This window comes from Myotis nattereri (assembly GCF_964212035.1).
Source record: "Myotis nattereri genome assembly, chromosome: 8".
Classification (NCBI taxonomy): domain Eukaryota; kingdom Metazoa; phylum Chordata; class Mammalia; order Chiroptera; family Vespertilionidae; genus Myotis; species Myotis nattereri.
In genome coordinates this window covers 88,913,139-88,985,227 of record NC_138083.1, presented here as the reverse complement: position 1 = coordinate 88,985,227, position 72,089 = coordinate 88,913,139, and the positions used below count along the sequence as shown (strand labels likewise).

The 72,089-nt window shown below is 40.9% G+C and overlaps 2 protein-coding genes across 2 annotated transcripts in view; one reads left to right on the top strand and one right to left on the bottom strand.

Moving 5' to 3' along the window:
- The first annotated feature begins 42,122 nt into the window (after window positions 1-42,122).
- LOC308523799 (large ribosomal subunit protein uL4-like) lies at window positions 42,123-43,528 on the top strand. Its single transcript, XM_081097822.1, has one exon. It carries the CDS (start codon window positions 42,174-42,176, stop codon window positions 43,440-43,442), a length of 1,269 nt encoding a protein of 422 aa, XP_080953948.1. The 5' UTR covers window positions 42,123-42,173; the 3' UTR covers window positions 43,443-43,528.
- Window positions 43,529-52,472: 8,944 nt separating this feature from the next.
- Window positions 52,473-72,089, bottom strand: part of CCDC178 (coiled-coil domain containing 178) — a gene marked incomplete at both ends in the record, with an annotated part of 171,446 nt that continues 151,829 nt past the window's right edge. The window contains 4 exons of the mRNA XM_081096576.1: window positions 52,473-52,781; window positions 54,225-54,279; window positions 54,368-54,521; window positions 54,772-54,874. Coding sequence (XP_080952702.1) covers window positions 52,473-52,781; window positions 54,225-54,279; window positions 54,368-54,521; window positions 54,772-54,874 — 621 coding nt within the window. The remainder of the gene's footprint in view (window positions 52,782-54,224; window positions 54,280-54,367; window positions 54,522-54,771; window positions 54,875-72,089) is intronic.

Here is a 72,089-nt window from a genome sequence, read left to right as displayed (position 1 = left end):
TCTTTGATCTGTCAGACCAGCGTGGCCGCAGCTTGCCCGGACGGCACAGGAGCGGGCAGGGCAGAGCTCTGGAGAGGCGTGGGGAGCGAGGTCAAGCCTCCGAAGCCAACCCCGCACCCGCCAGCCCAACGCCTTCCAAGGAGAAGGACGGAGGGCCCCGTGAGGTGGTGTCGGCTCCGCTTCTGAATGGCCTGGCTGTGTTTTACTTTGGGGTGCTCAGAGCCAGGAATGAGCCTCCCTGAGACTTCCTAGAGGCCGGGTGGGAAAAGGGCAGGGTGACCTGAAGGGTGCTCGGCGCGGGCGTGGCGGCGGCGACGCGGCTGGGTGACAGGGACGGGCGGGTTCTGTCCCAGGACTGTCCATCCATCGGGGCGGCCGCTGGGCGCCTTTCCTCCGGGCGGGAGTGGGCTTGAAGCTCACGGCTGGGCGAGGCCTGAGCCCAGCGTTGTCCGTGGGCCAGCTGCGGGCGAGCTCCGCGAGGACAGAGGGCCGGGCCCTCCACAGCCGTAACTCCCACATTCGCTCCTTCTGAAAACCACGCGTGGGCCCAGGGGATGCGCGTTAGCACGGGCAGAGGTGAGGCGTGGACGGGGCGCCTGACGACCCGCCGCCTCCAGATCCATCTCCGCGGCTCTCTAAGGGAGGCGCCGTCGCTGCACATCTTTTTTTCGTTCTTTCCTTCTATTTTTTTCCCTCCGGTTGATTTATATTGTAATTAGGGCAGGGGAGAATCACAGCCAAGGCCAGAAGTGGGAACGTGGCACACATTTTTCATGGAAAGTTTCCCCCCATAAGTCAGAGCACAAGACGGTATTAGAGGAAAAAAAAAACACAAAACATGACGAGGAACTAACCGTGCTCGGGAACGTGCTATGGGAGAATGCTAAATCATCTGTGATTTGTCTCAATGTATATATTTCAGTTGATTAAAAAAGCACATGGTGAATTGATCTTGCCGCTTATAAAAGCAATATTTCAGCTTCGGTGTTTTTTATTCTTTTTCTTTAAAAATCAAATTATCTCCCAAAGCATTTGGACGGAAGTTTATTAACAAGGCAATGCGGCTCCGAAGGCGTCGCGGCGCACTCTCGCGGAGGGAAGGGAGGGATGGGCTCTGCCCGTGTACACGGAGCCACCTCCGGAAGGTGCAAAGGAACTCGGGGCTGCACAGCTGAGCAGCTGCGGGAGAGAGAAAATGGTTCCTTTGTCTTTTTTTTTTTTTAATGCGACGTTATTAGATTTTTGGCGGGGGAGCATTCACAGGAAACATTATATTGCTCAATTTTAACTGGCAATTCAAATATTATCAGATTTCCAGAAAAAGTCAGAAATTCAGAGAGACCAAACCAGCTGCAGGCCTTGGGGCTGGGACAGAGGAGATGGGGACAGTCAGGAAGCGGAGGTGACTAGCCAGGCTGCTTTTCAGAAAATGTGGTGGAATATCACTTATAATAACCGGGAAAATGGTCACACCTTTGACAACATACCCAATGATGGAAAGCGATGCTTTAATTTTTATTTAACATAGTCATATTAAAAAAAGTGAGAAAAAGAGGACTATGAACCCTAAACAAATATATTCTAAGGGAGGAAAGTATTTTAGGAGTAAGTAAAAAACAAAACAAAAAACTCCAACAAAACAGAACAAACAATTCTAGCAAATAATACAAAAAAAATAACAAAAGAAAACAATAAAATGACAAAACAACACAAAAACCCCACAAAAAACTGGGAACCCCCCACTTTGTGATCCTGCTAGATTCTTAGGGGGAGAATCCGTGGAGAATAACAGGTCCTAATTTTTCTTTAAGTGAACTAAGTCTTTTCTGCCTAGAATTCAATATAAGAAGTAAATAGAATTGGATATTATTTTATTTTTTCTATTTCCATATTTATTGTTCAATAATTAGCATACCTTTAATCCTACCTGTATTTTCCTTCTCAGGGTATAATGTTTTCTCAGAGGAAAAACAAAATGTTCTGTGCTCAAAAATTTGGTAAACACTGAATAGTCCACTGCACTTTTTAAATAATTATAAAGTATAATAGCATATTAAACGGTCTCAGACATTTTGAAAACACACACACACACATACACAAAACTTGCTTAACATTTTAATAACAAGCCATTTCGGACACTTACTGTCCTATTCATCTTTCACCTGCCGGCCCTCAGCAAGATCCCAAAAGATGTATTCTGGATAAACTCGATTGGTGTGAAGGAAATAAGTTAAAATGAGACCTGCGCTTCTATTTCGGCCCTTGCACAGACAGTGTGAATTACCTTTCTCTTTCGTTTATTCATTCAACAAACACTCAGCTGCATTTGTTATATCTAAGGCGCCCCCTGATGTTAAGATGGCAGAGGCTGTGGTCAGTAGAAAAGCAGCACATTTTCAGGAAAGGTTCCTGCCACCACTCCCGCCCCACCTGGTAGGTCCCAGTAGACAGAAAGGGAAGGTGCCGGGTACTGTATACCAGGATTTTGTGGGTATGTGACTGAGATTCACTGAGGGGCCTGCTTTATTTTAAATATGTTTTTATTGATTTTTAGAGAGAGGGATAGAGAGAAACATCGAAGAGAGAGGAACATCATCAATTGGCTGCCTCTTGCACGACCCCTAATGGGATCGAGCCTGCAACCCATGCATGTCCCCTGACTAGAATCGAACCTGTGACCTCTTGGTTCCTGGGTCGACACTCAACCACTGAGCCACACCAGCTGGGTGATGGGCCCATTTTCAAGGACACGCATGACAGTGGTGCATGTTGAATTGTGATGTGCGATGATGTAAGAGTTAAGTGCAACAAGCCCAAACAGGACTTACATATCCTACTCTGAAGGTGTGTTTCCCCCCTTCCCAATGTGTGTGTTCACAACTTTTGCCTAGGAATCACCTTCAAAACCAACGTTATAACTGTCAGAAAGTCTCTTGCTCCTAATTTCAAACAAAAATGGTATTAATCAAATTAATCACTCATTTTACTCACCGTTCTTGGCTCTGAATTTGATTGTTCTAAAAATCTAATCAACACACATGAAAGAGACTTGGCATTGTCCATACACTTGAAAGTGTATGCTGTGGATTGTGAAGGCGGCTCCAGAGCTGTTATTAGCAATGTCATTAGACCTCACAGTGACTGCTAAATGCTTTGCTTATAGAAGTACAGACAGTGTGCCGCGAAAATATTTAAAACGTGCAATACCGCCCTCACTGGTTTGGCTCAGTGGATAGAGCGTCGGCCTGCGGACTGAAGGGTCCCAGGTTCGATTCTGGTCAAGGGCCTGTACCTTGGCTGCGGGCACATCCCCCGTAGGGGGTGTGCAGGAGGCAGCTGATCTATGTTTCTCTCTCATCGATGTTTCTAACTCTCTATCCCTCTCCATTTCTCTCTGTAAAAAGTCAATAAAATATATTTTATAAATAAAAAAAATGTGCAATACCTGACTATTCAGTCAGGGGCATTGACCTCTTTTCCCTTAGATCAGTGGTTCTCAACCTTCCTAATGCCGCGATCCTTTAACACAGTTCCTCATGTTGTGGTGACCCCCAATTTCATTGTTACAAATTGAACATAATTAAAACATAGTGATTAATCACAAAACCAATATGTAATTATATATGTGTTTTCCGATGGTCTTAGGCGACCCCTGTGAAAGGGTCATTCAACCCCCAAAGGGGTCGTGACCCACAGGTTGAGAACCACTGCCTTAGATTGTCAAATAAAAAATGACAACAGCAACACAACATCTGGTGTGAATGAATCAAAATTATATCTTTTTTTGTCATATCAGCAAATAATCTACTTTTTGGTGTGCCGCAGAATTTCAGTGACTAGTTTATGTGTGCCATGAGATGAGAAAGGTTGAAAATCGCTGGTATAGAAAGTTATGTGTGCCTTGCATTGGCAAAATGTAGTCTATCTTATTTTGTAATAACATACGACAGATATTTATCCCATTCTTGTACTCATCTTTGTTACTCAAAAAATTTTTTTATCACCTTGCCCAACTTAAAAATTGATGAACAGAATGACCTTATAGAAATGTTATATTTACTAACCAAAGAATGAAGGAGCCATTTATAGCTCATACACACGGACACTTTTCTCCTCTTGTAAAACAACGATTTTCAAGACTTTTGAGGAAGACATGCATATATCATGTATGTTGTAGTGATATGTCATATTAAGGCCATCTGTACATTTTAGACAGGTATGTCAAACAACATGCATTCTACACTGCATTTGGCACTACTGAGAGTATAAAACTGAAAAAGGCATTGTTTGCCTGGACCCAATCTCTCTGGTGAAAGAAATTAAAGATGTTAAGCTTTAATAAAGCGATTGTCAGATACAGGTATGAAAAAACAATGTCTGGACCTACAGAGGCAGGAAAATATATGACCCTGTTTGGGAGGGAAGGGCGTTGAGGGCACCAGAGAGAACTGGGGAGCAGTGATGGAGATGACCTCACAGGAACCAGAAACGGTGTCAGACAATGTCTGGAGTGAAAGGGACACGTCTGTCTTTCTGTCTTGTTTCCCATTCTATCTCTTTAATACAACTCTGTAGCTGTTTAAAGAATATTTGTTTAGCCGAAACCGGTTTGGCTCAGTGGATAGAGCGTCGGCCTGCGGACTGAAGGGTCCCAGGTTCGATTCCGGTTGAGGGCGTGTGCCTTGGTTGCGGGCACATACGCAGTGGGAGGTGTGCAGGAGGCAGCTGATCGATGTTTCTCTCTCATCGATGTTTCTAACTCTCTATCTCTCTCCCTTTCTCTCTGTAGAAAATCAATAAAATATATTTTTTTTTTTAAAAAAAAGAATATTTGTTTAACAAACAGAAAGTAAGTTTGGGAAGAAAAAATGGTGGAGAACGGTGTGTGGTTGAATTCCCAAACGAGGATTTGTAAAGCGAGCAGAGATGGCTGTCAGAAACAAGGGCCACAGAAAGTGAAAACCAGTCTTTTCCTCTGCACCCCTCGTTCTCTCTCAAATGCCTTCTCCGTTTCCAATGACATTACATTATTGGATGCTATCAGCTGTCCCAAACTGAACTACTGCAAGAGCATTCTAAGAAATCACCTCCCCTCCAGTCATGGCCCACTGCAGAGCTTAAACATCTACTCCACTGCCCGCTCACTACCCACCTACCTTCTACTTCCCACACACCAGCCACAGAAATCTTTCTAAAACCCAGATGTTATCATATCCCTCTCGTTCTTCATCAATCCCCGTGCCCCCTCCTCCCACCTAATATCATCAGGATGAAGCTCAAGCGTCTTTCCATGTCACACCATGACTTGCCCATCGGTAGCCATAACCCGACTGCATTCATGTGAGGCACACCGACATACTGCATGTGTTGTCATGTGCAGGGTTCTTTCACGTCTGGATCTGGCTGCCCTGTGTTTGCCCTGGAAAGTCTTCCCACGGCTGTGGTGCACTGTCACTGCACTTATCACACTGCATCGACCCTGCCTCTTGACCTGTCTTTTCTCTCTGAGCCTAGATTTTTCTTGAAGCAAGAACTGCATTGGGTTCATTTTGTATCTACAATGCCAACAAAGATATTTGATATTTATGGAAATAATGAAATGTTTCCGTTTTTCACATCAGACACACACACACACACACACACACACACACATAGGTATCCTCCCAGATCTTGGCCATGTCTTAGCATTTCAGGATTTTTAGAAATAACTTGCCTCTCTATTGCTTGGTAAATTCATTCCCTATTCACTTGGCCCTTATAATTGGTGTTATTTGAATTTGCTGATTGGTTTCTATTCATGTTTCCTTGATGTTTCATAATGCCTTTTGGTCAATCAGAATTGATGCAAGCTTTCATTATCTCAGGTATTTAGTAATAGGTGCTACTTAACTACGAATATAGTCGCTATTGTTCTCTCATAAAAAGCTTATGTGACCATTTTCTCCCAAGTATTTTTCCTGTATCCATTTGCTAGCCATCGGAGTCCATTTTCTTCATTTATTAGATGATCTAATTTCTCTCCTAATATATATTTAAAATGTCTTTTATTTATTTTGCTGAATCTGGTACTAACTTACACATTTTTTTCTCTTTTGTTTTGCTTGAAAAGTGACTTAGTTATATTTTTGTACCTTAAAACATCTTTTTTCTACACGCATGTTTAAATGAGAAAGATCAAGGAGCCATCATGAATGTCTCTACTTAATAAAGCCAGATGTGTGAGAGAGGACTGTAAAGGCTCAGATGCTGGACTTCGATATATTTCTTTTCATGCATGCTATTTATATGCATGCATAGTAATTTCAGATGCATGTTGGTGGATTTTTTGCAAGTTTAAAAATAAGTATGCAAATTTTATTCAAAACTCAGAAATACAGCATAAAATGTTTTTTGTAATAATGATCTAAGTCTGGATACTATGTCATATCACATAATACAGTTAAACAGCCACTTAGCTTAACAGATGCAATGATTATGGCATATGCTGTTTTCAGGCAAATATGCATTTTGCAATTAAAAAAAAATATACCTCAAAGATACACACGCTCTTGTCTACAATTGCAGACCCTAATGACCACCATTCTACAACGTTTTCCCTCGGTTTTTGTTCTATAGCACTTGCTTAATTGTTCTCCTTACCTTTGGTCTTCTCTTTCTTCTTTGGTAGGTGGCATGACTTCTTTCCAGGTTCACCGGGAGGCCAAGTTACTTGCCTTCCTTTCTCTAATTTTCTCTGTTTTCATTCAGTTCCTCAAGTTTATCTTCTTCTATGGCTTCACAGCCTGACCACAACACTTGTCATGGCCCCGTGTCATCTCTGTGCCAGTCAGTATTGCTGTGGCTCAGGGGGTACCTCCGTCTGGGGTCCCACTCTCCCAGCAAGCAATGTATAACCTGAACGGACTATTAACTGGGCTTGACGGGCCCTACCCATGACCCTTCCTTATTGTTTTGGTTACCCTGAGCTCTATGAGGTGGCTGTTGCTCTACTCTGTCTCACCCTGATAAGCCCATTGTTTGAATGCGTCGGTGCCTTTATGCCTCTGAAATGCCCACCACTTCCCCTTCTTCTCCATTTCCTTTGCTGCTCCTCTAGTACAGGATCTGACCTGTGCATGTGCAGATCTCCATTTTTTTATGGTAGCTTCTCAGCCACATTTCCCAAATATTTTCACTGGAAGTCCTAACTAGACAGGTTAGCTTTTTAAAATGTCATTTGTGTGCTGCAACTCTCTTAAAGTACCGACTCACTCTTAGCTGCACCCAGTTTGCTCCTTTGCCTGACTTTCGTTGCCTTTCACGATAGATCCACAACATACATGCAGAGCATGCTCCTGAGCTCTGTCCCTATCTCCATCTCTATCTCTGTCTCTATCTTTGTACCTTCATCTCTATCTCTGTCTCCGTCTCCATCTTCGTCACTAGCTCTCATCCCAAACAAGAGCACGTCGCGGCAGCATGCTTCATTTGCCACAGCACGGACTGAGAATCAGGGAACATGGGATCTGCATCTGGCTCTGCCATGTACGTGCTGTGTCATGGGGTGGTTCATGTCAGCCCTTCAAGAGTTAACTTACCTTATTTTTACAATGGGCCTGATTAAAATATTCCTTCCCAGAATTATATGTGATCGTTATATTAAAAGGAACACAGATTGCAAGCATAAGGTGCTATAGGAACACCGGCTAGCAGCGGTTCTCAACCTGTGGGTCGCGACCCCTGAAAAATACATCCTGCATATCAGATATTTACATGATGATTCATAACAGTAGCAACATTACAGTGATGAAGTAGCAACAAAAATAATTTTATGGTTGGGGGTCACCACAACATGAGGAACTGTATGAAAGGGTCGCGGCATTGGGAAGGCTGAGAACCACTGAATTGCTGCTTGGACTCACTGGCTACCCCGGGGCTGTCTGCATCATACAGTGCAGCTTCCTCCATTTCTTCTCAAAAAGACTCGAGCAAAACATAGCCTTGTGAGGTGAGTGTGTGGAGCGTGCGGAAGAGACTCCCCCATCTTAACTTTTAGGAGGTAAGGACAACCTAAAGGAGGCATGAGCAGGCTTTTCTGCAGGATCACTGTGATGTCTAATCTGTCAGGATACATATTTCTAAAGAAGGAAAGAGAGTTAAAAGGAGAGAGGAAAGATAAGAAAAAGGATCAGTTTGACACAGTAAAAATAACATTTTGTAATCCAGCATCAGCCCCGGATTGTGACTTTGGTATGAATCAGCTGGCTGAGAACTTTCTGATCCAAAACAGGGAACGACGCCAGCTGGCAACTCCAGCAGCTAGATGCGGAGGTCCTTCGAGTTCTATAAAAAGTGTTCGCAAGAAACGTGCATTTGACTTATTACAGAAAGGGAACGATCTGACCATGGAGTCGTGCAGTATTTGCTAGAAATTGAACGTTTAAAGGCCTATGAGGTGAAAATTTTGACCATGTATAAGAAACGTTTATGCCATGCTTTGCTCACTGCACTAACAGATGTTCTTATGTTTTTGTCTGTATGGTTTTTTTGCATCTAAAATGGTGTGATGCTAAAACCTAGCAGCAGGATGTGGGATCAACTCTGCAAAATGAAATTCTCTTGATCAAACAGGGTCGGCAACATCTATGGGCATTTGCGTCTGGGAAGGTGTGAGTCAGGGGCAAGTGATTAGGAACTCGAATGTACTGAGGTAGCATTGGTGAGTAGTGGGGAGCCTTATATTCATCATTAACTAACTTAGCCTATTTACATAAAGCTGCGATTTTAAAATTAGGTTGTTAGGATATTGAATGTCATATTATAGGCTATGTAATAAATATGCCCAATGAAGAAAACTGGGATATAGGAGAATGCTACATATTTCATAATTTTATACTAAGCAGTGGAGTTTTCATTTTGGTAGGTCATTTGATTCTCTGCAGGTGGCTACGCCTGCCTCTGAGTCACATGCTACGCAAATGAAATGCGATTATCTTTGTGGGTAGCATCGTATGATTTGGAATAAGTCTTTAGGTCTAATATAAAGATCCTTCGAATAAATCATCCAGCTAAGCTTCTGTGGCCCCAAACTCCTAATTTAAAAATGTTGATAAATGGAGTACCTCTTTAGTTAATAAATGAAGTATCTCTTTAGTTATCCTTTGTCAGCAACATTCATTTTAATGGAAAGTGAGTTTACAGGGTTACATGATTGAACTACTGAGCCAAGTCAGTGTTGGCAAATGATGGGCTAAATTATTGATGTTACACACTAATGAATTCTGATGAGAAATAAAACACAGACATTACGTTTCAAGTGGTTCATAATTATTTTTGTACTTTAAAAGCAATTTTATTCTTTTTCCAAATCATACTGGTTCTGTACAACAAAAACATAGTTAGTGATTATACCAAAATTATTGAGTTTGCGGCAAAAAACACTCTTGCACGTTTTCCTTTCTGCAATGATGATATTATTCACACTAGGTTTCTGATTTTTTTTTTAATATACTTCTGGGAAAGGATAATTAAATTAAATGTCTAAATTTTAAAACCAGTGTCTTTAAATAAGATAATCTGCTTTGCAACCATGGTTAGCATTTCAATAGATGTGTTTATAATCTATGATGTGTCTATCAACACATTTACTGGAGATGTTATTTCAGGTAATGACACATACAGAGGGACTTCTGTGAAGCAGCTTTATTCTAGTAAAGAAGGTGTCTACCAATGTGTGATAGGAAATAAAGTGTGTACTCTAAAATGATAGGCGGTTGACAATGATTGCAGCAGGTTCATATTCAGGGAAGTCACACCGAGAGCTATACATTCCACGGTGTGATGACAGCCTCCTTTCATGTTTCCTTATGACTTAACTGTCCCCAATGGAGACTTTAATTCTGTGGTTCTGTGACCTTCCTTCTTACTAGTGGAGTGACTAGTTACTGGAGATCTTAGTCTGACTTTTAAATGACAGGGATCAAAGTAGAAATCATAGTAGATGAGGTGTTCGTCCAAAGATTCGTTACTTGTTAATCATGAGTGTTTGGACAAGTCCCTGAGCTTCTCTACAGCTCAGTTACCAAACCCGCTACCTGGGCCAACAGGTCCTCTTCTCCTATCAGAGAGGGTTGTTACAAGTCACACATCAGATATGCATGAAACTACAACCTCCTATGAACATATGAGGTCAATTTATTTCTGATATTTGCCTAGACCAGTGATGGCGAACCTTTTGAGCTCGGCGTGTCAGCATTTTGAAAAACCCTAACTTAACTCTGGTGCCGTGTCACATATAGGAATTTTTTAATATTTGCAACCATAGTAAAACAAAGATTTATATTTTTGATATTTATTTTATATATTTAAATGCCATTTAACAAAGAAAAATCAACCAAAAAAATGAGTTCGCATGTCACCTCTGACACGCGTGTCATAGGTTCGCCATCATTGGCCTAGACTCTAGTTCATTTTAGGGAGGTCAAAATTAGTGTGAAAAATATTCCCTTTACCAACTGAGGGATATGCTGTAGGGAAAGGAATGGGGAGAGTTTTCATGCCAAGGTTCACTCAACATGCCAGATTATTTTCCTCTTACAGTAATAGATGCAGATCTGTACAAGTATAAAAACCCAAAGGGGAGATGTCTTTCATTGCGTTGGAATGCGAAAGGAGATGCCGTGCTGTGGTTCTCACTTGGTATACAGTACATGAAATTTTCAAAAAAAACACGGGAATTGTTTAATCTAAACTCTGTAACATCCCATTTCCACATTAAGGTTTTACGGGCTCATTTTCTTCGTCTTCATCATTTTCTCTTTATCTATGGTAGAGTTGACACCATATGTGAATGACAAGGCTACTTCAAACTTTATCTCTTTAGTATTTTATTAAATATTTTTATCTTAATATCTTCCTCATTATAACTGTACTGTTCATTGTTCTATAATCTTGATACTCTGGGATGAAAAATCATGTGTCTGAGTTAAACTCACATCAAAGCAGCATCGTTATATAATGATGATGCTAAGTTGTATGAAAAATACCTACTGGGTATGCTCCATTAGTCACTAATTTTCAAACTGAAAGTCCTGTCTTTGAAAAACTCCTCTCCCCCACAACACTGACATGGCTCCTCCACTTGAAAAATGTACTGCCTGTATAAAGTGAATTTAAACATAATACAGATGCTGAGTATTATTTTGTTTAAGTGCAAGAAAAAATCAGAACACGCAAAATTTTATCTCTTTCTAATAAAAACAATTATAGATATGTTTATTTTATTAAAAAAATTTTAAAAAGCAATACATTTTGGTTTTAACATGCTATTTAACATAATAAAGGAGGCAGGTAATTTAATTTGGGAAATTTAACATTGAAAAATGCCTAGTTAATCTCTTGAATCTACATTTTTTTGATATATGTGTAAAATGAATGTATTTCCATCTTAGATACCAATATTTAAATAGAGGTTCTCCTTTGTTTATTTCCAAATATCTTTTATGTGTTTTATTTTAGTGAGTTTTGTTTTCAATTGATTTCTGAGAGAGGAAGGGAGAGGGAGAGGGAGAGGGAGAGGGAGAGAGAGAGGGAGAGGGAGAGGGAGGGAGAGAGAGAGAGAGAGAGAGAGAGAGAGAGAGAGAGAGAGAGAGACATCAATGATAAGAAAGAATCATCAATCAGCTGCCTCCTGTACCCACCCTACTGGGGACTGAGCCCGAAACCCAGACATATGCCCTGATTGGGAATCGAACCATGACTCTTGGTTCATGGGTTCATGCTCAACCCCTGAGCCATACCAGCCAGGTTCAAATATCTGTTAATTACTGATTTTTATTAAGTCCATTGTGGTAAAAAAACAAACAAACATATCCACTATATTATTTCAATCCTTTTAAATTCATTGGAACTTGTTTTATAACCCAGTGCATGGACCATATTTGGAAATGTCCCATATGCACTTAAAATAACGTATATTCAGCTATTGTTGAATGGAATACTCTGTATGTCAAATAGGTCAAGTTGGTGGATTGTGTTATTCAATTCTTCTATTTCCTGACTGATTTTCTTTCTGCATGCTCTATCAATTCCTAGAGGGAAGTATTAAAATCTCAACCCGTAGTAATGCATATTTTTATTTCTACTTTAAGTTTTTTCAATATTTGCTTAATATATTTTTGAAATTTCCTTTTTTAATTAGATGCATATACATTTGGGATTGTATATGTGCCTGCTGAATTGAGTCCTTCTTTTAATAAAATTACCCTCTTTATCCCTGGTAATTTCCTAGTTGTGAAATTAATTTGTCTGATATTAATATATCCTTTCCAAATGATGCTTGGTGCTACATGCCAAGTATTTTTCCATCCTTTTACTTTTAACCTATCAGTGTCTTGTATTTAAAGTGTATAATTTTTAGATAATTAAGATTGAATCTTATATGTTTAGCTAATGTGACTGTATCTTTTTTTAAAATTGGGTTTTTAGTCCATTTATACTTAATATAACTTTTGACATGGTTGAATTAGGTCTACAGAATTGATTTTTTTTCTAGATAGAGAATTCTGGGTTCATTTTTTCTTTCAGCAGCATATATTTTCTGGCTTTAATAGTTTCTGATGAAATGTTAAACTTTTATTTCTTTCTTCCTGAATGCTTTTAGCATTTATCTTTTTTATTTTGTTTTGTCTTTAGTTTTCAGAAATCGACTACAATGTACCTAGGTATGACTTCTATGTATATATCTTTTGGGGGCTTCTCTGAGTTTACTGGATCTGTAATTTATGTTTTATACCAAAATGACCATATTATTTTTATACTTTTTATGTGTTAAGTGCACTCCCCTCTGATAGCTAATAAGTTAAGCTATAGTAATACCATGAGAGTGTGGGAGCCCAAGACAGGCCACCCCAAAATATCCCATAATGGCATGATGATTACTTTAAGATTACTTGACAAGCAGCTGCGGCCAGAAGGGAACCTTGACCTTTGTCTCCTTGAATTCAGGAATAGCCCTCGTAAGTGAAAGGTGTCCTCACTGCACTGGGAGACACCCTTTATCACTAGAGTTAAACAACTCAGAGCCAAAAGTCTGTAAAATCAACTCCTATTGCCTCTTTTCTAATTTACTATTTTTTTCACATTCATCACTAAATAAAAAACCACAACAAAAAACAAACCCAAGCCTCATTCAGATTCCTTTATATGAGCACTAACTTTCTTTGTCCTGTCAGTTTCTCAAATTCATTATTACTCTGTCGAAATAATACAAAAAGGTGCCTGGTTTGCTCATTTCTTTGAGCCTCATTTTAGGATCTGAGCACCAACCATACTGTGATTCTCCAATACACACATGTTAAATGGATGTTCTTCCAGTTCATCTGGTCTTGTGTCAATTTTATTATTTTATTACTAGTCCAGACACAATTCTTCCCCTCCCCAATAAGAAGAAATCCCTAAAAAGTACATGCAAAATTTTAGCACTTGGTTTGAAAAATGGCCAAGAATTATTTACCGAATGTTCAAAGCATTCCTGGAATATCAAACCTAAATTGGTCAGCCTGTTATCTGTAGCCTTAAGAAAGATCTACTTTATCTCTTATCTTTCACTATCTTCCCCTGAGAACATTTAATCTCAGTAATGGAGACACAGAAAACTGCCAAAGAACCCTGGCTAAGAGCAGGTCTCCTATCGCCAAAATATGTCATCTCCACGTGTTTCCGTCTCCTCTTCCATAAATGGGACCACTATGAGAGCATCTCCTAGCTAGCGTTCTTTGAGAATAAATGTATAATTTTTTTTTTACACAACAGATACTTCTAGGGTTTTTTTTTTTTTGGCTTTTTTTAAAATTTAAAATTTTTATTGTTTAAAGTATTACATAAGTCTCCTCTCCCCCCTCCCTCCCCCACTGAGCACAACACCAGATATCAAGCTGTATTACAAAGCCACTGTTCTCAAAACTGCCTGGTACTGGCACAAGAACAGGCATGTTGACCAATGGAACAGAACAGAGAACCCAGAAATCAACCCAAGCCATTATGCTCAATTAATATTTGACAAAGGAGGCAAGAGCATACAATGGCGTCAATAAATGGTGTTGGGAAAATTGGACAGATACTTGCAAAAAAATGAAACTAGACCACCAACTTACACCATACACAAAAATAAACTCAAAATGGATAAAGAACTTAAATGTAAGATGGGAAACCATAAAAATCTTAGAAGAATACATAGGCAGCAAAAAATCAGACATATATCAGAGCAATAACTTTACTGACACATCTCCTAGGACGATGGAAACTAAAGAGAAAATAAACAAAGGAGACTACATCGAAACAAAAAGCTTCTGCACAGCAAAAGAAACCATCAACAAAGCAACAAGAAAGCCCACTGCATGGGAGAACATATTTGCCAATATATTCTTTGATAAGGGTTTAATCTCCAACATTTACAGGGAATTTACACAACTTAACAAAATGAAGATAAACAATCCAATCAAAAAATGGTCAAAGGACCTAACTAGACACTTTTTGAAAGAGAACATACAGAAGGCCAGGAGACATATGAAAACATGCTCAAAGTCACTAATCATCTAAGAGATGCAAATCAAAATGACAATAGGTACCATCTCACACCTGCCAGAATGGCTATCATCAACAAATCAACAAACAACAAGTGCTGGCGAGGATGCGGAGAAAAAGGAACACTCCTGCACTGCTGGTGGGAATGCAGACTGGTGCAGCCACTGTGGAAAACAGTATGGAGTTTCCTCAAAAAAAAAGTTTTTTTGCTTTTTAATAGAACAAGGTGATGTGGGTTTTGCTTTGGGAGGCCATGTTTTATAATACTGTAACATTTCCAAGAGGAAATATTAATTTGAAAATATTTAAGTAACTTTAATAAAATAGTCTTCACATAGTCAATATGGGTTTCTAAAATAGATCATTGTCTTACTTTTAAGACAATTGAGCCACTGGAAGTTTTTACTGGGACGGACGGATAGTAACATTTCACAGCATCTGGAACCACATTTATATCCTAATGCCAAATCGCTTATTTCTCACAGAGTCAGTCATCTCCAGATCCTAGAGGAACAAGCCTCTTGCAAAATGGAAGGGGAAAGAAAACATTAAGTAAATGCGAGTGTCATTTTCACTGCAGATTCCACTGTGGACGGTATCTTTTAAACAGCCGAGGCCCATGTGCAAAGCCTGGGGATTTGAACATGTATATTCACACCAAAGGTATTTATTAAAATCCATCCCGAGGTTTGCGACAAATCAGTTCATTCTCCTTTTCCCCACCAAGTGTGCGTGGGGTATACGCTGACTTACTGAATTCATCCTTCATGCCATCACGGCTTATTAAAAAGGTTAGAAATGTATAAAACTCTGGTGGGATGTGGTGTCAGTGCTTCATCACACTGCCCATCGTTTGCTTTTCAATCTAGATCGAGGCGATCTTGCCTCCTGGCCTGCAATCACCTACCTGCACAACTAAGATTTTCTGAATGCTCTCCTGAGATTCCGCCTGGAACTGGGCCAGCCGCACCCGGCTGTACAGGACCACCAGCCGGAGGTACTTCTGCCACCTCTTGTGTAGCTGCCTCTGCAGCTGACAGAGCTGAAGGGAAGGGGCGGGGGAGGAACACAAGTCAGAGCCGGGGAGGAAATTAATGGCAGTGTTCAAGAAGAATGATGGAGGGAAATATAGAAAGCAGTCAATAGCCCACTCTGCACCGGGCGGGCCCGACAGGAATTTCACAGTCTCTTGGCTTTTCAGCCCACTCATGTGCACTCATCAGAAACCAGTCACATCTGGCCGCCAGGATGGGGGGTTAATTTTCTCTAAATGCCTCAGCAGTTTTGTTCTAGCGGAGGCAAACTCTGTGACTGCAAAGCTGATGAGTAAAATATTTCTCCTTCACCCAGTTTAACTCAAAACCGATAGCCTCGGGACATATTGAACCTTTCTTTAAAAAAAAAAATCTTTTAAAGCTGTTTTGAATGGCACATCAGGTCAAGCCAAAGTTTAAAAATGCAACTTGGAGACTTTGATGGACACCGTTGCTCCTTTTCTTCCTCATAAAGCTTACCATGGCTTGGCGATGTGTGCTTCGGAGCGTGACGAAACTAAAGAGAATTAACTTAGCTATCAACTGCTGAGGGAGAACAATAACAGGAAGAAATTTCCAGCTAGAAGTCCCTATTAATCTACCTCCCTCTGACTGCGTGACATGGAAACATCGCACTGCAGCAAAGTACAGTGGATGCCACGTTTAACACCGAGTCTATTTGGAAAAAGAGAGACTTGGGAAGCGGGGGAGGGGGTGAGGGGGTGGGGGAAGAGAAGGCATCCCATACCTTTGGGTAGTTTAATATAACACCAACCAAACAAAAAGCATAGACGTTCAATCAAGACATTTGTCCTTCCAGTTAGCACAGTCACGCCAAGCAGAAATGTTACAATCAGGTTATTTTCAGAGAAATAAACTTTATACCAATGAATGGTAAATCCATATGAAATTTACATGTAATATATTCTGTCACTGAAACCTCATTTGGATTTTGATAGTGTGGATAATTCTTTATGCTGATTTTTTAAGTGTGTTTTGTAGACTAATAAACACCCAAAATTTCATATCAAACATTTCTTCATAACAGAATAAAACATGTCGCAAAATATAGCTGTTGTATGTTCTATTATTGATCTGGGTACTGGTTGTATGTAAGGGACCCTTTGTGAAACTGCATCAAACGGTGCACGTATAACTAGTATACTTTTCTATATGCATATTTCAATAAAACAGTTTACTTACAAATAACACTTTTTAAGAAGTTACCTGGGGTTGCATGTGGTTTATTATCATTATCTTCACTATGCATTATAATAAGTAATACATAGGTATTAATGTAATTTCGTTTACAGTAATATGAAGTCTCTATTCTTGGTTAATTAGTTAATTTAGGAAGAAAATATAACCTTAAGAACTATAAATATTTAAGCTTGCTAAATGCTTCAATACATTACCTGGAATTAGTTTATGGGCATACCCAGTAATTTAGGCTATTGAATTTGAAGAGTAACATCACTTTTTGAAGAGAAAATTTGGCAATATTCATTTTATTTTCTATAATATTTTAACATATATTTACAGAAAATATTTTAATAGTTTCAATATAATGTTAAAATATTTTTCTGCCAACTCTGACAGCCAATGAGGGGAAGGTATTCTTTATCTTAATATACTCACTAAGACATAAGGACACCTTAGTCTATATATTACACAATTATTGTGGTATCCACAAATGCAACTAAAGGCAAGTAAGAGGAAGATGAGTTTTAGAGGAACACCCTAAAGCAGTGGTTCTCAACCTTCTGGCCCTTTAAATACAGTTCCTCATGTTGTGACCCAACCATAAAATTATTTTCGTTGCTACTTCATCACTGTAATGTTGCTACTGTTATGAATCTAATGTAAATATCTGATATGCAGATGGTCTTAGGCGACCCCTGTGAAAGGGTCGTTCTACCGCCAAAGGGGTCGCGACCCACAGGTTGAGAACCGCCGCCCTAAAGGGAAGGTAACTTTTTCAAGTGGCAGATCTTCAATATGTGGGAGGTTTTGCAAGGGGGAGCTCATCAACCAACGGGATCTGAATAGTAATGTTTCCCACATGCACACCTCACAGGAGCAGCAGCGGCTGTGGACATTAAGTCCCGCTTATGCAGTTTCTGCATTCTAGCTTGAGGTAGCTACAAAGGCCTTTAATTAGTCCATATGCAAATATTAACTGCAGCTGCTGAAGTAGAGAAGTTCCTTAAGTAGCAACTAAAAAAGAATAGTATCTCAAAGAAGATATTTTTGGGGAAATCTATAGTCCTCTGGAAAAAGAACCAGGAAAGGAAAAACAAACAGACACGAAGGAATTCTTGAGAAAAGAACAGCATCCAGTAAAAGTCACACACACACAATCATGATGATGGGACATACACAGAAAAAATCATCAATAGCCCGAGCCGGCTGCTCAGTGGATAGGGCATCGGCCCGTGGACTGAAGGGTCCCAGGATCGATTCTGGTCAAGGGCACATGCCCAGATTTCGGGATCCCCATTGGGGGGTGTGCAGGAGGCAGCCGATCAATGATTCTCTCTCATCATTGATGTTTCCCTCTCTCTCTCCTCCTTTCTCTCTGAAATCAATGAAAGTATATTTAAAAAAATGATCAATAATATATAGAGAAAATATTTAAGAAGCCGAGAAAGATGGCTGAGAAAGAATTGGCAGTGATGCCAACTATTTTTGGAAAGTGGGTATGATGATAGAAACCCAGTAATAATGTCAGCAGACAGTGATCACTCAATAAATATTATTGAAAATAATTCAATAAAGTGAACTCGGAAAAATTTAGTGGCAAAAATGAAGAAGTGAATAAGACTTCCAGGAACTTCCTAATTAATGGGAGAAGAGACAAATAAACCAGCAATGGAAGAGGCACACACAAAGGATACGCATCCTGCAGGTGATGGCAGAAATTAGGGGGAGAACCAAAGGAACTGGAATGCTTTTGATCTCTCCAACCTCAATTAGCCCAGTATTGTTGGAATGAAACACTCGGATGATTGCATTCCTGAAATACAATCATTTATTCTTAAAATGGTCACAGTCCTGCCCTCTGGCCCCGGATTTAGAGAAGGTGAGGTGGGGTGTGCGAGGAAGTGGCAGAGAAACAGAAAGGGACACAAATGCACTGGATTTACTTGCCATGACGGAATTTTGAGCCATTGACATAAACCGAGCTGCTGCTTAGCCCCAAACAAATATTGCAAGAACTTTGGCAGAGAATGGACATATTCTCAATGAACCACAAAGGAGCATGTTAGAACAGGAAACGTCATTCAGAAAAAGATCCTCAATTTCCCTCAATTTTGTTTTATGAAAGAGAGAGCGAGGAGATTCCATTTATCAGGAAAGCCGGGTCAGGCAACAGTTGGCGTGTGCTCTGAGCCATCTGCAATGGCGAAACGGAATTGGAAGCGTTTTCTGACGGTGGCTTCTGACCAGTTTGAACTGGCAGTAGCCTTGCACAGAAGCCTGGCTCTCGTACTTGCTTTCTGAGCTCCTTGCTGAAGGAAGCCCAAAGATGGAATCCACTGATCCTTTCGAGATACTGATCACTCTGTACCTCTCCATGAAGAGAAAAATCAATCACTGTCCACTCTGACAGGGTGTGGAGAGATACAGAGCTGGTGATCTTATGGCAAAGTGAGCAATGCACAAAATATGTACTTGTGAACACTGTATACAATACACGGCTATATATTTGGTAAAAATGTGTTCTGTAAATTTGATTAGGCTCCCATGACATTCATTAAGATTTTAGAGCATGATACTGGTTGACAGTAAAGCAGGGGAAATTAATGTGTTGACGTTCAAGATGAGTCTCCATTTCCTATTTTAAACTCTAAATTATATGAATTCTGTTTTTAATCCGTTATTTTGTTTGCTTATATAAATTCATGATAATTGCTCTTTTATGTCACATAAACCTGGATTTAATACTAAGGTTATAATGCATATATCATGACATACAAAACCTCTCATTATATGAATCTAGATTTATGTTACTTTATTGCTGTTATGCATGTAAAAATTAAAAGAATACAATAACACTTTTTATATTCTAATTAAAGGTTTCAAAAATATTAGGACTTATCCATAACCATATTAGTACCAAAATATTGCCTTATACCTTTCCCATGTGCTCAGCATTGAAATGAAAAATGTGAAAACATCACCTTTTTAGGTATTTTCCAGGGCCGGGTTGCAGCGTGCAATTTTCTGGTTTACATTATGAAGGACACAAATAAAGCCTTACCATATCTAGCCCCAAGGGACAACTGGGACACAATGCGGAAGAAAGGGGTGAGACAGAGTTGAAGTATATTTGTTGCTGGCTGTGTCTGAGAAAAAAAATGTTCATAGGTGTGATTTTAAAAATAGGCCCTCAAGTCATATGCTATTCCTTCCTTTAAGAAGTGAAACAGAATTCGGGCCCTTGAGTGTGGGCTAGACTTAGTCACTTTCTTGTAAAGAACAGAATATAGCAGAAGGAATAGCATGCCACTTTCATCCCTCTTTCTCTCCCTCTCCTCTGCTCTCCCCTCCCCTCCTTTTCTCTCTCTCTCTCTCCCTCTCTCTCTCTCTCTCTCTCTCTCTCTCTCTCTCTCTCTCTCTCTCTCTCTCCTCTCTCTCTCTCTCTTCTCTCTCTCTCCTCTTTCTCGGCTTCTGTCCTGGGTTTTCTGTTTCTAGAATTAGATCCCTTGAGCTGGGGGAAGCCAGCTCCCATGTTCGGAGAAAGGCTCTGTGGAAAGACCCACGTGGTGAGGAACGGAAGCAGATTTTGGCCAACAGCCTGGGCATCATCTTGGAAGCAGATGCCCCCGCCTCTTCAGGTGGCTCCACCTGACCTACAACCGCATGCAACCTCGTGGGAGACCCCACGCCAGGATCAGGCGGCTGAGCAGCTCCTGATGGTTGGCCCTCAGAAGCTTTGTGAGAAAATACATGTTTGTTAGTTCAAGCTGCTTGAGTTTGGGGCCACTTGTTATGCAGCACAGTTAACAATAGATTCTGAACTCTGTTCGCCGACAGAGGAAAGAACTGACCCCCCGATTTTCTGACTGGAAAGTAAAGTGCTCTTCTAACTCACTGGCTTAAGCCTGAAACTGAAAATGATTTATTAGTAACAAGAGGGTGATTAATAATTACCTATTGATTGATGAAATATAGTTTGTAGCATCCAGGAGCTCATTATTTTAATTAAAGACAGTAAATAGGGAGTATAATTTAATAGTTCCAGAAATTTAAAAATGGTTCATTATCAACAAATATTTTCATGTAACACATCAATATATTAAAGAGAAAATAATCATCCCCAAAAGAAGTTGATATGAATCAACACTGAACAAAACCAGTCAACAATGAAAAATTATCTAGTTATAGGAACAGGAGAAAATTTATTTCATCTCATAAAGGCTATAAATCAAAAACTCCCTACTAATATTTTACTAAATAGACACACTTTAGAAACATTCCCATGAATGCCAGGAAAAATAAAATAAGGATGTCAGAAATCAATACCTCTATTTAAAACTGTAGATTCTGGCCAAAGTAGTAAAAAAAAAAAAAAAAAGAAAGAAAGAAAGAAAGAAGATAGGTATAATAGATAGAAAGAATGTCTACACTGAAAACTCAAGAGGCTCTTCCAACCATCACTAAGAGATAATGATTCTGAGAGAATGTAGGAACTATTTTGCCTACAAGATCAATATTTAAAAACATCAACACCATTTTGAAATCAGTAATAACCAATTTTGAATTGTCATTTTAAAAATGCTATTCATAATCACAATATAAAATGTGAGGTATCTAGGTTTCAATTTATCAAAGAATATGCGGGATTTTATAGAGACAGTTAAAAAACATCTTTGAAAAATATAAAAACAGAATAAGCGGAGAGGTGTAGTATTCCACAAATGAAAAAAGTGTGTCAAGGGCATGTCAATTTTTCACAAAGTCGTCTACAATCTGATCAGGTTTTATGGGACTTGATCCAAAATTTATATGGAGGAACAAAGAATGGGGAACAGCTAAGACACTTGAGAAAGAGGAGAACAAGTTCAAATAATTTGACAGGCAATATGCAAAACCTGTCTTACAGCTACAGGAACTAAGATATCAGTATTGGAAAGGATAAACATTTGATCAGAAAAGAGACATTCAGGTGAAATACAGAAATTTGAAATACGACAGAGACAGCACTCATAGCAGGGAGAAAGGATGGCATGATTAGTGTTCCCTACACAAGGTCTAAAACAAAATTTGATCTTTAGCTCATAATACATGTAAACAAAATGAGATGGACTAAAATGAGAAAGCTAAACTGTAAACTTTTTGAACGAAAATACGATAAAATAGCTTCATGATCTTTAGGAAGAGAAGGACTTAAGCAAAATATTAACATCCGTTCTAAAGGAAAGAATTAATACATTTAATGACATGAACGTTTAAAAGTTTAAACATTAACAAAATAACCCACTGGTTTAGAGAAGGCGTTAATAAAATGAATAGCTGTCAAACATTAATTCTGTAACATAGAAAGAGCCCTACAGATTAATAAGGGAAAATGTGCACAATATGCTATAAAAAACGGGCAAAGGACACCAGAAGGTGATCCACAGACAAGGACAACGATTTGGTCTGTAAACATAAAAACATGTTTAACCTCAATATAAAGCACAAATAAATGTACTTCACACTCATCAGATTGATAATTATTTTTAATATATTTTTATGGATTTCAGAGAGGCAGGGAGAAGAAGAGAGAGAAACATCGATGATGAGAGCGAATCATTGATTGGCTGCCTCCTCCATGCCTCACACTGGGGATCGTGCCTGCAACCTGGTTTATAGGTCAACGCTCAACCACTGAGCCACACTGGCTGGACGGCAATTTATTTAAAAACAATAGAATAAACATTCCACACCTGTTGCTGGTAAAAATATGAGGAAAAACCACAAAGCTTTCAAATACTGTTCAAATCTGTGTATGATTTTACGCAAAGACTTAGGAGAGCAACTTCCCACTGTGTATTGAAGATGCTCCCCTTTGGGCCGCAGTTAGACCTACACCTACATGAGCTAGACCGCTGGTTCCGGGAGCAGCAGGGCAGTGCCATCCAGATCCTGTTGGAAATACAGTCACTCAGACCTGAATCAGAAACCCAGCCCAGCAACTGCTGCAACACGACCTCCAGGTGGCCTGGCGCAGGCCGAAGGCGGAGACACGGCTCTCAGCAATGGTCACACACGTTCTCGTGAAAGCACTGAAAAGTGTTCGCTTACAGCACTGCTTGCCACAGTGAAGGTCTGGGAGCAATCTGATCATCTAACTTGAATAATGAAAAAATACATTGTGGTGTGGTCATAACCTAAATGAATCCTAACATTTAAAATAAATACACTAGCGCTGCCAGGGACATGCGTAGCATAACAGTTATATAAGTAAAGCATGAGAATAGTTTATATTTTAAATTAACTCCTACATAAAAACGGTACTGGAAACGCAAATGGGATGACAAACACTGAAAAAAGGCCAGCGGTTAACTCAGAGAAAGGAGGAGGGAAATAATATTGGGAACAGGCGGACAGAGCGCTTGCGTGCACCCACACTAGTTTAAACATCCAAAGCAGAGAAGGCAAATGTCAAGACGTGCAAAGCTGGTAAAGGTACAGGTAAATTTATTACAAAACTTATTTCCTTAATTATAGCTTACACATCATTCTGTTATTTACTGTCTAGTTGTTTCAATTTAAAGCAACACACAACTCTAGGTTAAACTAACATATTTACAAGGAAAGCATCCTTCATATTTTGTGGGTTGGAATTATTTACTTTTGGGGAATTTACCTATTATACTAGACCATTTGCTAAAATATAAAAATGGTTTTTCTGTACAATAAGATTTTTGTTATGTGTCAACTAGGTGTGATGTTACCTATAATAAAAGAACAATCCAAAATATTAAGAGTTCACATCAATATGAAAAGAGTTATTACTTCCAGCTGCTTCATTAAATTGGCTAAAGATTTTGGTTTTCCTCCAGTCTGCTCACATGCTTAATATAGTTGTTGAATAGTAACTTTATAACTTATTTCATACTAAGTGGAAGATAGACATATATAATATTTTCATGAGAATCTGAATATGCTAGAATTAGGGGCACAAGGATATGTAGACTGATTGATAAAACTTTTGGAGAAAGTTTTCTATAATTCCTCAAGTTAGTCTTTATTTTTAAAAATATGTTTTTATTAATTTTAGAGAGAGCAGAGTGGAGAGAGAGAGAGAATAAACATTAATATGAGAGTGAAACATCAATTGGTTGCCTCCTCCACGCCCTGCACAGGGGTCAAGCCCACAGGCTACCACCTGGTGCATGGACGACACTCAATGAACTGAGCCACACCAGGCAGGGCTCAAGCTTAGACTACAATTTTGTTTTTGTGATTTAAATTTTCTAACCATTATCAAATCGGAAGTTCAAATCTCTAATAAGAATCATGGCAGTAACATTTTTATGATAGCCATGTTTATATCATAAAGATGCTTTGCTAAATTAAAGTTTTAAAAAGCAATAATAGAGCTCAGATATTAAAAATATATTAATCTAAATAAACAGAAATCTTTGTAAGATTATACACACGTTGTATGTTACTGTGTTAAAACAACTGTAGACTAGTGGGTTTTTTATTTTTAATCCTTAAATTGTCTCTATGCAGGACAAAACATACATCATTGCAAACATGCTTTAGATAAAATTAAATCATTTTTAGAGACATATGGTGCCAAAAATTAACTCCCCAAAGCACATCATTTAACTGGCTCCTGCAATTTAAGAATCCTGGAAGAAAGGAAAGGGAACAATTCAAGGAAATGAGAAGTGTCCTTATAATGAATTCCTGCTTATAAGAATCAGACATCATAACTGTCTTTTAATTAAAATACAAATACCATATGTATAGTTATCAGAAAATGAACTACAAATTGTTTTGCCAGAAAACAAAGACCAGTCAACACTGAAGACACAGCAGTCCTTTGTAACACAAAGGTGATGGGACCCGAGTCCTGGCTGTCCACGGCGACTCTCTAATCTAGGCACAGTGCCGTGTCCAGCGCTGGACGAATGAGAACATGCAACGGCTGAAGAGGTGGTCATATAAGATGGATTTTTAAACAATACTTCATCCATACTTTTTTTGAAGAAGAAGAATATGTTTATAAAAACTGGAGAGTCGTTTCAAAGAACACAGACTTTCCCTCTGCATACAATATGAAAAACCCACTAGCTACAACATTCAAACAGGACATCAAGAGAATCACTGCAATCAACACCTTTATTAACACAACACGTTGGGAAAATATGAAAGGTGTGGCACATTCCAGATTCCAAAATCACTGCCCGGTGGGCAGGGGGTGGTGACGATGTGTGACAGCTGTTAGAGCTACAGGATTTCTGGAGGAAGTGCCTGTGTACGCATGGATTAACTCATCACAGGTATCGCAAAATTTGAAAGTTCATCTGATGCGAAGGCAAGTAAGCTTGGAAACCCATAGGTGAGAAGCCTGCATCCTACGAGTAGAAATATTATGACGGATGTTTACTCTGGGAGGAAATCAAAGCCGTTCAGATCATCTACTCCTGTTTCCTATCCATAAACATAGTCAAATCGTCCGACTGTGGGAGCAGCTCTAAAAAAAGATCACGTGTATTCGACAAAGAAGAGAGAAAACATGCTGTATTCTGCGATTTTCATTTGTACCACCGACAATCCAATTAAAGCCATATATAGAGATTTGCCAAAACACGACAAAGGCCACTTAGAAAAAAATACCAGTATTTTCCTATAGAAACATGTTTTAGATGAGAGACACAGATAATAGAAACACACATATAGTCATTCATTTTCACTCGAATATTAAATAACAATGATAATTCCTGACCTGCTTGCTATATGGTTTCACAGACTGGAAGCAGACTGCCTTTCTCTATTTCTGACAGACAAACAAAATTAAGTGCAGATATGTGCATGCGATTTAAATTCAACGGAATGATGTGAAGTACAGCTCACAGGCAAACAGCCTGAACCTTATCAGTTCTGTTTACTGTCATAACCCAAACAATGGCAATTACAAGCCACTCCGCAGATTCCGGCTCGGCAGGAGTGACAGATACACAAAATCCAGTGAATGCTGATCTGTTTATAGTACTCAGTTACCAAGCTGCACGTGTACAAGACAAATCTCAAAGGTAATGAGATATTTCTTTATTATCAATTCCATCCCACAGACTGGTGTCAAAGATCACCTAGCTCATTTCTAGAAGTGCCCTTTGTCAACTGCCGAGGTACACTTAAAAAAATAAAACTCACATGCGTTCCAAATCTGGAGCTGGACTTTAAGGAAAGGAATAAAGAAACACTCTCTTCTCTAATTACATAAAGAATAATACATTTTAAAATTCTTTTTTTTTCTCTGATCTCTCCTAAAATAGAAAACCTCTGATGGCAAGAGAGAAAGAGAGCTGGTGCAGAACAGATGTTACTAATTCTGGGAGTGAATAAAGATCAAGTCTATCCTTTATATGAATACACAAATGTATTTCTTTTGTGTATTTTACAATTATGACACATTACTATGACTTGTAACAGACAGTAACTAATCTAATATTTTTACGTATTTAATAGTAGTAATAAGCTGCAAAACTCAGACTTCTTTGTTTCATAGGTATCTACTTCTGTAATAACATTACTGCATTCTGATGGATATGTCACTTTGAGACTTTAAAGATAATAGTTTAGATATTTTGTTTACTTAAATTACTAAACTACACGCAAATCCTATGAACTGTTCAGAAAGAAATAAAATAAAGCAAGTATACTTAATGCTAACATTATTGTTATCTGTGAATCAAAAAAGATGTTCAATCAAGAATAAAAGAATTTTTTAAATTTTATAATAGAAATGATCCTCACTAGAAAAAATGTCTAACATTGCTCAAATGAATACTTATTTTTAAAAAGTTGAAAATAGAATCACATGAAAGCTAAAAACGAAACACTATATTGTCACTATATTTTAGACATGAACATATTCTTAAGGTAACCATTTCCCTCCTGGCCTGTCAGTCATTTGCCCAAGAGTAATTAAATCCCTTGATTTTAAAAGGTGGCCAAAGGAATGCCCTAAGCTGGCTCTTTAGGTGTTTATGAATGAACTGTGGTCAAACAATTTCCTTTGATGATTAGCCACAGTACATCTTTGCAGTTTTATGAATCAAACAAACCCACCTTCTCATCTCACCTGCTTACAGTCCTGCGATTCAGAATGAGGTGCCATCCTCCGCTATCACCGGAGCCAAAATACCTGGGGCGTGCTCACTTCCCTCACACACCTCTCTCCTCACCCATTCACTCGCCAGGGCCATTAATTATTGCTTTTAAGTATTTTTCAATCCGATCCTTTGCACCCTCCTCACCAACGATTCCTACCACCATTGTAATAGTTATGTGCCAGGCACTGCGCAAAACCCTATACTTAAAATACTTCAGTTATTCTTCATTTTTTAAAAATTTTACAGGCTAAAAATGGGATGTTTAGAAGATTAAATGACTTGCTATATAGTAATAAAGCCTGGATTCAAATCCATGTCTGTCTGACTTAAAATCTCATACTTTCACTTGTTATACTTGATCGATATTTGCTGAACACAAACAGCTAATTTGGTTACTACTATGTGAAACTCGTGTTGTCAGGGCATCAGACACACAGTAATGATGAAGGGTCTGGGACCGCCAGCATTATGATGTTTGCAGCCTATGGGGGAAACTGGGCTTTACGAGTGAGCAACAAATAGAAATGCGATCACACGACTGCATTGTGTTGTGAAGGATGAAAACCACGGCGCTGTAAGACTTTGGGGCCGAACGGTGGCATTCAAGATCGGAGGAGGTTTCACATAAGCTTGAGAGTTTCCTTCAAAATTGATAATAACCAAATGTGAACCTTGGTAACTATTTTCTCTGTTACACGTTATTGTTCTTCTTCCAAGTCTCCCTTGTACTTCCAAGACACCAGCCCCGTGTCTTCATGCTGACCCCTGGCTGCATCCCAGTTTGGTTCTCCAAGGCCTATGCACAGAAATCTTCTGGGCTCCTTCTTCCACTCCCAACAGAACTCTTGCTATGTTTAACCCTCTCTCCCCTGGATTTCCATCTCAAGACACATCCCTATATGAACCAGGTAGTCCAATGAACCCATTTCTATTTTGTATGGCAATCCTCCGAACGATTTTTGTATAAATCACCTCATACGTTTAAAAAGGACAGCCTAGCCCTAACCAATTTGGCTCAGTGGATAGAGCGTCGGCCTGTGGACTCAAAGGTCCCAGGTTCGATTCCAGTCAAGGGCATGTACCTTGGTTGCGGGCACATCCCCAGTAGGGGTTGTGCAGGAGGCAGCTGATCAATGTTCCTCTCTCATCGATGTTTCTAACTCTCTATCCCTCTCCCTTCTTCTCTGTAAAAAATCAATAAAGTATATATTTTTTAAAAAGGACAGCCTAGACAATGTGGCTCAGTGGTATTTCATTGACCTATGAACCAGGAGATCATGGTTTGATCCCTGCTCAGGGCACATGCCTGGGTTGCTGACTGGATCTCCAGTAGGGGGCGTGCAGGAGGCAGCTGATAGATGATTTTCTCTCATCACTGATGTTTCTCTCTCTTTCCTTCTCCCTTCCTCTCTGAAATCAATTCTTAAAAAAAGACATCTGCACATTGCTTTACCAAAGGGAGTAAATCTAATGACAGGAGTTTTAGGCATGGTAGGTATTTGTGGTAAAAGCATAAGGATAATGGAAAATTCTAGGCCTTCTCAGATCGTACCTCAAAAGTGGCTACATTTGCTATAAATTCAACATGTAGACAGAGTCCTTGGAATAAATGCAAGTGGAGGAGCTGAACCACTTTTATTATATTTTCTGTCATGTTAGTTTAAGTACTGTCAAATCAAACACTTTTTTCCTTCCCTTTGAGTAAATGAGCTCGGTGGAGATGGAGTCACCCCCTTGTTCCTCTGACAGCTTGTTCTGCTCGTTACATGATATGTGGGATTATCAAATCAATAAGACTTTGCTGTTTCTGAAACACATTATAAAATGGGATAAACTTTCTGAATATTTCTCAGTGCAAGTTTCAAGTCAAACTTAAAATCAGGTTAAATCAAAAACATGGAAGCAGACACACCGAACTGCTCTTGCCATTCCTCAGCCATGGCTGCTGGGCACCCAGAGTTGGGGAAAAAGGCCACAAGATGATAAAGTGGAGAACATGTTGAAGACTCCGAGTGACAGCAGGTGTATGGACACTGTGAAAAAATGAGGTGACTTCCGAGCAACAGGAAAGAGAGAATTTTAAAAATGAGAAGAACCAACCACAGGTAGTTGGCGGTGTGTCTAGCTTTCTCTGCTGGACCCTGAGGCCCCTGGTGTAACCATGCTTGTGTTCTCTACCTCTCATGCAGGGACAGATGTGTGGGAATCCCTCAACAAACATGATATGAATAAATGAATAAGTGTAAGGCCTTTAATGAGTGTCAAGGAAGCTGGGCTCTTTTCACTTCAATTACACCCAGTAGTATGTTGTAAAATTTTACGCGCTATTATGCCTGTTGAACCCACACCATGGGTTAACGCTGTACAAGGCAGTCCTGTGTTACAACAGACATGTCTCCTCCATGGAGAAGCCTTTCCTGACGTACCTCTCTGCCCCCGGCAGAAAGGAAATGCCTCCTCCCTGCTCCCACAGAGGTCTACTTTTATGTCTAATAAAGCCCGTGCCACACTGAATTATAAATCTTTTTAACGGGCAAATTTTGTCAGTGGATTCGGGGCATCTCGAGCTGAAGATATTCGCTTTGTCCCCCATTGCAGCCTATTGCTTAGCACCATACTAGGGCTCAGCATTTGCCAGATGAGGATGATTACATATTGTGGGAGAGCGAATCACATCCCCCTTCCCAAAATGTCCACATTCGAATCTCTGGACCCTCATATGCTGAAAGGGGCTCTGCGGGTGTAATGGGGCGCGGGATGTGGCGGTGGGGAGATCATCCAGGTGAGCCCACTGCAATCACAAAAGCCCTTAAAAGAGGGAGGCAGGGGCATCAAAGGCAGAGGGAGTCACATGGGGACAGAGCGGGCAGCGAAGATGGGGCAACACTATTCTGATGTCACTGTAAGGAAGAGGCTGTGACGTAACAAATTCTGGCAGCCCCTAGAAGATGGAAAAGGAGAGGAAGCATTCTCAGAGCCTTGGGAAGAAATTGGCACTACCCTCTCTTTGGCCGTAGCTCAGCCAGACTGACCTTGGACTTCTGACCTCCAGAATCACATGATGAATTTATGTTTTTCAGTATGTTTTTATTGTTTTCAAAGAAGAAAGGAGAGGGAGAGGGAGATAGAAACATCAATGATGAGAGAGAACCATTGATCGGCTGCCTCCTGCACGCCCCCTACTTTGAGCCCGTAACTGGGGCATGTGACCTCCTGGTTCTTAGGTCGACACTCAACCACTGAGCGAAACCAACCGGGCTGTATTTATGTTTTAAGTTACTAAGCCTCTGCTATTTCTAGTACCAGGAAGCATGGGTGGTTCAAGGTAAGCACATTGAAAAGGTATGGAGCAGTTAGACAATAACATTTCTCACCTAATTTGAAGGAGATACATCCTTTCCTTCCCCTTAAATAAATATTTACTGGCCCCCTAGTACTTGCATAAATGATGTCACCAGGCCTGGGATATGCAACACTGTATGAGACAGGCTACTGGTGCATTTCAAACAGCGGGATCTGCCAAGGCCAGGCATGCGCACATGAAAATGTGACCAGGAACATAAATTCGTACTTGTTAAACATCACGTGCTACGGACAGTGTTAGAGGAGTTCGAGAGGGACTGAAATTACTCTAGTTGCCATGCTTGAGACAGCTTTCTAGAGGAAGTGGGCCCGGGATGAACTCTGAAGACAGGAAAGCGATGTCTGTGTTGCGGCATAAACAGAGGTCACTCTAATTCTAATAAGAGGGGGACACATCAGCAAAGACAGCTGGCCTGAGGAATTAATGGAATTAGTGGGCTTCTGTGAGCAGCAGGGTCTGACCAGAGCAAAAAGAAAGGATAAATGGAAAGGGGGGGGGGAGGAAGGGGGCTATAAGGAGAAGGTGGAAAGTGCTAAATTCCAGGTATAGGGGTTAGAATTTCAACCGATAGTTAGAGTCCTGTTTTCTTAACAATAACAATACAGTTTCTTTTCTCAGATATTACCTAGAGTGACTCAGACTGACCTGAAAGTTAGCCAGGAACCTTCCCTCTCACCTCAAGTGTCCCCATCCAACTGGTTGCTAAATATCTTAGAAATTAAGTTCTATGTATGTTTGGGTTCCATCCTTTCCACCTAAAACTATTGTTATTGTTTTTATTTTAGTTCTCCAATTTGTCTTGGTGAACTATTTCACAGGAGAAAGGAGGTTAGAGATGTCGAAAGAAAGCCATGGTAACGCAGAGACAAAAGTCAAAGCAGCAAAAATCGAAAGACTAAGGGACTCATCTGGCAAATTTCCCTCAGTTGGAAAAATAATATTAACACTTTGTTAATCTCCTCTATTGTATGCATTTGGGTCTACATCATTGAACCCAAATTCTACTCTGCCTCTGAAATGAAGATATCATGTTTTCATTACAGTTTTATGTAAAAATGCTCAAAGGGAACATAGAGGTTGACATACAATCGTTCATCTATATCAGTGGTTCTCGACTTTCTGGCCCTTTAAATACATTACCTCATGTTGTGACCCAACCATAAAATTATTTTCGTGGCTACTTCATAACTGTAATGTTGCTACTGTTATGAATTGTCATGTAAATATCTGATATGCAGGATGGTCTTAGGTGACCCCTGTGGAAGGGTCGTTCGACCACCAAAGGGGTAGCGACCCACAGGTTGAGAACCACTGATCTATATGAAATTGAACAGAAAAGCTTCCAAGACTAACACAGACCTAGAATAATGACCAAGTTCATTATTTATAATTTGTTCAATACAAGTTATGAGTTAGCAAGTAGGTAAATAGGTTTCTCTTCAAGTGCCAATTTTAATTAGTTAACTATATAGCCAGCGGGAGCCTTGTGTTTAGAAGTTTCTGGCGGATTAGCAGGAACAAAGCACAAGTGGTGATTGCCTATGGCTTCCATGGGTGTAAATGGTGGGGAGAGGGTGGGAATAAGAATAGACTTCCGGTTTTAGCGATTAGAATATTATGCAGTATTTTTAATGTGACTAACTCATGGTTTAATATCAATAGGCCCAGAGTTTTGTCTAATGGCTTACTTGAAGATATTAATATTTTGTTAGTTATTTTGATGACAGGAGCTAGGATACGCCAACAACTTCAGAACATTTAGCAATGACCCTGTACTCCCTTTCAGAGGTGCTGTGCTGGACTAGCGCTGAGCAAAAGGAATTGTATGGGCACAGTCCCTGGTAATAACATGCCATGTAGTACTGCATTTCAAACAGATGAGACTATTATCAATGGAAGGCAGAACTTATGGTAGATAACTAAAACAATTCTGCAAGTAAGAATCAGGGTTTAACTATGTGGAATATCTTCTTTCTATGGACGTCTCCATATTACAAGAAAGCTCTTCTTATTTAAGTAATAGGAATTGTTGATCAGTCCTGCATGTGGTTCCTCAAAGAGCAATTTAAAAATATGATTTTATATTAAAGATGATCTTTGCTTTAATCAAGGCACCAGATCTTATTATTGTGATATTGGACACTTAACCTGACCATTTCCCTTCATTTTTTTTCTTTTTCATTTGATTTATTGAGGTGACACTGGTTAACAAAATTATACAGATTTCAAGAGCACAATTCAACAATAGATCATCTGTATGCTGTACTGTGTGTTCAACCCCCAAGTCAAGTCTCCTTCCATCACTATTTATACCCCTTTACCCTCCTCCAACTCCCCCAATCCCCGCCCCCTGGCAGTCACCACACTGTTGTCCATGTCTGTGTCCATGCGTTTGTTTTTTTTCTTTTTTGCTCAATCCCTCCATCCCTCACCCACTCAGCTCCTCAACACTCCCAGTAGGTAGCAGCCTGCTCTCTATTTATAAGTCTGCCTCTATTTTGCTTGTTAGTTCATCATTTTTCTTATATTAAATTAGAGGTTCAACTCAATCTAAAACAAATTATCAATGGAACTTTTTGGAGGGAGGTATTTAATAGCAAATTTAAAATGCCTGGCATGTTAAAGATGTAAAATGTATATTTTTGTTACATTTTTTACAAAAGACACAACAAAGTAAAAGATGCTGTCATAGGACACATTACCAGATATACCAATGACAAAAAAAAAAAATCAAAATTTGGAATTTGTAAAAGAATTAACAGATGGACCAATGAATCTGAACCAATAATTGCAAAGTGAATATAATAATCTTAGTATTTAATATTAATTTGCTATTATTATTATCAGGTACGGTTCTAAGCACTTTATATGTATTATTATTTTTAATCTTCTCAACAAATCTGAGTTAGGTGCTATTAATATTCCTATATCATATGCAACGATATTTAAGCACAGAAATATCACATAATCTTGGCCAAGGTCATTGAGTTAGGAAGAGTATGCAAGAAGCTTAAGTTAGAGAAAGCAGAACAAACCAATGATGAGAAAAAAAAAACTATAAATCATATCCTTAGCTTATACACCAAATAATATTTCATTTAATGGAAAATGCTCAATATATAATATTATATGAACACAGTAGGATCTAAAACTGCAAGTATAATATGATTTCAAACTGGTAAATTATAAACAACAGTTAAGTACAAACAATTAAACCATAGGAACCAGAAGAAAATCCAGATGGATTTTTAATTGCTCGTAGGATGGGCAAGTATTACCTACATATAAAAAAAAGAAAAATCTGGGTGCATATGACTAAAAGAAGGCTGAGGAGATCAGTGAATAGAAAATTACTAAAAGGAAACATCAGGTTTCCAGTGATCAGGGTGGGGTGGGGGGGGGGGATTTTTGGCTAAACCTATAGGATTCAGGCCAGGATGATCCCATATCACTGAGGGAATGGTGGAGGTGACGAATTTAGCCATATCAAGAGTGTGCAGATATTGAGGGTGGGAGATCCTGGTAAAATAGGGCCTAGTTGAAAAAGATATCAGAAGAGCCCAACTAGAATTTGGTCAAGGAGAAAATCTTTGCCAATTCCTTTATTAGCTTATGTTTTAATAAGCTTTACAAATTTATTTCAAACTAAGTCAATTCAAATCTGAAGTAGTAAAGCAGAATGTTTCTAATTAGTTGCAAATTTTTTTTACTACATTGATTTTTCTATTTTTATTTTATTTATTTTTATTGATTTCAGAGAGGGAGAGGGACAGAGATGAAAACATCAATAATGAAAATCATTGATCAGCTGCCTCCTGTACACCCCTTACTGGGGATGGAGCCCAAGACCAGGCATGTGCCCTGATAGGAAATCAAAGGGTGGTCTCCCGGTTCATAGATCAACACTCAACCACTGAACCACACCAGGTGGGCAACGCCGTTTGTTTTTTTTGTTTTGTTTTTTAAAATCTCTTGGTAACTACTATATTTATATTTCCTCTGTAAAGGTCACTTGATTGGTATGACACAGCTCAGTCAAATGGCCGCAACATAACTCAGCTTTCACAAGGGTTTTCTTTGTTTGTTTGTTTGTTTGTTTGTTTTTACCAGTAACTACCTCTTTGAAAATTCCACCCCTTTCTAACATGTATGCAAATGGAAAGTGAGATACAAATGTTGTACAACAAAGTCTGTAATGGCAAACATCTAAATATTAAACTTGTATGTTGACAAAGGGTTTGCAATTTGCATCTTACTGATCTTCTAGGTAGTGATGAACTTATTTCTTACTTGTTGTAATGATGTCCTCAATTTTGATTGAGAAGTTTTCTCTTAAATATTTTGAACAAGTGAATCATTAGACTAAAGCAGAATTTGATTGCTTGGCATGAATACTGTATTTTACAGTTGTGCAAACTTGAGAATCAATGACACTAAAGTGGACAAATCAATTGTCAGTTACAGGGTTCAAGTTTTCGAATTCCCCGGTCAACAATGCTTCCACTGTGATGAATGTTTACATATCTAAAGATCAATGGTGGCTGGAAAATGTCCATACAGCAGAGGTCTGGAGGTGACAATCCAATGGAACAAAGAAGCAATCAAGGGATTTGTCATAAAACTACATTTTCTTGACGATATATTTATTGTAATCACTTAGTTGTCATATTGATTTGGAAAAATTCTGGAGGGAGCTGAAGATTATGCATGAGTATTGGGTGGGCGAGCTAATATAACCCACTGCTCCCCTGCCCAGCTCCTGGCCAGCACTGGCCCTGGGAGGTGAACAAGTGTACAAACAACAGCAATATGATGCTGGAGAGAGTGAGTGCAAGGCCCCCAGCAGTGGCTCTGGACCCCAGGTAGGGTTTGAAAAATGATGAAAGATAAACTCCATGTAGTGGAGGCGGGCAGAGGGTGGGTGTAAGGAGGACTAAGAGATTCAGAGGGCCTTTGGGATCGGGCCTAAACTGGCAGTCAGACATCCCTCTTGTAATCTGGGACCTCTGACTCCTAATTGCTCACCTGCCTGCCTGCCTGATTGCCCCTAATCGCCTCTGCCTTGGCCACCACCACCATGGCTTTGTCCAGAAGGACGTCTAGAATGACATCTGGAAGGTTGTTCGGCTGTCCGGTCTAATTAGCATATTACACTGTTATTATTATAGAGGACAGAGGCCCACGCACAAAATTCGTGCCTAGGGGTAGGGGAGTCCCTCAGCCTGGTCTGCATCCTCTCAAATCCGGGACCCCTCAGGGGATGTCGGACGGCTGGTTTAGTTGGACATCCATCTTGCAATCTGGGAGCGCTAGCTCCTAACCACTTGCCTACCTGCCTAACTGATCACCCCTAACTGCCTCTGCCTGCTGACCTGATGCCCCAAACTGCTCCCCTGCCAGCCTGATCACCCCTAACTGCCCCCGCCTGCCAGCCTGATGGCCCCCTAACTGCTCCCGCCTGCCGGCCTGATCGCCCCCTAACCGCCTCTGCCTCAGCCCCCGCCACTGTGGCTTTGTCCAGAAGGACATCTGGAAGATGTCTGGTCTAATTAGCATATTACCCTTCTATTAGTATAGATGTTTGCTTTTTTAGACTTGCTATTTCTTCTCCTCCATCTCTACCATTGTAGAAGCTCCATTTCACAGTGGGCTACTGATCAGGCCTGTTATTCTAATGGTGGAATCCCAGAGGAAAACATGTTTCAGATGTAGAGTATTCCCCTCAGGTTCCTGGCGGTCATGGGAAGCAGGAGAAATTCTTGATGTATAAAGTCACTGTCACCATTGTCAAAGCACTGCGGTGTGGGAAATGAACCGCAGAGAAAATCGAAGGGTGTTTCTTCCAAAGCACTGAATGTTAGCGCATAAACAACAATTTTTTTCTTTAAAGTACACTATTTCAGATCAAATCTCAGTGTGTACATGTCTAGAGAAAACAGCCTAGGTGCTGGGATGGCAAATTTTTGGCACCCGTCTAAACAATTATCAGAAATTAAAGGCTCTTCGTCAGAGTACCAAAACTTATTTCCAGAAATACGAAATTCTGTATAGATCCAACTTAACTTCCAGAGCAAATGGCACCATAAATGTAGTTCTCTGTCCTTTAAAGAATTAATTTTAAGGTGTGCATTTTTTTTTCCTGTGAGGGCTTCTTAAGCCTAAATTAAATCACCAGAAGTCTCAATAAAGTCATATTAAAATTGAACTGAAATCCACAAGAGCAAGACAATTGGGAGGGAGGTTGAAACTCCTTCCTTGCTCTGCAACCTTAAATCAGGCCGCGGCGTGCAGGCTCCGGGATGATCTAAGGCACTATGTCATCTTCCATGCTGGGCGGCGTATGTTACGGTCCCCGAATTAGAGAACAGCTATTCCCCCCAATTACTATTTTAACGACACCGTCATTCTCAGTTTGGATTTAGGTCGGGCACCGAACGTTACTCCATAATCGTGGGAATGAATCTCATCGCCCTCCGCTCAAAGCCTAACCCGCTGAGCTTCACACCCAGAAATGCCGTGGAGGACACGCGGGGCGTGGGAGACAGGTGCTGATTGCTGCTAGCTACGGCGACAGGGACACGCTTAGACCCCTGTCTGTAGACCGCACTCCTGCACCAGTGGCTGAAAGGTGGCCAAACAGCCGCAGGCAGTCCCCGTGGAAGTTGCAAAACCAAACCCTCCGGCAGGAAAAGTCTTTGCCTTGAGTTGTTTTCAAGCTTCACCCTTTTTTCCTGCAATAACTAAAGCAAAGCCACAGTTGCTGCAGCCATTTGCAACTAAGGAAGAGCTGTTTTGCTTTGGTGATATAGTTAATGAGTCTAAAAATATTCAGTATAATAATTCTGTGCCTCCCCCCCACCCCCTCCAGTCTCCCCAATGAGCGCGCGCACGCAGGACTCCGATGGGGAGCCGGGTAATGAGCTCTCAGCATCCGCTCCCACACCGTCCGGGCGACACGCACGCGGGCCTCCAGTTCCACATCATTAGCAACATGAAGCCAAGACACAGGCTGGCCTTTAATAAGCGACTCCAGTTGCCGGCTTACTAGTCTGTTACTGCGTTTCAGGATTTCAAGGCAGCTCCTAGCTCCTTGCAAAGAGAACGCAGGGAGGGCTCTGGCCAGCAGAGTGAGGTTTAATTTAATGTGGCAAATGACTGAGCAGAATGTGTGTGTGTGGGGGGGGGGGGGGGGGATGGGAAGTGATGGGTGTCTGACACTGGGTCTCCAGGGCTCCCTGCAGACAGCAGCCTCGCTGCTGCTGGTGGTGACCGTGGGCTGCGGCGAGGGGGCTGGAGGCACATGTGACTGAGTTTTAGTTGCTATTCTTGCAGGACAGGAAGTGACTAGCTGATTTCCCACCGGGCAAGGTTCAGACATGATTAACTTGGGCATGACCAAATAGGTCAATAATATGACAATGAATTTCCAGCGCAGTAATTAAGTGGGAAAATCTGCATGATGTGTTCTTCTTGTTCTGCACGTGCCAATAATGTGTGAGCACGGATTCATTTAGTCCCTTTCATTAGGTGAAATCACATAGCAACGATTTAAGACAGCGACAGTCCAATTTGAATACTTAAAAGTTATTTATGAAGAAGCCACATGAAGCTGTTTGTCTTTGGGATTATTGCTAGCATAGGCTTTTGCCCGCAGTACTGAGCGGGGGTGATAGGAAATCACTCTATACGTGCGGACTGAGGTCTTTGAGACTGACACTCCCATCTAAGGTCAGGTTTTGCTAATACAGGGATAAAGGGAGGGTTATTGGAGAGAATGAAACAGGTAAACAGAAACGCTTCTACTTGGTATGTTAGGATTCAATATATTTTATATCTATATGATTCCTGTCAGTCACAAAAATAGTCCACAGTTTCTTTAAATACAAAAAGTTCATACATATAATCTCCAAATCTCAGCACTGGAAGAGAACTCACAAACCATGAAGCCTGCTCTTCCATTCCATGCAGTGTGCCATTCTTTGGCGTTCTCTCAAAGTTGTTGTTCTTACTATTGACAATTAAAAAAAAGAAAGGGCCCACTTTCTGATTTGACCTAATTTAACACTGGCATTTACATGTAGGAGGTTTACATAATCTTCTTTTAAATTTCATCTTCTTGGCTTTTCTCTACAACAAAGATAATCTTTATTCCCTTTTCTGCCATTTGATACATGACTATTTCCCCCATAACAGTGCCTTCAGCAAATGGAGGACAAAAGAGACAAGAGTTTAGCAGCAGCCCGATAGCAAATCAAGGAGCCATGAAAGCATTCATTGCTGTGGTTATAGTTATGTAACTATCTTGTCCATAATGCCAACATACACACTCTTTTTATTTTGTAGCAATCAACGTATTCTCCAAAGGGTAGTTAGCGTGAACTTTACCTGTGACTTAAGTCAGCCAATCTAGAACACTTTTCTGAGATTTAGTTTCACTTCCACCTCACTTTAGTTCCTTCTCCTTTTGAAAACAGACTAATTTTCCAATTTCAGTTTTCTGGCATTTCTTCCACCCGTTCCACAGTTTTTCATCAGTAATTGACATTGGTTCCCTGGTCACGTGGGCACATTTTTTCAGGATCTGGGAACACTTTGGGCCTGGATACAGTCAGTTTTGTTACGGCTCTGGCCTCTCTCATTACAAGTTATTTCACTCTTCCCAAGTTCATGACTAAGCTCCTTGGTGAAGAAGACGGAAGCAAAATTAAAGTTCATTGATTTTTACTTCCATTTATCTTAGGCTTGGTGCTCTCAAGGTGGTTGGATCACATGACTCATCATTTCATTTGTTATATACATTATATTTTACAATAAAATGGCTATATTGGCACCTATAACCTTACAATAAAAGGATATGGCTTTTTTATACTACATTTTACATTATGGTAAGTATATCAGTTACAAGATAAATCTCTGCTTGTTCTAACAACCACAAAAAGACATTATTTGATCCTCCATCAGTGTGGAAATAGAGTGTGAGCTATGAACCAGACAACCATGTTCTAGAGGTTTAGAAATGGATGAAAGACAAGCCATTCACTTACCTGTCAATATGGCTCTTCCCCAAGAAAATCCAGGAAAGACTATTCATACGTATGCAAAGACCTTACCAACGATATAAACACTCCTACTTATACATGCTTATGCACGTCAAGGTCATATTTCATAAGAGAGCCCACTTGATTGTAAAGAATCGTGTTTGTGGAGAAGTAGTGCTGGAATGGTGGAGTAAGGACCTCTGAAAATATTAGTATACTTCTCTATAAAAGCAAAATGTACCCCAAACCAGCTTTCACAGAACTCTGAACATTAACCAAATCTTGCAACAATCTGAGTATCCATTCAAGAAACATTATTGCATTTATGTAAGGATATTAAGTTTGCGGCATTTTAACTCACCATGTTCCCATCCTTCTAGGTACAGTTCCTCACACACCTAGAAAATGAACAGTCTTAAAGCTACAGTAACTGAGAGAATCAATTATCATCAGACACTGAAGGCCAGAGAACGGGTCTGAAGCTCCTTCCCCAGCCCCATCCCTGGAGAGCTGTCACTATTTGACCCATCTGGCTGTGCCCTGGAAAAATCCCATACTCAGGGCCTATCCTTATTTGATGGACTCATAAGCTTAATCAGTGTGAACAAGACCTTCCCCAGGACGTTTGACGGAAACAATCAGAGGCGAGTGTTTAACATCATACGCTGCCTGAGGGGGTGATACCTGTTGGGGCTAGTCAGAGGCTGACCAACAAACTTGAAGGGAAGAAGTGGGAAATGAGATCTCTTTGGAGGGTCTTTGAGAAGCTCTGATGTAGGACCAGGAATCTGGAAGGCCACGCCAATGTGCAGGGCTGTGAACATCCCCCAGTCTCAACTCTGCCTTCCCGTGAGACTCTCAACAGCAGAAAGTGGAGGTGAAGAGGAGTTGTAAACAGCCAGGTTGTGGCATGCACGTCCAACACACAGAGTCCCCTGGCAATGGTTGTTTCATTGGTGAAGGCATTTAAAGAGCTCTCTGTCAAATCATTAGCGAACCACTAACTGCGCTGAGGCTGCAGTGACTGCACATGACAAAGAATACAGACTTTACAGAATCAGACCAAGAAAACCACAAAACAAACAAACAGCAGCAGCAATGACAACAACACATAGCAACAACAACAAACTCTGAGGAGGAGAAATTTGACTGCCAGAGTTGACACAGTATATTACTAACAATGTCAATTTCTCAACAAAAAAGTATAAGATAAGGAATGAAACAGGAAAGTACGGCGCATAAGAAATAACAAGCTTCTAGGGCCACAAGGCTATGGAGGGAGCATGGGCCAGTGCAAGGAAGCAGGAGCGAAGCAAGAAGAAAAAGAGAGCAGGAATTCCTTTGACTGAAGATATTAACCTTCTAAGATTTCCCGAAATCCTGGTGCCTCTCTTCCCCTATCTCCGCAGCCAATTATCTTTGTCCTCAGGTTAGACTGAGAGGCAACCACCTTTCCTAAGTCCCCCTCCCCAACTGCACATGCGCCCATCTTCCACTGTGTCTGGTCCTCCCAGCCTTCCCCGCCCCCAACACTCCTCACAGGGATTTGTAGGGAAGAGTCCAGTAGACTAGTTCCCTGGGGAGTGTGAAGTTACAGCTTTCTGGTGAAGCTGCCCAGATGACCATGCTTATAATGCCTGGCCTCCCCTTTGCTCCTTTCCTGTCATTAATATTAGCTAGCTGTCTATGACGGTAACACTTCCTTAACAATTAGTCTGACAAAGGTCTCATCCTCTTGCTTTCAATACTTATCTAAGCTTCTTGAGAGTACACTCAGTTTAACCTGACCTTCCTAATTACCTTCCCCTCCAGTTTATTCCTGCAAGATAACGACTGAAGTGTAGCTGGTGCTTAATCAATATTTCTTTTTGCAAAATTATTTTATTTAACAAAAGCACCAAGGCATTAATATAATGTGTCAATTTTTGGATGAGACTATAAGTAGCAGGTTCAGATATCACACTGGTTATTTGAATTCCTATGTTTCTTTTATTGAGACTCTTGAGAAAGCAGATGGTGTACTGGTATATTTTTACAATCAATTTTTTTCTAGTAAGTTTCTCACAAAAACTCCAAAATCATATTTGGAAATACTTCTGTTCTTGAAGAAAATTCCATCCAACTAGCATTAGTTCCTTGTTTTATAATAGTATGCAGTCAGAGAACTGAAAGTGTTTTTCTACTGTATTTGACTGATAAGTACTTCTTTAAAAATATTTTTCCTGTAGAATTCTGAACTTACTCCAAATGGTCCAGGCCTGGGATGTAGATGCCCTCTTCATCCTCAAGACATTTATGAAAATATCTAAAGATTTAAATCAGATCTTCAACTCTCTTGGCTCCTTCATGGAACCATGCTAGGGACTAACAGTAAAGCTATATGTTAAGCCTGTTTATTAATAATGTATATAGCAGAGCAAAGTTTTCAAAAAGAAGACTACTGCCATAATAGAAATACTGAAATGCAATCTTTAAATAAAATAGAAATCTATGCTATATACTTACTAATTTTAATTTATTTTACTTGTTTGTTCACTGAGGAGCCAGTGGCACTTTAATTTTATTGAAAACTATGCAGAAATTAGGATTGACCAGAAAAACATCTCTCTCTATTTTTTTTAAGAAAAGCATGATCATTTCAGGTCCCTACAGCTGGCATAGGTAAAGTAGGTCATCTCACCAGAGCAAACAATTATTTTTATAACAAGATCTAAAATGCTGGAGGTTCAACACAGTTTTATATTAGCCAGAGTCTGTAGAATAAGACAGAAGTAAGGCTTTTCCTGTGGGAGCCGCCGGGTAGAGAGGAGCGTGGCCTTCTCCTCTCCCCGCCATGGCGTGTGCTCGTCCACTGATATCTGTGTACTCTGAAAAGGGGGAAACATCTGGCAAAAATGTCACTTTGCCTGCTGTGTTCAAGGCTCCCATTCGACCAGATATTGTGAATTTTGTTCACACCAACTTGCGCAAAAACAATAGACAGCCATATGCTGTCAGTGAATTGGCAGGTCATCAAACCAGTGCCGAGTCCTGGGGTACTGGCAGAGCTGTGGCTCGAATTCCCAGAGTCCGAGGTGGTGGAACTCATCGTTCTGGCCAGGGTGCTTTTGGAAATATGTGTCGTGGGGGCCGCATGTTTGCACCAACCAAAACCTGGCGCCGTTGGCACCGCCGAGTAAACACAACACAGAAACGATATGCCATCTGCTCTGCCCTTGCTGCCTCGGCCTTACCAGCACTGGTCATGTCTAAAGGTCACCGTATTGAGGAAGTTCCTGAACTTCCTTTGGTGGTTGAAGATAAAGTTGAAGGCTACAAGAAAACCAAGGAGGCTGTTTTGCTTCTTAAGAAACTTAAGGCCTGGAATGATATAAAAAAGGTCTATGCCTCTCAGCGAATGAGGGCTGGCAAGGGCAAAATGAGAAACCGTCGTCGTATCCAGCGCAGGGGACCTTGTATCATCTATAACGAGGACAACGGTATCATCAAAGCCTTCAGAAACATCCCTGGAATTACTGTGCTTAATGTAAGCAAACTGAACATTTTGAAACTTGCACCTGGAGGGCATGTGGGCCGTTTCTGCATTTGGACTGAAAGTGCTTTCCGCAAGTTAGATGAGCTGTATGGCACTTGGCGTAGAGCTGCCTCCCTCAAGAGTAACTACAACCTTCCCATGCACAAGATGCTCAATACAGACCTTAGCAGAATCTTGAAAAGCCCAGAGATCCAAAGAGCCCTCCGAGCACCACGCAAGAAGATTCACCGCAGAGTCCTGAAGAAGAATCCACTGAAAAACCTGAGAATCATGTTGAAGCTAAACCCATATGCAAAGACTATGCGCCGGAACACCATTCTTCGTCACGCCAAGAACCACAAGCTTCGGGTGGATAGAGCAGCAGCAGCACTAGAAGCCAAATCAGATGAGAAGGGGGTTCCAGGCAAAAAGCCTGTGGTAGGGAAGAAAGGAAAGAAGGCTGTTGGCCTTAAGAAGCAGAAGAAGCCTTTGGTGGGGAAAAAGGCTGCAGCTACCAAGAAGCCAGCAGCTGAGAAGAAGCCGGCAGAAAAGAAACCCACCACAGAAGAAAAGAAGCCTGTGGCATAAACTTACATTTGTTTATTCCATAGCGGTCAAATCACTTTGGACAGCTAATTTTGAATAAAAATGATCAAAGGCAATGAGAAAAAAAAAAAAAAAGACAGAAGTAAGGATAAAATTGTAAAATTGGGTAAGAAATGTCCTATTTCTAAAGTGTATAAATTCATCAGGAAAGCTTAGAGTTCAACTATAAAGTGGAGGTTATGTCATAAAAGTTTAAGATGTATAAGGATATATCTTTAATTTTCTCTTATATCTTTTAAATATTAGTCTCTATTTAACTTACTGACTTTTTTCTACCTTTCATATTGATATTTCAATGAATTAGATATACTTGTACTATTAAATTTGATAAAAACGAAGATTTGGACTTCTGCTTTCGACTCCTTGCCTGCCAAGGTATTCCAAGAGACCTGCCGTAGAACAACTAAAACCTGGAAAGGCACATTCTTTGGCACATTCTTGACTCCTAGGAAGTAGTCATGGCTTCCAAGACTCTCTTCTACTCCCTTAAAAATAAAATCAGAGCAACAAGAAATGGGTGTTCAAAGCCCAAGTCATTAACTGAGGGGGAGGGTGAAGTTCTCTAAGGAGAGATGCTATTAGCATCATTGATATCTGAAAATGGGATCTTAAGACAAATGGAATGTGGAGAAGGAGACACTTGGACTACCATCTACCTCTATCTAAAGAAGCAAGCTGCACATTATATTTGGAGGAATATTTGCTTAATCCTCAATAAATATAAAAGGACATCCACTAATAAAGTTTAAGCAATGACCTCACAATTGAAGATGACAAAATAAACAAGATGACAAGTCAGACAAAACAACAATCAACATATTTAGAATGTCAAAACTCATATTTTCCAACCATGATATACAAAAAACATACAAGCTATGTATAAAGTATTAAAAAGTAAAGTTCACAAACACAATGATGACCAGACAAAAGAGAATATTAAGAATAAACAAAGAGAAATAGCAATAAGATAAATAAACCTCCAGGAATAGATAAATCTTCAAATATCGAATGGGTTAAGAAATGATCTGGGTTAAGAAGGATGGAATAAGGAAAGAATTCTTGGAAAACCAAGATGGCGGCATAGGTTAACACCGGAGATTGCTGCCTCGAACAACCACTTCAAAAAACAACTAAAAGACGGAACGGACATCATCCAGAACCACAGGAAGGCTGGCTGAGTGGAAATTCTACAACTAGGAGGAAAGAGAATATCATACCCAGACTCAGAGGAGGCGCAGTGCTGAAGTGAAATACTCAGGTACGGAGTGCACGTGGAGCAGGCTGGAGGCGGAGGGCGCGGTTGTTGTTTTCAATCGGGAGGGAGTTTCAGACTCTGAGCTCCAGATCCGGGCGAGTCCCTAGGGACCCAGACTTAAACGGGAGAAGCAGGACTGTCTGGCTTCGGTTGGAACTCGAAGGCAGCTTTCTCCCCGAGGTTTGCAGCAGTTGCTGAGACTCTGTGAGGCAGAGCCCCTAGGGATGGAACTGAGAGCAGCCATAACTGCTCGCTCTGGCCCGCCCTGTAGATCCCTGGGGACCCGCCCTGCCCAAGCCCTGCACAGAGCCATTTGCCGGATAGCCTCAGGCAAACGCTAGATTAGCACCGCCCTAGAGATCCAGCACAGAAGCTCTCCCACTGCAGACACAGCTGACTCTCATAGTGAGTTAGCCTGGAGGTCAAATCACCCCCGGTATTGCCGACAACAATCAAGGCTTAACTACAACAAGACTGCACACAGAGACCACTAGGGGGTGCACCAAGAAAGCATAAAAAATGCAGAGACAAAGAAACAGGACAAAACTGTCAATGGAGGATATTGAGTTCAGAACCACACTTTTAAGGTCTCTTAAGAACTATCTAGAAGCCGCCGATAAATGTAGTGAGATCCTCAAGAAATCTAATGAGACCCTCGATGTTATGATAAAGAACCAACTAGAAATTAAGCATACACGGACTGAAATAAAGAATACTATACAGACTCCCAACAGCAGACCAGAGGAGCGCAAGAATCAAGGCAAAGATTAGAAATGCGAAGAAGCAAAAAACACCCAACCAGAAAAGCAAAATGAAAAAAGAATCCGAAAATACGAAGATAGTGTAAGGAGCCTCTGGGACAGCTTCAAGCGTACCAACATCAGAATTATAGGGGTGCCAGAAGATGAGAGAGAGCAAGACATTGAAAATCTATTTGAAGAAATAATGACAGAAAACTTCCCCCACCTGGTGAAAGAAATAGACTTACAGGTCCAGGAAGCACAGAGAACCCCAAACAAAAGGAATCCAAAGAGGACCACACCAAGACACATCATAATTAAAATGCCAAGAGCAAAAGACAAAGAGAGAATCTTAAAAGCAGCAAGAGAAAGAAACTCAGTTACCTACAAGGGAATACCCATACGACTGTCAGCTGATTTCTCAACAGAAACTTTGCAGGCCAGAAGGGAGTGGCAAGAAATATTCAAAGTGATGAATACCAAGAACCTACAACCAAGATTACTTTATCCAACAAAGCTATCATTCAGAACTGAAGGTCAGATAAAGAGCTTCACAGATAAGGAAAAGCTAAAGGAGTTCATCACCACCAAACCAGTATTATATGAAATGCTGAAAGGTATCCTTTAAGAAGAGGAAGAAGAAGAAAAAGGTAAAGATACAAATTATGAACAACAAACATGCATCTATTAACAAGTGAATCTAAGAATCAAGTGAATAAATAATCTGGTGATCATAATAGAATCAGGGACATAGAAAGGGAATGGACTGACTATTCTTGGCGGGGAAAGGGGTGTGGGAGATGCGGGAAGAGACTGGACAAAAATCGTGCACCTATGGATGAGGACAGTGGGTGGGGAGTGAGGGCGGAGGGTGGGGTGGGAACTGGGAGGAGGGGAGTTATGGGGGGAAAAAAGAGGAACAAATGTAATAATCTGAACAATAAAGATTTAATTAAGAAAAAAAAAAGAAGGATGGAATAAGGAAGGCTAAGGCATTTATCACTTATTAATAGAATGAGAATGAAAGAAAGATAAGATAATGGGGACCAATTTAATTTCAATCCTTCCATACACCTGTCCACACATGAAAAAGGTGAGCTAACCAATCACGTATAGTTCATGCCTACAGTGTAATCAGAGGATGGAGAGACTAAAAACTCGAATTTACATGAAACTAGGGACGTATATTTCCCAAGACCAGCAGAGCCAGCTCCAGAGCCCACACAGGAATGCAGCATTGAGCAGGGACTCTATGGAGATGCAGCACAGATATCATCGCCCAGGGTTTACCCTGAGAGGAGAGGGCCCTTTTTGAGTAAAAAAATACCTGCACAAGGTTTGATACCCGATGGTTCAAACACTAGTTACTAAGTGTGTGGCACCTGGCCCAGCAGCTCCGGAAGCATTGCAGAATGGCACAGGCCACTGTCGTCCATCTTCATGTTATTTTAAAAAAGCAGCTGGAAAAGCAGAGATGTCACAACTTATCCCACTTTGGTTGCTTCAGTCAGCTAAATAATCAGAGCAGAATTAGGAGACAAAAGACAAACAGCACAACACAGACAAGGTGAATCCAAACCTCGGGCTTATGATGTCCCAGGGCAGACATTAATGGTTCTGCTTTCCCTCCGTTCATTCTTCTCCTTCCACAGCTTCTGTGTCTCAGAGTTTTAACCGCTATGTTATAAAGCGGTAGCCCACAGTTTGGGAGTTTCAATTCTGCGATGTGTACGCATTTTACTGGCTACGTTTGTTAACAGCTTCCCAATTGATGCCTCTAATTTTGTAGATATTAGGGCATAAAATATTTTTTATGGATGAAACTTTGTCTGTTTAATCCATCTGCCAGCAAGTTCTTTTTTTTTCTGGCCAAACATTGCTCAGGGCCTTCAAGTGCTTCTTCAGCTGTGAAATGAAAAGAGGTACTTCCAACCTGAAATGCCTTGATCTTCACGTCCCCTTGTAAGTTCAAACGTCTCTCTACAGCATCACAGACTAAGCAGCAAAGGACACGGCCGCCTGGATGCACCTCGGCTTCCTTCACCTCCCTGTGAGGCAGGCCCCGCGAGGGCCTGGCTCTTGCTGGTTCCCAGTATTTCTAATGCCTCAAGGCTGCTCTGCGTCAAGGGATTTATCCTGGAGAAAAGCACTTGCTTAAATACTAGCCATCAATTTGCTTTTTACTGAAAAGTACCTTTAACCCTCCTAAACGTAAGAGATCCACACGGAAGCTTGAAGTTTGTAAGGATGGTAAATCCCATGTATTCACAGTTGAATTCTGTCCCCCTAAAAATACATGTTGACATTCTAACCCCAATACCTTTGAATGGGGCCCCTGTGGAGACAGGGGCAATCTAGGTAGAATGGAACCAGTGTCGTTTTCGAAAGAGGGAATGTGGAGGCACAGCCTGGCACTCAGAGCAACTAATGGGAAGATGGCCATGCACAAGCCCATGAATGCCTACAGCAGCCAGAAGCCAGGAGCAGGCCCCGGACAGCCTCAGAGAGACTTCAGAGTATGGCTATTCCCATGACACCTTCATCTTGGATCTGTCTTCTCCAGAACTGTAAAGTAGTCAATTTTGGTGTTTCTAAGTCACCCAGTTTTGGTACTTCGTTGTGGGAGCCTGAGGAAATGAAAAGATAATGCTTCGAACACTCTGACTCAGTTTTCTAGTAACAGTTTGCAATAACTACGTTGTGTTATAATAGAATATCCTAGAAGTTTCTAAAAAAAACATGGCTCTGGCACTAGAATAATTTCTTGGCATTATGAAATAGGGCCATTTGTGAATTTTCTTCATAATTATGAAATGAACCATGATATAAAAATATTTATTATGCAAATGTCAATTAGCTTTTTTTTAATAACTCTGTTTTTATTTATAGGTAGTTTTAGACATAAAAGATTTCTGGAAGCTTTAAAGTAAATCATTGTATTAAAAATTCTCTGGGAATGTTTATCCTGTACCCGGACTATGAATTGCTACTTTTGCCTATTTTTATATTGGAGGGGACTATCAAATAAAGATTTGAGGATAGCTTCATTTTTGTCAAGGGAAAGAGTGGGAAATAGTAGTAAAACAGAATGAGGCCTAAAAGTAATCTAATCTAATAAAAGACAAATAGGGTAATTAACCGTACCTCCGACATGCTTCCCATTGGCTAATCAGGGCGATATGCAAATTAACTGCCAACCAAGATGGCGGCCAGCAGCCAGGCAGCTGAAGTGAGCAGGAGGCTTGCTTGCTCCAGTGATGGAGGAAGCCAAGGTTCCCTGCCTGCCTTCCTGGGTTCTGAGCTGCACAATGTTGCAATTATAGAAGCCAAACAAACCCTAGATTCCTGCTTTCAGCAGCCGAGGCCTCAACCTGGAGCTGGCCTCAGAGCTAAAGCCAGCTCTCAGCTCCAGTGACAGCCATAGAAGGTAAATAAATCCCAGAATAAAAGAAAAAAAGAAAAGAAAGGAGAGGTTTGAGCTTCAGTCGCCCGCCAGCCTGAAAATGGCCCTCAGCCCCTCACCCAGGCTGACCAGGCACCCCAGTGGGGACCCCTACCCTGAAGGGGGTGTGACCAGCTGCAAACAGCCATCAGCTCCTCACCAAGGCTGGCCAGGCACCCAAGCGGGACTCCCACCCTGATCCGGGACACCCTTCAGGGCAAACCAGCCGGCCCCCACCCGTGCACCAGGCCTCTATCCTATATAGTAAAAGGGTAATATGCAAACTGATCCTAACAGCAGGAAGACTGGGAATGACTGGTCACTATGACACACACTGACCACCAGGGGGCAGACGCTCAATGCAGGAGCTGCCCTCTGGTGGTCAGGGCGCTCCCACATGGGGGAGCTCTGCTCAGCCACAAGCCAGGCTGATGGCGTGCCAGTACAGCGGTGGTGGTGGGAGCCTCTCCTGCCTCCTCAGCAGTGCTAAGGATGTCAGACTGCAGCTTAGGCCTGCTCTCCACTGGCAAATGGACATCCCCTGAGGGCTGCCGGGCTGCCAGAGGAATGTCTGACTGCCAGCTTAGGCCCAATCCCCCAGGGAGCAGGCCTAAGCCAGCAAGTGGTCATCCCCTGAGGGGTCCCAGACTGCGAGAGGGCACAGGCCAGGCTGTTTTTATATTTAACTGTGTAGTGGCATTATATTTTATTTAACAATCTCCTAATTGGACATTTATTCTTAAAAACTCTTGGAAGTGTCAGAGTTTAACAGGATGAGTGGTTGATAAATACTACTGAGGCAAGCTTATTTTTCACTTAAATATAGAAGCTGCACACTCTTTATTAAAGGACAGCATAGGAAGAATCAGAGAATGAATTCTGTTCATTCTCAGCAGAATTATTTTCCTGAAGGAAAAAGACACTATATAAACATTTTGTACTGGTTTAATTCATACTTTCTATCAGATACTTTTAAATGAAATAAATCCTGGATGGAAAATTAAATATTTTATTCACTGTAATTTTTGAGAAAATTATAGCCGGGCTTGTTTTTACATAATCTTGTTATATTGTCTAAGGTGTGTTTAACTTTGGAGGTCAAATGGCACATTGATGCTATATATGAAAGTCATGATAGAAAATTTCTGGAGTTTGAAATAGCTTGTGAATACCTTTTCATTGGTCTTCTGAATAGTCTTGAAAGATACATTTCAGACATCATTATTTTCGTATCACAGGTAATGAAATTCTTAACATAAGATTCTCAGAACAACTTGTGGCACCCAGTAGCCTGGACCACAGAGGAGCGAAATGGGTCTCTAGATGGGCGAAAGGGAATGAGGAGGAAAGTACCGCAGGCGACTCCCAAAACCCAAATAAAAAACAAACCCAAACACGCAATGCAGAGGTCACGCGGAAGCCTAAATGGTCAAGACGGCTCATGTCAGAAACATCAGATATCTACTTAGCAACCGGGTGGATAAGGAGCCAAGGTGTCCCCCACAACAGCACGTCTGACGGTGGGAGAGCGTGAGGCATCTGGAGAATGTGTGTGCCGATGGATAAGTTCACGGGAGAATCAAGAAAGACCTGACATTTCTTTTTCTGTGTGCAGACCTGGCTGGGGGCTCACCTGTAAGGTGTGGAGTGAGATTCCTACAATCTCTGTCAGCAATGCTTTTGCTCCTCACATTCCTTATGAGAAACAAAGTTCCAGTCAGTTCAAATGCAGACAAATACTAACCCTGGATAAAAAGCATCTCGAGGAAGAAATGCAGAAGTGAACCGAAAAGCACAGGATGGAGGTACCCTGGGGGTGGGGGGGTGGTGGTGTTGGAAAGTCTTCTGACTTCGTCAGATCCTGACAAGGAGCCCTTCCCAGGCTCCTCCTTGTAGAGAAGGGACAGATACAGCCACTTGTCAAAGTCCCCTGGCCACTCTCCTATAAATCCAACTGGCCCTGAATTTATGTGGCGCTCCCCCTTCAGAGAAATGTTTTCTAATGACAAGAAGATCCAGAAACTGCTTCCACAGCAGTAACGGGGATGGACGCTGCGTTGTAATAATTTCGATACACTTGACTAATGCAGTTATTTGCAATGAGGTTGGCTCGGTGCCCACAGCAGTGAGCAAGCAGACCCGGCTCCAGGGCTGTTTCATGCCTCCTTCCACCGCAGCCAGAGAGCTCCCTGCCCCGTCCGGGGGGCCGGTGGTCATGGCCGCAGACGCCGGTCAGCGCCGCCGCCTCAGATATATTTCTACAACGGTCTTTGTTAAATTCACCAACGTGCTCCGTGTAAAAATGCTGGCGGGGCACGAGCGTTTTTAATCAAATTAGTATGCAACATAAGGCAGCTGTGTATTCAAATGGGTTTTTTAGCAATTTGGTTGTTTTCCTTATAATAACAGAAAAGAACATTTTGATTTTGAAGGTGACAGAGGCAATATTACCAGAATTAAACAATCTGAATTAGCTTTTTCCCGAAATGTAATATGTTTGATGCTTTTAGATGGGACGCTCCGGTGCTTTCAGATGAGCCTTCCACTGTCACAGTCAATGGCCAGGAACAGAATAAGCTCTGGAGGTAGGATTATCCTCAAATTTAATTTTTTTTTTTAGAAGAAGCTAATGGCAAATGTTTCTAGCAAACTTTAGGTTCATCTATGTTACAACTAGAGAACCAAGACAGGATATTAAAAGAACAGATAAGTATAAAATTAGTAAACAAAGTTTGACATTTTGCTCATTCTATGAATTTAATACTGAACATGGATATAATCCCTAAAATCATAAACAGGCAGGCACGCCAGACAAAGGCTACACAATTTCATTTCTTTGTCAACTTAGGTAAATTCCGAACTCCAGCACACGGAGAGGGTGACACAATGACAAATTTGAGTTATCTGAGGACGGCGTTCATTGCAGAGAGTTTGCAATCAAAGCTGATGAAACGAGCAGAGAGAGGCTCTTTTTATTATTTCTGCAACGTGGACGTGTATGGACTGGTATTCAGAGGCGGCGCATTCCGAGGCCAGGCACCACCATCCACACCGGTTCACACTGATCAGGAGGAAACAGAAAGAGAGAGGAGGGAAAGAGCACATGCGACGTTCAGGAACTACTTGGCCTTGAGATGAACAGCTCCCGTGACCATTGCTTGCCATCCAGCGCCAGCCTGTGCAGTTTGGAAAGTGACAGGGAAGTCCTGGTGCCGGCCCCTCCTAGACAAGTGGTCCCATCCATCCCTGGGAAGCAGGGACTTCCGACTTGTTAGCAGCGTGGACTGCCTACTATTAACACGCACTGGGGCAGGAAGAGGGGCTGCTTAGTTCTGCAACTCCTGCCCATGGCAAGCCATTTCTCTCCTGCGCCGCTGTGAACAGGCCACTGACAGGTCCGTCCCTGAAAGATGCGTACGTGGGAACGTCACAGCCTAAGGCTGGACAAACAGTGATTAATGTCAATGGTCGCCACGCAGCCCAGGGGCCCTGTGATCCGGCTTCAAAAGGAGTAATGTCTGCCCAGTAGAATAGGAAGTGCCTGCACTCGGGACCACAGAGATGCTCTACAAATATTAGCGAGGGCCATGTGACTGGAGCAGGCGCTGGCGTTCCGGATGAGAGGAGTCTGAAGCCATCTGCTGTCTGGACATCAGCCTGAAAATCATGGGCTTCAATCCATACGATCCTCCGTTCCCATCGTCCACATACCGGGGTGGCGTTCCCCGCGGATCTGCTCCATCCTCCCACACCAGCCCCTGTAACCCGTGGCCAGGTCTGATGTCACCCAGATAATAGGAGAAAAGCACTGTGACTTCATTGATGGGGTATACGGAGTACAGTGATTCAAATGGTTGAGGGCTCCAGTTGGAGAAAGAAACAGACTGAAATATAGGTTACACAGGAGGAGAATATAAACCAGTTGCACGGGGATAAGTACAGTCCCTAGTGGGTGTCCCAAGTCTTTGATAGTTGAAACAAAGGTGTTCGTACAGGCAAGATGCCGGGAGTTTTGTCAGAGGTGACTTGATGTCTTACTTGTATATTCTAATTTGTTCGGGTTTCCTTACAGCTGAAGTAAGTGCCTGAAAATATAGATGTACAGAACTGAATGAAGCAAATTAAAATCTTCTGAGACAATAAAATGCAGAATGCCTCACTTCCACTGCTGTTCAACTCACTGATTTTTAGGAAAATATAGCATATTAAAATATAATTATTTAAGAATATAACAGAGCATAATGTAAAATAACTGTGCCTGCTCATATTTGTGTGCTGAAAAGTTATTTCCATCAAGTACTTATATTTCCGGAAGTAACAGTCCTCATTGAACACCCAGATACAAATGTTTTTAAATTGCTGCAAGGACAGAAAAAGAAGGCGCAAGTAAAACTAGAAGTTATTTTCCAAAAGATGCCTGAAAGGCTGACACATCCTGAGAATGGGGGCGGGGGGAATGATGTTTTCCGTGAGGCGATATCGAGGAGTGGTCAGACGGGCCAGGCTGCTCAGGGTCAGCTGCTGAGCCTGTCACTGACTAGGTCGGCGGCTTTGGACAGAGGGTTGTACCTTCCTGTTCCTCCTTGTATGACAACAATACCTATCACCTCACACAATTTTGAAGATTAAATGTGGTAACACATGCACAACACTTAGAAGAAGACCCAGAACATAAGTGTTAAGAGTTTTTATTGTAAATAGATGGTATTTATAAATTCAGATAAAAAAGATTCAAAGGCACGCTCAAACCAGTGCACGTCAAGCTCCCACGTTGAGAGGGCTACCTTTAATATTTCACCTGAATTCTAGTTTGGCATTGGTAGCTGCTTACTCTACATCCTCGGTTTCTCAAATGCAGCACATGCAGACAGAAACACATTCTCTTTATCTGAAACCTGCTCCTAAACCATATGAGCTATTCGAGTGACTTGGCCTAAGATTTACACCATCACCCAAACCAAAGATATATAGATATAGATATAGATGATATAGATATAGATATAGATATAGATATATAGATATATAGATATAGATATGCCTCTGGTGACGGGCATAATGCCTTCACTATAGAAAGAATTCATACATGCTGAGTGTCAGACCACTTTACTATCTTACCTCTCACCTCCAAGACATGAAGTCCCTGTTACTCTGAAATATTTTCTCAGTTTGTACCCTTCACTTGCCTCACATTGCCATTGTGTTAGTGTATCTGTCATTGCCTTTAACCTGGAATATTCTACCACTTTCCAAGTAGACTTTTTGCCTCCAGCCCAAATCTTACAGGTCCATCCACATATCACTTCGAGGGTGATTTTTCTAAAACATACATGTGGTGATGCCATTATCAGATCAGGCTTCAACTGTTTCAATGGCTTCTGGTGCCTGCGGAATGAAACCCAAAGCTCTCAGACCCAGCACATAAATCCTTCCTGATTTACCTTACCGTTAGCTTCCCAGGTCTCTGACCCACCTTTCCCTGTTGTCCAGCTCGCTCGCTCTCTCTAGGACACCACGACCATCTCCTTCTGCCAACTGTTTTTCTGCAATGCCCTGTTGATTCACCCTGCTCCCATATTTTGGGCTAAGCTCATGCGTTCCTTTCTCTGAGGCGTGTTCCTCTTCTGCTAGGAGCCAGCACAAGTGTTAACTTCTGTGTAAAGTCTGGGATGAGTTGTAAAGTCTCAAGTGTCAAATGCCTTTAGTTTCTTAAAGGAACTTCATACATCACAGGTGACCCTTGGACAATACGAGTTTGAACTATGCGGGTGCACTTACAAGCAAATTGTTTTCAAAATACATAGTCAGCCCTCCAGTCACACCCTCTGGCCACTCCCTGTTGTTTCCCTGGGTTTCTCATCCACTGATTCAACCCACTGCAGATCGAGAGCAGCATTTCTGAATTCCCAACTGCCAGTTCCCAACCTTGGATCGAAAATACCTTTTTCCACTTGTGGTAGATTGTGAAGGGCTGACTGTACTGTCAAAAGTTATATGTGGATGCAGAAAATGCAGAAAATTTAACAGTATTGACATTAAAAACAAAGTAAAAACCAACAATAAGCTGCAAAAAATTTTCTTTCTTAAACCCATAACCCAGTGCTATAAAGATGGTCTATTCTATCAATTGCTACATTTCTGCATACTCTTAATATTTATGAAGAAAAAAACCTTCCACTTTGGTAACATCTAGAATATTATATGTCCTAAAATCTAGAAAAGTTACCCATTTATTTAAAATATTTCCAGCCATTAAAACATGGAAATATTTCAGCTATGTTATCAGGCTTACTTCAATTTTAATGACAGTTACCATTTTAACTTACATTTTTATAATCTAGTACTGTGACATTATGTCTAGTATGTTTTACCCACTTCCTTTTTGACCCTAAACTAGACAGAATTTGGAATTGTAAAGTTTTTATTGCTAAAATGTGAACATTAAGAAAGTATTTAAATGGATCAATTTAATGATTGCATATTCAATTTAGCTTAAAATCTGATAAAAAAAAATTTCCCTCAATGAAACACATAGTAAACAAAAGTGAATATTCTGTTAAGTTTTGACTTTCTGAATAATAAGTAATCTGGAAATTTTATTTTAAATTTACTAATCATTCAAAATAAACTACTTGATCTTATTTTGAAGTTGAATAGAAGAGAATCTAAAAACCTACTTATCATATTTTATTAAATGAATTGAAAGGCTTTATGAAAGCATATATTGTCTATTTAAGCATTCATTCTACTTCTGTAGAGCAACTCTTTAAGTGGAAAACCTTAAATATAAAATCTTAGCATGGATTCCATTAGAGATGAGGTGAGTGGGGTTAGAATGAGGAGAGACAGCTCATGCAGGTCTCACAAAGTGGCTTTGTTTAAGCAAAATCCTAGATAATATGCATAGATGTTCAAATGTATGACCATGTAAAAGTGATGTTAGATGGCCTATAAATTATAGATCATCAATACTGCTGATGTGTTTCCTTTACAAAATATTCAAGACTTGCCATGGTAGCATCTATATAGAGCAGTGGTTCTCAACCTTCCTAATGCCGCAACCCTTTAATACAGTTCCTCATGTTGTGGTGACCCCCAATTTCATTGTTACAAATTGAACATAATTAAAGTATAGTGATTAATCACAAAAAACAATATGTAATCATATATGTGTTTTCCAATGGTCTTAAGCGACCTCTGTGAAAGGGTCTTTCGACCCCCAAAGGGGTCGAGACCCACAGGTTGAGAACCGCTGATATAGAGTATTATAGCAGAATATTATGCCTCAATTTAGTGGAAATCTCTGATCCAAATCACATGCTGGATGGGGGATTTTACCCAGATCTCTCCTGCCAAAGTGATTCAGAGACATTGTCACTTTTAAAACAATATTCTTAGTGTAAAGGTAATTGGATTTACCTTGCTTTCATTTTTGTTGCTATGAAATAGTTGAGGAAGTTATGGTAGAAGTAAATTTTCAAGCATGTGATAATGAGGTAACGCAACAAATTCAAGGGTAAACCAAGATTTTTTAAAAAACTATAATATCTGGCATCTTAAGTGTGGATACCGTCCATATCTTTTCATCTGTTTTATCCTTCCATCTAGCACAGCAGATGCTCTAAAGTGAAGTAATAGAGATTAAGACAATGGCTTTAGGGATGGACCTATTAGTTAGGTTAGGAGTCCTAGAAGCCTAATCTGGCTACGTATTAGAAGGGCAATAAAAATAGCAAAAGACAAAACTGGTTAAACTTGGACATCTATATGATATTAAAGGCAAAGGGAAAGTGTTTAAATTGAAATTAATTCTAATTACTAAAGAAAAATGCAAAAGAAAAGATGGCACAGATTCATAGATACACATTATAAAGATAGAACAGGAGCTGTTATCAACAGAGCACCATAAACATGAGCATAAATCTTCGCATCAATTAGGGAAGAACTTTAGAAAAGAAACAGCTATAGTGAATGATGGAGAAGAAACAATAGTATCTGCTCCATCAATATTTGGTTGATTATAGTGAATTACTGAGTGAAGAGCAGCAGACAGGCTGGAGTTCAATAGCTTCATCACCCCTGCCTTTGAGGAGAAAGTATTTGTCAACTGTTGACCAGAGTGAAATAGCCATGGTGGAAGGATGGGCAACGTAGACATTTAACAGAAAAACAGAAAGCGCTGTTTATATATGAAAATCACAGGAAGAGGAAAAGCCACTGTCCATAAGAAAACAGAGAAGGGGTCTTTGCAGTATGTTAAGGACTCTGTAAGTATACAATGAAAATAATTTGGGAAAGACTAAACATTTACATATTATTAAAAATATTGAAAAATTGGACATGGTTACTGGGTTGCCTGGAAAGACACCAGAAGCAGTGATCAATCAAATTTTAATCACCTGGAAAAGTGGGGGGTTCTATGAAACACCAACATGGTTTTCTGAATAGCAAGTCATGCCAGACACATTTAATCTTGTTCTGTGAAAGCATTACAGGCCACAGAGACAAGGAAAAATGAGAGTGACAATCCATCTTATCTTCAGGATGTCTTGGAATCTGCTCCATCACATTTCCATTGACAAACGTGGAAAAATATGACCTCAGCCACATTATTTTCAGGTGGGTGGATGCACAACAAGCTTGAATGTTCAAGTAAAGGATAAGTGAAGTTTCAATTGGAAGTCGATGTAGCTCCCAGCAGCTGGTTCCTGGGGCCCACCAGCCAGCTGCTATTAGGTGGCTTGCACTAAGTAATTTAGAGAGTGCTCATCATCACTCTAGGTAATTCTAAACATATTTAGTCAGTCTACATACGAGGGAAAAAGTGAAAGGTTAGAATGATATAAACACACAAATCAGACACCTGGAAGGAATTTGCCTTATGAGAATATAATCGATAAGACGATGCTACCATGAACATGGCCAGCACTCCACTGGGGAGTCGCAAAGGAGTTCTCCCCACTCCTGCCATACTAATTTTTTAATGAATGCAAAGATAAAGTTTGCTCTTTTTGTGTTTTTCTAATGTTCTGCCTTGTGTTATGTATTATTTTTATAATCAGAGAATTCAACACTTTAGAAACATGGTTAAAAAGCAAGCAAACACAAATAATTTAAAGGAAATATGAGGATATGCCCCCGAAAAGTGCTTCAGGCAATAAAAGAAATTGAAGATGATGCCCATAAGGAGATGCCCACTAAATGAAGAGAGCATTTAGCCCATAGTCAACAATATTTAGGGGGACAGACGATGCCATTGCCCCTATGCTAGGTGGTCACATACATCTAGCTACAGTACCTTTTCCAGTGGAAGAGGAAAGAGGATTGGGGGACACAGGCTGGCTGGTGACTTTCCCAGAAACAGAATTCGCACTCAAATTGCACTGACTGCAGGTGTCCCAAACTGAAAGAATATTTTTTGATTTCTTTAGAATGTGCCTGGAATCACCAGAAGAAATAAAAATTTTAAATCTATAAGTATATATTTTAAGGGATGTTGTAGGCTTTTCCCCTTTCTTTCTCTAAACATTAATTCAGATTGTCATGCAGGTTCCACCTTCCTCTTGTATAAAGATAGATTACATCCTGTTAGGAAGAATACAAACCCTCATGATAACACACATTCTGTAATGATAACTACATAGACTTTAAGTAGGCAAAACAAATGAAGTATAGGAAAAAGAAGTTACAGTGGGATCTGGGGTCATTAGGGATTTCATCTAATACCTTTCTAGCTTTTTCTTCTGGGTGTCCTACATTTTTCACAGTCCCATGATATTTACTTTGAAATGTCCGCTTCTTATTTCAAAGTCCTTATTAATTTTTATAGTTTATTTGTGACTTACATTTTTATATCATGAAATAATAAATGTTCATCCTACAAATAAAATCAGCATCCCAGCCAGCCTGGCTCAGTGGCTGAGTGTTGATCCATGAACCAAAAGGTCACGGTTTGACCCTGGTCGGGGTACATGCCCGGGCTGTGTGCTCGGTCCCCAGTAAGGGGGGTGCAGGCGGCAGCCCATCGATGGTTCTCTCTCATCACTGCTGTTCCTATCTCTCCCTCCCTCTCCTTTCATCTCTAAAATCAATTAAAACATATTTAAAAAAATAAACAAAGGAATAAAGAAGAGAGTGAAAATCATCCACAGGCTCAACACTGGAATATAGAAATAAATGTAATAAAATATCATACAGATGAGAACAGAAAGTAGAAACCACACAGTACATGCTCAATTATAGCTTGATTTTTTCAATTAAATATGTACCAAGACTATTTATATCAGGGGTCCTCAAACTTTTTAAACAGGGGGCCAGTTCACTGTCCCTCAGACCATTGGAGGGCCAGACTATAGTTTAAAAAAAAAACTATGAACAAATTCCTCTGCACACTGCACATATCTTATTTTGAAGTAAAAAAACAAAATGGGAACAAATACAGTATTTGTATTTGCATGTGGCCCGCGGGCCATAGTTTGAGGACCCCTGATTTATATCATTCCTTTTAAAGATCGTATAATACTCCATTGTATACTCAGCCAATTCTATACCTAGATAATCCATACTATTGTATATTAAATATGCTGAAGTTTTCCCTTTTCATAAGCAGCACTATAATCAACATCATCACACATATATCTTTGCAGACTTTTCCGACTATTTCTTACAAATTCCCAGAAGCAGAAGCGCTGTCAGTGGTAAGCATAAACATTTGTTAGACACCCCACTGGGAACGATCATGGAGTAATTGAAAAAATATTTGCCAGGCACTTTTCTAGGTGCTAGGGTTATGGTTGTGAATAAGATAATAAGTTCCTCACTCTTATTAAGCTTATGTTCAGTTGGCAGAAACAGACCATGAACAAATGAACATAAAATGAAATATCAGACGTTAAGTGCTATGAAGAAAATAAAGTGACATGCGAGTGGGTGGCTGCGGGACAACTTTAGGGCCTCTGGGAAGCCTGCTCTGGGGGTGGGGGCTTTTAATATGATAGTTCAATGATAAGATGAGGCCAGGTATAGGAAATATGGGGGGAGATGTACATCTATAAGGATCTTAAAATGTCAAGGACCTGAGTCTGGTGGTCCAGGATCAAAAAATAGCCTTTGTTGAGAGCAGAGTGAGGTGAGAGAGTGGGGTGTGTGTGTGTGTGTGGGGGGGGGAGTGGGTGGCTTACGTAGTCTGTGAGGCCAGAGCAGGAAATGGGGTGCTAAGTCCCTGGATGATTTTAAGCTTTAATTGGAGTATGATGTACATATATGAAAGCAGGCACATCCTAAGTATATAGCTCCATGTGCACATGCGCCAGGCCAGGAGGCAGAACATCATCCGCATTTCCCAACCCCCCTTGATGTCCTCCATGGCCACTACTTCCCATCGAAGACAATACCCGCCTGCCTCCTAACAGCATAGGTTACGTACACACACACACACACACGCATCGTACAGTATGTGCTCTCGCTGTGGTTTCTTCTGCTCAAAGTTATGCTTGTGTACTTTATCCATATTTAGGTGTCTCCTAAAGAGAGGATGTGAATGGGTCCTACCCCTGAGCACTGGGTAGAGTTCCCCAGCTATTGGAATTTGAGCCTAATAAGAGTTGCTAGTGAAAGGGACGTAGAGTGTCCAGTGAGGTGGGAGGAAAAAGAGAGACCACGGTGTCACGGTCAAGGCAAATGCTGCTTCCAGGAGAATGGCTAACAGTGATCACATCCTGGGGAGCTACTGGGCAAGATGAGGCCAGCTATACAGTATGGGATGTGACATCGTGGAAATCATGGACACAGTGGTACTGCAAAGAGAAGAGAATGGGACATGATGAGGGAAAGACTGCAAATGCAGATGGATAACTCATTCCAAGTTTTTTAACAAAAAAATAAAGCATTCTAGGGAATGTGGAATTAAAAGACAGATTTTGAGGTGTTAAATATTACAGTGTGTTAGAATAGTGATGGGAATAAGCCAAGGGAAAGGGAAAATCTGAGGATATAAAAACACTAGAGGCCCAGTGCACGAAATTCATACATGGGTGGGGTCCCTAGGCCTGGCCAGCAATCAGGGACAATCAGGTTCCCCTCCTCCCTGCCTCCTCCTTCCCTTGCCGTCCACGCTGCCACCACACAGTTCCCCGCCTATACCCCTCCGCCTTCCCTGGCTGCCCACATCCACCACCACCCACTCCCAGTTCCCTGTCCCAGGCTGGGGGCACGGCCCCTATCAGGTGATCAGGGCCTCCTGGCCAGGGGGAGGGGCCAACTGCCACTGCGGCAGGCCAATTGGGGCCTGCCAGCCTAGGGGAGGGATGGGGGGAGTGACCTGGGAGGTTGGCCACCAGCCCCAAGGAGGGAGCCAGACCTGCTGGGAAAGGGTCCATGTCTGCTGCCACCCACCCCTGGTTCCCAGCCCAGTCCAGGGGTCCGGCCCTGATGGGGCCTGCCGGCCAGGGAGGGACCAAGAGGTTGGCCTGCAAGCCCCATTGATGATTGGGGCCTACGGGCTGGGGGCAGCTCCTGTGTTGAGCATCTGCCCCCTGGTGGTCAGTGCACATCATAGCAACTGGTTGTTCCGTCATAATTATTGCTTAGGCTTTTATATATATAGATGGTGGTCAGCGCATGTCATAGCAACTGGCCCTTCTGTCATAACGGTTGCTTAGGCTTTTATATATATAGATGGGAAATTGTATGAATGATGGCTATAAGAAGGTGGAAGGGAATGGAGCGCAGACTGCACGGGGAGGGGCCTTATCTATATTAGCAGCTGAAGTACCTGAGTTTTAACAGGAAGACAGTTATTATGGAGAGGAGGCAGGTGGGTTGGTGATCTTCACTGTGGACAAATGAGAGTACTCACCTTGTATGAATGAATACCTTTCCAACACACTCCCCACCATCACTGTGCACAATCAATCTTTCTGATCTCTTACAAACAGAGTTAAAACTGTACCTCATTCTAACTTGTGTGCACATAGCTTTAGGGAGGTGGGAACAGTTCCCCATGCTCTCTGGCCATCTGGATGTTTAAAACCGGCTGTATTTTGTCCGTTCGCTCATTCAAAAATATCTTTTTGTTTCCATGGCATAAGCAATCATTTGCCTGGATGCGGCATTCCAGGGTGCTTTAATTTGCTCTTTACGTTTATGTGGACATTTTTTCTAACTGCTTCCTGTCATAAAATATTGAGAATATAACTCTGAGGTTAGTGTGATATTTTCCGATTTAGACACTATTTTTTTTGGAGTTACTTCTTTGGCTTGAAATTTAAAACTTGGTGAGACATCACTAGAGAGAAGCCCCAAGCAGCTGGCTGTTCATGTGGGGCACCCCGGCCTCTCTCACAGGCCTGCTGCCTGTTCTTGCCACACTCACAACGCCTGCAGATGGACTGTCCCAGGTACCATGAGAGCCACAGCCAGTCCTCGCTCTTTGGGTAGGAAAGATCCCGTCCAGGTTGGCAGAATTGCTCTTAATAAGCTGAGCTTCCAGCCTGACAGGGGATTCACTGGATTCCTCCGCCCACATGCTTCCGATACAGGAGGATACTGGGACGGCGGAGTTACCACCCCCCTCCCCCCCGCCACTCTCCCCCCCCCCCCAACCCCAGGGCTTGCTGTCCCAGTCCCATGCTCTTTTAGGAATGGGAGTTCCTATTTCTCAGCACTCAGGTTCATTCTCATTCCCTCCTCCCACCCCCCACCCCCCCGCCCCAGTTATTACAAGTGTTGCAAAGTGTTTATGATTAAAATACGTTTGCATTTAAAGAGACAATGACACACCATGTACGGATAACAGGTGGGTCAGGGAAGAAGAGAAGAAGAAGAGAGAACCTATGGAGTGGCAGCAAGTCCATGGCCTTGAGTCCAAGGCTCTGGTTCCCGCTTACACGTAGTGTGACCTTGAGTTACAGCACAGCACCTGTTAGGGGTCTTATTGTGTCCCCTTTCCTAAGACACATATGCTGAAGGCCCCAGGACCTCAGAATGAGGCTGGAGACAGTCTCTTCACAGAGATGATTAAGTTAAAATGAGTCCTTAGGGCGGGCTCTAATCCAATGTTCCTGGTGCCTGTATCACAAGAGGGAATTGGGACAGACTCAGAGAGAGAGATGGAAAGACACAGGGCAGTGGTTCTCAACCTTCCTAACGCCGCGACCCTTTAATACAGTTCCTCATGTTGTGGTGACCCCCAACCATAAAATTATTTTCGTTGCTACTTCATAACTGTAATTTTGCTACTGTTATGAATCGCCATGTAAATATCTGATATGCAGGATGTATTTTCATTGTTACAAATTGAACATAATTAAAGCATAGTGATTAATCACAAAAACAATATGTAATTATAGATGTGTTTTCCGATGGTCTTTGGCGACCCCTGTGAAAGGGTCGTTTGACCCCCAAAGGGGTCACGACCCACAGAGTGAGAACCGCTGACCTAGGGGAAGGCGATCATCTACAAGCCAAGGAGAGGCCTGGTCAGATCCTTCCTCCAGCCCTCGGGCCAACCCTGCCCACCGTGGTCTTGGGCTTCCAGCCTCCAGACGGAGAGACAACACCTTTCTGTTGTTTAAGCTCCTCAGTCTGGGACCTCGCTGCAGTAGCCTTTAGTTTCCTGAGGAAATGTGGGTAATTCCCAGCTGCTGAATAGAATTCTATAAATTAAATGATAAAACATAACAATAGTGCTTCCTGTAACTGACTACTTATGAGACGGTAGGCTCAGAGTGCAGTGCTTTACAGATGTGGTAAATGCACAGCATGGTGACGGCCATGTAAGAGGTATGTAATAACTAGTAACAGTTTCATTTTCTCTTATTTACTGCAACAAAGAAATGATACGGTGAACACATGCTGCAGAGAAGGAGAGATGCAAAGACATAGAAAAAAAGAAAGAAGGAAGGAAAGCATTATCTCGTGAAAGAGAAGAAACACATCGGAGAGGCAGGAAAGGAACCGCATCAAACAAAGGCTCCCAACGGCAGAGAGTAACAGGCTTGGAGGCAGGAAGGGGCATCGGTGACTAGTACTTCGCAGGTGTACTTGGCCGGAACTGCCACGGCGCCTCGAAGCTTTTGTTTCCATGGGATCTTATAGCTTGCATAGTGTCTTTGCTATAATTGCTTTAATGATATTAATAGTAAGAATGGAGCAAGGTTGTCATGGAGTCATACATAGCACTTGTGTTGACTGTTTTTTATCTCCTTTTTAGCTTTTTGAGTTACTGACACATTATTGCAGCAAAACATATGTAGGGTCAATTCATGCTGAATAGTTATTAGAAACCATGATAACAAAAGTCATTACACTGCAGTTCAGTTTTGACAGTAAAATTTCTGCAACATTATCACAAATCCTCATGCATTAGTGCAATGATCCTTACTACAGCTTCATATTAGAATCAGAAGATTGCTGTAGCATGCTTCCGACAGAGTCAAGCAAGCTGGATTCCGTCCTGCCTTCACAGATAACATTTCTGCTCTTTTTCTATGCACAGCGTGCAGATAGCAGCTTTGTTTTCTATCCTTTTCTCAATAACCTAGGAGTCCATTGACTACATCTTTCTTTAAAGTGAGAATTTTTCCTTGAAAGACCACACGCTTCTGATTTCTAGCACCAAAGGAAATCATCTGAAAGTGATGTTATAACTGACACAACTTCACAAAATTCTAAGACTATGTTACTCATTGCCTTCTTTCTTTCCTTTTCTCGGATAATGTGCTGGCTGTGTGTATTCTTTTTTAGTGAGCGACTTGCTAGGATGGAACAGCACACGGTTTAAAAAAAGACCTTGTCACATCAGGATTACTTTGAGAGCAAAGCTGTGGGAGTTGCCCTGGTGCTGACAAAAGGAAGTATTTGTAATGCCTGTCTGTCCATAATATTTTTTCATAGTCACTTATTAACAAACACTTAAAGGGTCAATTGCACTGGTAAAATGTTCCTCGTTTGAGGTCATGTTAATTTTTTCAGGTCTACTTCAAGAAAACAGAAGAAATAGCACTTGTGAGCTAGTGGCTAATGAGTTCCTTAACCTCAAAAAATGGAGGAACCCCTTCCTTAGTAGGAAAACCAGGTTTATACAGGTGTACACGGACTATGGAGAAGTAGAGCTCATTTCATTTTACACAAAACATGTCCTCTCGAAGCAGGGGTGTAAAAATCCCTTTTCAGCTGTGTCATAACTGAAGTAATTGTGGGCTCTTTGTGAAGATGCCAGATCCCACCAAATTTACATACTGTGTGTTGTTTGTCATGCATGTGTTGTCTTTACTGTCTTCTTCTCTAACTCTTTCAAACTTTTACTGATTTCTAATGAGAGCTCTAATGAGATTTCACGTTAGGGTATTTCTAGGAGATGTTTTTTTGCTATAGCTATTGTGAATGGGATCTTTTTATAAATACATATGTTCTCGTAGGTGTTTCTTAGCATAAGATTTGGATATAACTGCAACTAACCCACGTGTCATTGCTAAAGCTACCCCTCATGCCTGCTCACAGATACGTGAGTACATAGGATTTTCTATCCTGTGACCCGCTGTCAGCTTTACCTGCCAATGAAGGGCTGGCCCACTGCTCTATGCCTTAGAGCACCTGCATGCTCTCCTAACTGATTATCGGACTGTCACTATTGCCCTCTGCTTCAGTCCTCTCTCCCACAATTCATCCTGTGTTCTCGGGCTGCATCAACAATTTAATGTTTCTTATATTAGAACAGCCACACCAAGATTTGGTACAAGAAGTAAGGGACATATATTTATGTAAAAAATGGTAACAATTATCAGTAGTTATTTCTTGTCTGTGTAAAATATGTACTTGGTGAAATAACTATGTAGGTGCTTTATACTTAAATATATATTTCTGTTTCACAGAGTTAAGGAAATTAAATAAGATTACATGTAAAAGCTTGTAAAATGTCTAGCATGTGGTATGCATCATAAATGTTAACTATTACTATATATTTTTACAACAATCTTGCTCAGGAGACATTGATATTTTCATTTTTCAGAAGCTCAGATAGATTAAATAAGTTGTCCATAGATATTCCTCCTCATATTCAATATGAACAGAACTCTGTAGAAAGAACCAATGACCTAAAGAAAACATTTAGTGTATGAATATGCATTTTCCATATTAATATTTATGTTAATACATGATTATAAGATACAACTCTGTAGATTAAGAGGAAGATGGTTACAAGAGCAGTTTTCTCAAATGTTTATGTCACTGTGATGCATATGTGGAGTTCAAAACTAAAAAAATCATTATACTGATACTCCCACAGAATTGCAAATCAATTGCAGTTGTAAGTCATGCATTAGACAAGCCTAAGTAGAAAATATACCTATTACACAAGATGCATACAATGAACATTTTACTTCCTTTATTGTAATTTTTAAATGGCTTTTGAGTAATAAAAACTATTATTTCATTTTATAGCTACAGTGTGGCATTAAGGAATGTCAGGGTTCTGAATCTGTATGGATTCCTAAGAATATAACCTACTTATTTGAAAATATTCAAAGTTTTTCTAGAATTTTACAGGTAATATAAAGAACACTTTTACTTCTTTATCAAAGTTATATGTAAGCAAAACTTTCTGAATGTACAATTTATGATATGAATTTTTTTCCTGTTCTATATAGAATAACATTTTCCAAGGTTTAATCCACTAATGACTTAGTCACTCAGTTTTAAATAGGTTTCCTAAGCAAGGGTTCCAGGGACAATAGGAAAGTGAGGGTTAAAAAAAACTAACAGGTTTTTTAAAATAGGATTTCTCAGAACTTTTATTATGCAAATGCAGCTTAAGTCTTTAAAAAGGAGATATGGCATGCATTGTACTATATATATATATGTACATATCATATATATACTATATGTGTATATAGATCTCTATGTTCAAATCTTTTCTCTCTACCCTAGGGTTTTTTAACCACAGACAGCTCTATTGACATGTTTGGGATGGAAATCATGTGTGTGTGTGTGTGTGTGTGTGTGTGTGTATGTGTGTTTCTTTGTGTGCGTGTGTGTGAGAGGGCTGCCCTGTGCATTGTAGGATTTTTACCATCATCCCTGGTCTCTACCCATCAGATACCAGGAGCACTGCACACAACCCCAACCCCAACCCTACCCAGGTGTGATGAGCAAAAGTGTCTCCAGGCATTGCAGATATCCACAGTCCCCCCTGGGGAACAAAACAGCCTTCAGCGGAGAATCACAGATATTACTTACATATCTATAATAATAAAAGCACAGTATGCAAATCGACCAAATGGCCAAACAGCGGAACGACCGTCTGGACGAAGCCAGGGCTGCGAGGGCTGAGGCAGCCGGGGCTATGAAGACCTAGTGTTGCACAAATTTTGTGCATCAGGCCTCTAGTATATATATTTTTATATATTTATAAATATTACATATACAGTAGGTCCTCGAGTTACATCGGAGATCCATTCCTATGGCATGGCGTAACGCGATTTTTACCGTGAGTCGAACCCACCTGCATAAGCATCTACGTCACTCACATGGAGCACACACACAACAGTAATGAAGGGAAACAGTAAAAACAATTTAAAAGAAATATAACAATTCCTGACTTTTACTTGTGGTAAATGAATAATAAAAAATATAAAGCACATATGTACATATGTCGAAATGACGGAACTTTTTTTATATAAATAAATGGGAGATGGCGACATAACCATGAAACAATGACGTAACCTGAGGACTGTCTGTACTGACTTGTGTATACATCTATATATAAAAAATGCCAAGCGACTGGAACTCTGGAACAAGCAAAAGGAATGTAACTACTGGTTGCTATGAAGCGCATTGCGGTGGCCCTGACTGGCCCCACCCAACTGCCTGCTGCCCCTCCCCTTGGCCGCCCCCGCCCCCAATCGGCCCCCCCAACTCGATCGGGGTTAGGGCCAGCAGGCCAACCAGCCACATTCCCTCCCCCCGGCCAGCCCGGTCTGATCAGCCCCCATCGGGGCCGGCCCGGCCAGACCCTACCAGTGCATGAATTCATGCACCGGGCCTCTAGTATATATATAATATATCTGTATATGAAAAATTCACCTTGAATGTCTTTGATATGTCAGGGATCTCATCACACTCTATGCATCACTTTTAAGGTGTTGCTGTGTTAACATTAAAAAGCTTTTTGCTACATAACTCCAAAATTGCATAAAGAATACATAAGTCTACTATTCCCTCGAAACTGGTACTGACCTTTCTAAAGCATTAGCTAGAAATAAACATTGAGAATTCCGACAATAGAAGGGAGACTCACTGAGGTGAAACAATATAGATGACCAGACACCTACTCCTGGCTCAGGGGTTACAAATGCTCTTCAGAGATCTCCTGAAAGTCAGTTCATCCAAGGATGCGGACAGAAGGCGATAAATGCAAGCTTATCAGTCTAGGAAGTGGGGCAACTCCTTTAGAACAAATGTGTGTGTGTAAGAGTGTGTGCGTGTGCACACACACCTATGTCCTAAGAAAGGGAGGCAGAGATGCTGACAGGATCTTTAAGTAGCTATTGTTGGCAAAAAGTGTTTCAAAAATTATGGTTTTCCTAGCAAAGACATCGTTTTCTATTTACACTGACACAAGCACACAAAAATCACCACTCAAAGCCTAATTTGAATATATGCAAGATAATTAACAATACAATGAAAGACTTCCCTTCTCAGTCAGTCTCCCTCTACTTGGGTGACCTTATGACACACTCAATCTCAGCTGCATGCCTTACATTGGAGATGACAATTATAATAACAATAATAGAACATTTTCCAGGATTACTGAGGGAAATTACGGAGATAATGCTTGCAAATTGCATGGTGCAGATACCTGGTCTACATAAGTGCTTGTTAAGCACTGGCTGACTCTAATAATTTGTATTCTCTTAGTGTGATTGTGCTGGGAACCGCAGTAGGCAAAGTTGAGCTTTACACGTGGTTTATAAAAGAATTAAAAATACATTTTAACCAGTCTTGGAAGAGACCTTGTTTTAAGCCAAGAGAAGAGGTCAACTTGCCTAGCTCACCTCCCTTTGCAGGCTTGAAGAACTTGAAGTAGCGATTATAACAAACACATGGGTATGTTACCAATATATTCACGGACTTTTTAAAAAGGAAGTAGATATAAAATACCTATTGGAAAGCTTTTGATGAAAATGGCTATTTTCACATAGAAGTCCAACCTGTTTTGAGACCTTGTTTTTCTTTCCTCTTTAGTGTTATTTTAAATTTGAGATCTGATAAGTTTAAGACTGAATTCTATCCTGTCATTACCCATGGACATGGCAAGAATTCTGCATAATCAGTTTTTGTTTCTTTCTGATTTTCAAAGGGGGAGACAGCCATCACTGCAAATGTTACAGGTGCAGGAAAATATCAAGAAGCACATTCTAAAGGAGCAGACTTAATGTTATCACCAAAAGGGATAGGATAACATTCTAACACTCGAGGCACCTGTATACAAAATTGTGTTAACATTCTTATTTTCATACTTAATTTGTTTTACTCCTCTATTACATTTTATTTGCTACTGTTGGTGTAAAAAAAAACCCACAGAAATATAAAAAATGTGTAGTTTGTAGAGAGAATAATACTCCCTAAGAAGCACAGTACTTAAAATATAATTATTTACCATGCTAAAAGGAATGCATGTTTGCCTAGCATTGAAATTACTCTAAATAGGAAAAAGACACACAAAAATTCCTAAAAGTGAGACCCATTTTACCTGGCAAGGGAGTAAGGGTGGAGCAGTGCTTTCGTGTGCCTAAAACGAAGCTGGTCAAAAGATTGGAACCATGGGGAACATTGCAATCTCAAGGAAATGGGCTAAAATACTGAAGGGTTTTTGCAGGTTTGATGGCCAAATGCCACGGCGTAAGCGGTGCACTAGCCGCAGTGACATACGATCTCTCACTGACAGGGCTCCCGCAGCGATAAGGCCTCTCTGCTCTGTCCATCGCAGCAAATTGATCTGAGGTGACACGGACAAGGGCAGCCTGCACCTGAGGACCTCACCGCTGAAGGGCGGAAATGAAGAATGACGGGAAGCGCAGATAAATCTTTGAAAGGTTCCCTGAAACAGGTGTGCTGAAAGGGGTCCGCCCGAGGGCTCCCGCCGCCGAAACCCAGGCCCCTCGAACGCCCACCGTCTGTTCATCCGGGGGCCTCACTCCTTGGATCTTGAACCAAGATTTGCTTTCAGCCCAAAGTGACATGACGACAACTTTGTTCTTACTGTGCAAACACTGTGTTAGCGATCTCTCTTCAAGGCTTGAATGTTTCACTGTTCCTACAGGTAGCTAACGTATTTACTTGTCACCAAAGGATTCTATGCAAACCGGTAACAAGTACACATGATGTTTTTCTTTTCCTCTTGGTTAGAAAAAGAAATACAGCGGAGCAACTGCTTTTCTCCTCCTCAATTCCCAGCAGCAAACAGAGCATGTTTAACCTCAATCACAATGTCAAATGCATGGAGTGAACGGACGGAGGCTCCATGGACACACCCTGCCTTTGAACACAGCACAGCCGTTTGAGGACACTCTGATTTGGGTATAAAGAACTGTATTCTCTATTCTTCCCCAAACACATTTACCCATTGACCTGCCTTTATCCTGTTACTGCTTCAATACAAATTCTTAAGAGAAACACATAGTCCCTTTCTCCCAATATACTGGGAAGCACGAACCTGCATGAGACGCACCGGGGGCTTTACGGGCGGCAGCCCAGGTGAATTTAATAGCTACTCACACTCACATGGTAGCCCTTTATTAAAGTAACCATGGATATATCTTTTTTATTCCTAATCAATTTTCTTCTGAGGTAAATCTTATTTTCTTGATGAGAAAACTAAAGTCAGAAAAGGTAAATTACTTGCCAAGATCACTGAGCTAGTATCAGTGCAGTTTGTACTCCAATCCTGGCCATCTGTCTTCCCAGTATTCCATAACAATGAGGGGTAAGTGTGGTGTGGAATCTTAAACTGCTAATTTATAGTACAGTAATATGGTAACAACAAGAAGACATAGGATCCCTTAGAGCAGCCGTGGGCAAACTACGGCCCGCGGGCCGGATACGGCCCGTTTGAAATGAATAAAAATAAAAAAAAAAAGACCGTACCCTTTTATGTAATGATGTTTTCTTTGAATTTATATTAGTTCACACAAACACTCCATCCATGCTTTTGTTCCGGCCCTCCGGTCCAGTTTAAGAACCCATTGTGGCCCTCGAGTCAAAAAATTTACCCACCCCTGCCTTAGAATCTACTGGTTCTTATGGCTAGATAAACTGATAAAAAATAATTATGCCTTGCCTGACTGGTATGGCTCAGTGGTTGAGTTTTGACCTATGAACCAGGAAGTCATGGCACTGGCCCAGATTGCGGGCTCGATCCCCAGTGGAGGGTGTGCAGGAGGCAGTTGATCAATGATGCTGTCTCATCATTGATGTTTCTATCTCTCTCCCTCTTCTCTTCCTCTCTGAAATCAATAAAAATATATTTTTAAAAAATAATCATGCCTCTATTTTTTGAAATTTAAATTCTGGGAAGAAACAAATATTCAAAGAAAAAGAATTGTTCTGCTCCATGAGAGTCCGGACAAGGGTATCGAGGAATGGGGGGCACCTAACACTCCAGCAATAAAGTGTTCTCTCTCCTTTCCATTGTGGTATATTGTAGGTCTTCCTTTCCCGCTTTCACTTTTACAGAATATACTAGAATTCCCAGGGATTTCCAGGAACCAAGAAGGCCAACTATTTCTCTAAGTTTCTAATTAGGCCCCATATTTCAAAGAAAATAGAAACCAAAAGTTGAAGCCCATACATGATGAGGATGACTTAGCGATGCCTCATGGGACATTACCTATAGACAGAATTGAAATGAAAAGTCTATAAAATATGTAAATGTATGGAATATAAAAATTTGGTATTCCAGGTCATAATCATTTAAAGCACAGTAGTATAAAATGGTGGATTAGAAACTATTTTTAAAAAAAATTTCCCGAGTATCCTTTCAAAATCAAATTTCCAAGGCTTAATAAAATAGACCACAGAACTCTACAGAAAGAGAAAACATGCCATATGGTGGCATATACAGGACCATCATCAGAATCAAAACCCCATGGCTGACCACCTGTAACTTTATATATTATATATGTCCAGTAAATCATTAT

What these genes read in the sequence shown, in the direction of transcription:
- LOC308523799 (XM_081097822.1), top strand. Translation starts at nt 42,174, where the DNA reads ATGGCGTGTGCTCGTCCACTGATATCTGTGTACTCTGAAAAGGGGGAA.